Raw genomic sequence first — 72,089 nt, 5'->3', positions numbered from 1 at the left:
TAAAGGTTGTATCATACACTAGTATCATATATATATATATATGCATGATACTAGTATATGACACTCTCCACTATGAGTAGCCTAAGTATATATATAGCCTAACTAAAACACCCACATGTAGTTGTAGTATGGTTTTTGACTTTAATTAATTATATGCACTAAAATGCAATGCAAGGTAAATGCAAAGAATGACTTAAACATAGAAGATGACCTGAAATGAGCCGGAACGATGTAGTAACTGACGATTTGTAGTCCGAACTGTCGCATCTCCTTTTGGAAACTATGATTCTTCTTGTGAGATGCTCCGGTACGAAAGGTGCGAGCACCAAAACTTGTGCCAAACTTTACCAAATTTTTTCCATGCGATCGTGAGAGCACGCGGCAGTGACACATTGATTTTTGTTATTTTCCAGACTCTATATGCATTTCCTGAAATTAAAATACCAACAAGGCCTACGCCTCTGGCCGCACCCTACGGTCGAACTATTTGAAGTTTTTCCCCGTTTCTCGCACAATGAATGAAAACTCGCAAAGTGACACACAAATGATCTTGCTAACATGCACGTGTAGTTGCGACTATATATATACACATACAAATGAGATCTCTTTTTTGCATATTCAAAGTTTTAGATTGCTAGCGAGGCCTGCCGCCTGGTAAAATATACCAGAAAATCGAACCATAGGGTACAATCGTGATTTCGTACCGTGGAAAAAAATTGGAGGCGAAATGATGAACTCATGTTTTCATTCAAACAAAAATATGATGTTAGATAATGTAAATGTTTTCAAATAGCACACGGTTCACTCACGAAAGCCATATGTCCACTAAACCGTGGCTGATGCCCCCCTCTGCCACACGCGCGATCTGAGTCGTGTGTTCTGATTAGCCAGAACCCAAACCCCACGGATCGTACGTCTGCATCGTTGGATTCTCCTTGATCGAACGGCGATCCTCACCCCTTTCGACAACACATGTAGTTCCGGTTGTGATTTTATTTATATCCATAAATTGCATGTTAAATTCAAAAATGCCTTAAATATAGCAAACAATTCCTGAAATGCATTAGAAAATCAAACCCGTGGTATAATGGTGAATGTGTACCATGGAAATTTTTATGAGGCCAAACGATGAAGTCACCGACCACTGGAGTTTGAATTGACACATCTCCTTTTGAAAACCATGGTCCTTCATATGAGATTCTCCGGTTTGGAAGGAGCGATCATCAAAACCTGTGCCAAACTTTACCAAAAAAATTCCCCGGGGTCGTGAGAGCACACCACGGGCACACACCGATTTTCATGAAGTATGGACTCCATCTGAATTCCCAGTAATTAAAATACCAACTAGGCCTACGCTGGTGGCTGCATCTCGCGGCCGAAATGTTTGAAACTTCTCCCCGTTTCTCAAACAATGGATGAAAACTCGAAAAGCGACACACAAATGATTTGTACACCTTCTTTGCTAACTAACACCCCAGATGTAGTTGTAGAATGGTTTTGAATTTAATTATAATATGCACTAAATGCAAGGTAAGTGCAAAAAATGACTTGAATATAGCAACGGGACCTGAAATGGGCCAGAAAATCAAACCTAGGGTATATACATGATTGTTTACCGTGAAAATAATTCAAAGCGAAAACTGACGATTAGAGTCCGAAGTGCCGCGTCTCCTTTTGGAAACTATGATACTTCTCGTGAGATGCTCCGATTTGGAAGGTGTGAGCATGAAAACTCATGCCATCTTTACCAAAAAATTCCCATGTGATCCTGAGAACACGGCACGGTGACACCCCAATTTTTGTTATTTCCAGACTCTATATGCATTTCATGTAATTAGAATACCAACAAGGCATACGCCTCTGGCTGCACCCTATGGCCGAACTGTTTGATTTTTTTCCTGTTTGTCGAACAATGAATGAAAACTCCCAAAGCGACACACAAATGATCTTGCTAGCTAGCACCCACGTGTAGTTGTGACTATAGCAAACGACTCAAATATAGCAAACGATACCTCAAATGCATGAGAAAATCAAACCATAGGGTACAATAGTGATTTCTTACCGTGGAAAACAATTTGGAGGCGAAACGATGAACTCTTGTTTTCATTCAAACGAAAATGTGCTATTAGTTCATGCAAATGTTTTCAAATAGCCCCTCGCAAAAAATGTTTTTCAAATAGAACACGGTTCACTCACGAAAGCTGTGTGCCTACCAAACTGTGGCCGATGCCCCCCCTTTGCTGCGCGCGCGATCTAAGTCATGCGTTCTGATTTGCCAGAACTGAAACCCCACGGATCGTACGTCTACACCGTTGGATGCTCCTAGATCGAACGACAATTGATGTCTACTACACAACCTTCTTCTTGTAGACGTTATTGGGCCTCCAAGTGCAGAGGTTTGTAGGACAGTAGCAAATTTCCCTCAAGTGGATGACCTAAGGTTATTAATCCGTGGGAGGCGTAGGATGAAGATGGTCTCTCTCAAACAACCCTGCAACCAAATAACAAAGAATCTCTTATGTCCCCAACACACCCAATACAATGGTAAATTGTATAGGTGCACTAGTTCGGTGAAGAGATGGTGATACAAGTGCAATATGGATGGTAGATAAAGGTTTTTGTAATCTGAAAATATAAAAACAGCAAGGTAGCAAGTGGTAAAAGTGAGCGTAAATGGTATTGCAATGCTAGGAAACAAGGCCTAGGGTTCATACTTTCACTAGTGCAAGTTCTCTCAATAATAATAACATAATTGGATCGTATAACTATCCCTCAACATGCAACAAAGAGTCACTCCAAAGTCACTAATAGCGGAGAACAAACGAAGAGATTATTGTAGGGTATGAAACCACCTCAAAGTTATCCTTTCTGATCGATCTATTCAAGAATCCGTAGTAAAATAACACGAAGCAATTCTTTCCGTTCAATCTATCCTAGAGTTCGTACTAGAATAACACCTTAAGACACAAATCAACCAAAACCCTAATGTCACCTAGATACTCCAATGTCACCTCAAGTATCCGTGGGTATGATTATACGATATGCATCACACAATCTCATATTCATCTATTCAACCAACACAAAGAACTTCAAAGAGTGCCCCAAAGTTTCTACCGGAGAGTCAAGACAAAAACGTGTGCCAACCCCTATGCATAAGTTCACGAGGTCATGAAACTCGCAAGTTGATCACCAAAACATACATCAGGTGGATCACGTGAATATCCCATTGTCACCACAGATAAACACATGCAAGACATACATCAAGTGTTCTCAAATCCTTAAAGACTCAATCCGATAAGATAACTTCAAAGGGAAAACTCAATCCATTACAAGAGAGTAGAGGGGGAGAAACATCATAAGATACAACTATAATAGCAAAGCTCACGATACATCTAGATCGTGCCGAATCAAGAACACGAGAGAGAGCGAGAGATCAAACACATATCTACTAGTACATACCCTCAGCCCCGAGGGTGGACTACTCCCTCCTCGTCATGGAGAGCGCCAGGATGATGAAGATGGCCATCGGAGAGGGATTCCCCCCTCCGGCAAGGTGCCAGAACGGGTCTAGATTGGTTTTCGGTGGCTATAGAGGCTTGCAGCGGCGGAACTCCCGATCTAGGTTTCTTTTTGGAAGTTTGGGTATATATAAGAGGTGTTTGAGTCGGGAACAAGTCAGGGGGTCCCCAAGGCGGCCACGAGGTAGGGGGGCGCACCCAGGGGGTTAGGGCGTGCCCCCACCCTCGTGGGTGCCTCGGGACTCTTCTGGCCCATCTCCGATCTTCCGTGGGCTTCTTCTGGTCCAAAAAATGATCTCCGTGAAATTTTAGGTCAATTGGACTCCGTTTGGTTTTCCTTTTCTGCGATACTCAAAAACAAGGAAAAAACAGAAACTGGCACTGGGCTCTAAGTTCATAGGTTAGTCCCAAAAATCATATAAAATAGCATATAAATGCATATAAAACATCCAAGATTGATAATATAATAGCATGGAACAATCAAAAAAATTATAGATACATTGGAGACGTATCAGCAATCCTCATCCCTTTCGACAGGAAATGCAGTCCGGCTAGGAATTGATTTATATGCCAAAATGCACGGTAAATGCCAACAAATGTCTTACATATAGTACACGAGACCTGAAATGCACCAACAAATCAAACCCGTGGTATAATTGTGATTGCTTTACGTGGGAAAAATTTAGAGGCGAGACGATGAACTCACGTCTTCGTTTCAAAATTAGTATGTCTTCATTTCAAACGAAATTATTCTCTTTGTGCACATGAGCGCTTAGAGGCAACCGTTTGCATAGGCCTTTCCGCACGGCGACCGGGGATATTTTTCACCCTTTTCACCTAGGCCGCCAACATCCCCCACCGCCCGCCCGCGTTTCACTCAACCAGCTCCCCCCTCCCCCAGATCCACAACAAAACCCTCTCGGTGCCGCCATGCTCACCCCGGCCGTGTGCCCACTCTTCGGCATCAAGCCTACCTCCACTGCCGTTCCCAACACGCAGCGGCCTGCGCCTCGCCATCTTCGTTTGCTCGCCAGCCACCCTTGAGCATATCGATGCTGTAACCCTTGCCTCTCCTGTGGTCCGACCGGGTTTGCATTAAGAAGCCTGCTAGTTACTGCTCTCCATCACGGTGAGGCATATTTCCTCGCAATCCCTCTTCCTATTTTGTTCCGTATGTTCCCAAATTGGCTATAAAATAACGGAGACCGTATATATGTTCACTATCTACTGCTACCTCTTGAGCTTGCGTTGGTTTTTCCCTTGAAGAGGAAAGGGTGATGCAACAAAGTAGTATAAGTATTTCCCTTAGTCTTGAGAACCAAGGTATCAATCCAGTAGGAGACTACGCAACAAGCCACCGAATACATGCACAAACAAACACCAATGACAAAGAGGTTGTCAATCCCTTCACGGTTATTCGCAAAGTGAGATCTGATAGAGATATATAAATGGTAAAGTAATATTTTTGGTATTTTCAGTGTATGGAACGGAAAGTAAAGATTGCAAAAGAAAGTAAACCGGAAACTAGAATTGTAGCTCGAAATCTTATATGATGGAAACTAGACCCGGGGGCCATAGGTTTCACTAGTGGCTTCTCTCAAGATAGAAATTATTACGGTGGGTGAACAAATTACTGCAGAGCAATTGATAGGAAAGCGCAAAGTTATGACAATATCTAAGGCAATGATCATGAATATAGGCATCACGTCCGTGTCAAGTAGATCGAAGTGATTCTGCATCTACTACTACTACTACTACTACTCCACACATAAACCGACTCCTGCCTGCATCTAGATTATTAAGTTCATAAGAACAGAGTAACGCATTAAGCAAGATGACATGATGTAGAGGGATTAACATAAGCAATATGATGAAAAACCCATCTTGTTATCCTCGATGCAACAATACAATACGTGCCTTGCTGCCCCTACTGTCACTGGGAAAGGACACCGCAAGATTGAACCGAAAGCTAAGCACTTCTCCCATTGCAAGAAAAACCAATCAAGTTGGCCAAACCAAATCGATAGTTCGAAGAGACTTGCAAAGATATCAAATCATGCATATAAGAATTCAGAGGAGATTCAAATAATATTCATAGATAAGCTGATCAAAAATCCACAATTCATTGGATCTCGGAAAACATACCGCAAAAGAATATTACATCGAATAGATCTCCAAGAACATCGAGGAGAACTTTGTATTGAGAATCAAAGAGGGAGAAGAAGCCATCTAGCTACTAGCTATGGACCCATAGGTCTGAGGTAAACTACTCACGCTTCATCGAGAGGCAATGGTGTTGATGTAGAAGCCCTCCGTGATCGATTCCCCCTCCGACAGGATGCCGAAAAAGGCCCCAAGATGGGATATCATGGGTACAGAAGGTTGCTGCGATGGAAAAGTGGTTTCGTGGCTCCCCTGGATGTTTTGGGGGTATAAAAGTATAAATAGGTGAAAGAATTAGGTCAAGGGAGCTACGAGGGGCCCACAAGGTCGGGGGGTGCCCCCACCCCCGGGCACGCCCTCCACCCTTGTGGCCGCCTCGAGGCTCCTATGATTTGTACTCCAAGTCTCCTAGGTGTCTTCTGGTCCAAGAAAAATCATGGTGAAAGTTTTATTCCGTTTGGTATTCCTTTTCTGCGAAGCTCTAAAACAAGGAAAAAACAGAAACGGGCACTGGGCTCTAGGTTAATAGGTCAGTCCCAAAAATCATATAAAATAACATATTAATGCATATAAAACATCCAAAACAGATAATACAATAACATGGAACAATAAAAAATTATAGATACATTGGAGACGTATCATCTACCTTCCTTACTACATATAAGCTGTATTTGTTCCAATAAGTTACTGTCTATTTACAGATCGCGGGCGCCCGAGTCACACAAACTTAACAAATTAGCCGTACATTTTCTAAATTATTGCATGACATGTTTAGAAAGCTTGATACCAAGTTGTTAGTTTTATGATTATCCTCCTTTCTTGAGTTTCACATGTGTTCTCTGTAGATGACGAGTAGCAGCGACATCACTCATGCTTCAGGCGATGTATCTTCATCTGATTCCGACAACCCTAGGTCTTCAGCAGATTGTGAGGGATCAAGTAATCTTGAATGGGATAGAGCTGCAGCAATTACCCTTTCGGTCAGGACACGGAGGAATGCTCCAAGGAAGCCCACACACCAGCCTAAAGGTGTATATGAAGTAACCGAGATTGATTTAAGGTCTTGGGCTCCAACTAAACCAGATAAAGCACGCACAAGGTTCAGGAGTGTGTGTGATGTAGGGTGGAACCCTAGATGGCCGATCTTTCACGAAAGGAGCGAATCCCGCGAAGAACACGAAGAACACGAGGGGAAACACGAGAGAATCACTAAAACCTACAAGAAATAGTCACACATATGCTAGATCCGAGTACACATAGAGATCACATGGTCCGCGGCCGACTAAGGACGATACAAGTAGCACAATCTTCTCCGTGAGGAGGTCTTGAGGTTCTTCTCCGTGAGGAGGTCTTGAATCCGCTTGGGGGATCTTCTTCGAGGAGGCGCGATCTCCGAGGAGAAGGTATCCAAGTGGATGAGCAAAGCTCTCACACAAATATGAGCTAATCCTTTGCTGACCTTAATTCGGAGCTAGGGGACGAGTACTTATAGTCCAAGAGGTAAGTTGGGGGTTACACAGGTCATTGCCCCTTTCACTGTGCACAGGCAGGCCGGTAGTACCGGTCATGGGGGCGGTTGTTCCGCTGGGAGCTCAGGTACCGGTTCCTGGAGGTGTTTTCGAAGGAGCTCATCGGTTGTAGCGGTGCTTGGGGCGGTAGTACCGGTCTTTTGGCTGTTACCGGTATAAACCGGGGTTGTACCGGTGTTGCACCGCTTGATTACATAAGGTTGACCGGTAGTTGGCCGGTAGTGGGGCGGTTGTACCAGTCGACAGGTAGTTGGCTGGTTGTACCGGTATTTCTGCGCTGGGAAGATGTTCTTCATGCTCTTGATGTCCATCTTGCATCGTAACTTCTCCTTGGTTGCTTACATGGTACCTAAGCACACAAAGCATCTCCGTTTGAGGTAGTAGCCATGTCTCAAGTGGGTCAAAGGGAAGTTCAACAAGGAGAGAGTTAACCTCATTCTCAATGGCTCTCGCACGGGCTCTTGTCATTGGTCCAAGTGGTGTCGTGGGAGATGTAGGTAGATCCATGGGGATGGCCTTGGGATGCTCCACATCATCTCCCCTCCCTTGGGAAAGATCCGACCTCGGATCGAAATCCTCATCACCATGGTACGGGGAGAGATCTTTGACGTTGAAGATGTCGCTCACGAAGTACTTGTCACGTGGGATGTCGATCTTGTAGGCGTTATTTTTGTAGCGTGCAAGCACCTTGAAGGGTCCATCGGCTCGTGGTAGAAGTTTGGACTTGCGTTCGTTGGGGAAGAGTTCCTTGTGAAGGTGTAGCCACACAAGATCTCCAATGTTGAATATCATGGGTTGCTTGTTGACATTGAGCTTGGTCGCGAGTCGTTGTACTTGGCGCTCGATGGTGTGCCTTGTTTCTTCATGCACCTTATTGAGATGATTCACATGTGCACTTGCGTCCATATTGATGCGCTCTTGTTGTGGTAGAGGGAGAATGTCCAATGGGTACAATTGATTGAATCCGTAGACGACCTCAAAGGGGGACTTGCCGGTAGTTGAGTGTCTTGCGCGGTTGTAGGCGAACTTGGCAATAGGTAGATACTCCTCCCACTCCTTGATGTTCTTATTGATTAGCACGCGAAGTAGAGCGAAGAGTGCGCGGTTGGTCACCTCCGTTTGGCTGTCAGTTTGTGGATGGTAAGCCATGGAGAAGAGTAGCTTGATTCCGAGCTTAGCGCATAGGGTCTTCCAAAAGTAACTCAAGAACTTGACATCACGGTCCGAGACAATCGTCTTTGGCACTCCATGTAGGCGAATTATTTCCCTACAAAAGAGATTGGCAACATGTGAAGCATCGTTTATCTTGTTGCAAGGAATGAAATGTGCCATCTTAGATAATCGATCCACAACAACAAATACCGAATCCTTTCCATTTCTAGTTCTAGGAAATCTAAGTACAAGATCCATGCTAATATCTTCCCATGGTTGATGTAGAATTGGGAGAGGCATATAAAGGCCATGGGATTGAGCTTTAGACTTAGCTTTGCGACATGTAGAGCATCGGTTGTGAAGCGGTTAACATCGCGAAACATCTTGGGCCAATAATAGTTCTTAGAGAGCGTAGAAGAAGTCTTGTCGCATCCAAAATGTCCCATTAGTCCTCCTCCATGAGATTCCTGCAAAAGCAACAAACGAAGAGAAGACTCAGGGATGAAAAGTTTGTTAGCTCTCATAAGATATCCATCTTTGATGTAATAACGATCCCAAGAGGTATGAGTCGAACATTTGGCATAAGGAATAGCAAAAGTAGGATCATGCGCATACAAGTCTTTTATGTGCTCAAAGCCAATGACATCCAATTCAAGTTGAGTAACAAGCATGCATATGCGGGAAAGAGCGTCCGCCACAACATTTTCCTTACCTTTGATGTACTTGATGACATAAGGAAAAGACTCAATGAATTCACTCCACTTAGCATGACGCTTGTTCGACTTAGTTTGAGCCTTAAGGTATTTAAGCGTTTCATGGTCGGTATGAATGATAAATTCATGAGGGCGAAGGTAATGTTCCCATTCATGCAAAACTCGCACTAAAGCATATAACTCTTTGTCATAGATGGGGTAATTGAGTTGCTCTCCAGAAAGTTTCTCACTAAAGTAAGCTATAGGGCGCTTCTCTTGCGTTAACACACCTCCTATGCCATTACCACTAGCATCACAATGAATCTCAAAGGATTTGTCAAAGTTGGGTAATGCAAGCATGGGAGCATGAGTAAGCATATTCTTAAGCTCATTGAAAGCGGCATCTTGGGATGGTCCCCAAACAAAAGGTGCATTTTTCTTGCTCAAAGCATGCAAAGGTGAAGCAATGGTGCTAAAGTACTTCACAAATCTACGGTGGAAACCGGCTAAACCAAGGAAGCTACGCACTTGATGTAAGTTGGTTGGTTGTGGCCAAGTTTTAATAGCATTGATCTTAGAGTCATCAACATGAACACCCTTAGAGGAAACAACAAAACCCAAGAAAACGAGCTTATCAATGCCAAAAAGGCATTTTTCCATATTAGCATAGAGATGCTCTTTTCGAAGAGTTTGCAAAACGGTTCTAACATGGGTGACATGATCTTTAAGAGATTTGCTATAAACAAGGATATCATCGAAGTAGACCACAACAAACTCACCAATGTAAGGGCGAAACACATAGTTCATAAGATGCATGAAAGTACCCGGTGCTTTCGATAAACCCATAGGCATGACTAACCACTCATACAAGCCAAACTTTGTTTTGAAAGCGGTTTTTCATTCATCACCCTCTTGTATGCAGATTTGTTAGTAACCACTTTTAAGATCAATTTTGGAAAATATAGTGGCACCACTAAGTTCATCAAGCATATCATCAAGGCGTGGAATGGGATACCTATAGCGAATGGTGATAGCATTGATGGGTCTACAATCGGAACACATGCGAAAGCTACCATCTCTTTTTGGCACAAGAATGACCGAAACGACACAAGGACTCAAACTTTCATGCACATGTCCATGGTCTATGAGATGCTTTACTTGCCTTTGTATTTCTTTGGTTTCTTCTGGGTTGACGCGGTAGGGAGCTTTGTTCCGAAGAGGTGCTCCGGGGATGAGGTTGATGCGGTGCTCGATGCCTCGTAGTGGAGGTAGTCCCGGAGGTAGTTCATCGGGGAAAACATCTTGGAACTCCTGCAAAAGAGAAGACAACACTAAAGGTAGAGTGTGAGAGGTGTTAGTTTTTGGTGCGTCGTCCTTGCACAAAAGGACATAGTGCATGGCACTAGATGGGTTCTCACACACTTCTCTTATCTCACTTTTGGTGGCAAATAGAACTGAGTTCTTCTTTTCGCTCATCATGGAGGCACTCCATTTGGGCTTGTGGTTCTCACTCTCTTTCGGGTGGTTCGCTCTCTCACTATTCTCTCCACGATGGGTGGCTTTCTTGTCGGTGATCACTTGGCTTGGAGACATAGGGCGAAGTACGTACTCCTTTCCTTTCATCTCGAAGATGTAGTGGTTCATTCGGCCGTTGTGCAAACAGTCATTGGAACGACATCACACTCCAAAGTGTCTTCGTCAGCGCCAATTTTGAAGGAGACTTGTACTCGATGCTCTACTTGAATAGTGCCAGAGTCGCTAAGCCATTGAACTTTGTAGGGATGTGAGTGCTTCGTCTTGGGAAATTGGAGCTTGGTTCTTCACTTGCGAGGTTATGACAACTCCCTCCATCGATGATGACCTTGACGGACCTTCCCTTGATTCCGGCCTTGGTATGAAATATGTGGCATCTTTGGTCTTCTTCTTGGTGATGTTGAAGAGTCAAGACCTTGGAGACAACTAGAGCGGGACTTGAATCTTCATCGTTCACTTGCCGGTGCATGGCGAGTTGCTCAAGTGCTTCCGTTTCTCCTTCGCTCATGGAGTCGTATGTACCATCATCGTTGAGGATCATGGTTCGCTTGTTGGTACACTCAAAGGACTTGTGGCCTCGGCCTCCGCATGTGAAGCATTTGAAGGAACTTGTCTTGACGGTCTCATCGGTTGGGGTAGATGAAGATGAAGCTCTTGGCTTGAAGTTGCTCGTTGTAGGAGGATGACTTGGGGCTGACGAAGCTTTCTTGTGACTCGACTTGTCAATGTTGCTTGTAGAAGGCTTTGTTGATGTAGAAGGTGTTGGATTCGTTGAAGCTTGGGTGTTTGAGAAGCCGTATGACCTGGATGAGAACTTGGCATAGTTGAAGTCTTATTGCACTTGACGTTCCACTTTGGTAGCTTGATGCACTAGCTCGATGAGGTTCGAGTATGGTTGGAAGTCGGTGATCTTCTTGATGGGATGATTGAGTCCATTCAAGAAACGTGCCATAGTTTGCTCATTATCTTCCATGACATTGGCTCGTATCATTGCAATCTCCATCTCTTTGTAGTACTCTTTAACGCTCTTGGTTCCTTGCTTGAGTAGTTGGAGTTTCTTGAAGAGGTCACGGTTGTAGTAGGTAGGCACGAAACGTGCTCTCATGACATCCTTCATTTGCGCCCAAGTAGTGATGGGTGGTTCACCTTTTGCTTCTCGTCGCTCAGTGACTTGTTCCCACCAAATGAGGACATAGTCTTCGAACTCAAGGGATGCCATCGCGATCTTCTTCTCTTCTTCATAGTTGTGCAAACGGAAGATTTTGTCGACCTTCAATGCCCATGAAAGATACTCTTCGGGATCATTGCTTCCATTGAACTTGGGCATGGTGAACTTTAGCTTGCCCTAGCGTTGCTCTTCATTGTGTTCGGGACGGGGATGATGACGTCCTTGACGAAGAGGATCGTCTCTCAAAATTTGCTCTTGCCATGGAGGATTTCCATTGTCTTCTTGTTCTTGTTGAACTTGATGTTCTTGGCGAGATTGTGGAGGAACTTGTTGAGCTTGACGTTGCATGCGAGCTTGATATCTTCGTTCGTGAACTTCTTCGCGAAGTGCTTCGTCATGTTCACGAGCTTGTCGGCCTCGGTTGGCTACGGCTCGACTTGAATCTCAGAGGGCTTGTTGCACCTCAAGTGCTTGAGCATCTCGCAGTTGTTGCTCTTGACATTGTGCCTCGTCATCTTGTGCTTCTTGGTGAAGATGCGCTCGCTCTTCCTCTTCATGTTGGCGTTGTCGTTGCCGTTCTCGTGCTTGCGCAAAGGTAGCTTGGTTTTGACGGTGTCGGTGCTCTTGAGAGTCGGTGTCGCATGGAGGATTGAGGCTTGCTTGACGATTGTTGCGCACGTCACGGCGAAGAGTGTTCGATGTCAGTGTACTTGAGCCGGAGAGAGTGAAGTAAGAGTGTCGACTTGAACGGCTCCTTCTTGAAGAGGACGAAGTGGAAGAAGAGCGGTTGAGTAACAAAGCACGAATCTCGTCCATTCTTGCGTCGTTCTCTTGCTTGTGATCATCGAGCTTGTGGTCGAAGTAGTCTCGTGTACGTTACTCGGATAGTCGCAAGTCGGTGGCGAGATGGTCGATGCATTCACTCATTGCTTGTTGCTCTTGATGCAAAGCACGTTGTGCACCAAAGAGGTGGCTCTTTGTGACGTAGGAGTTCATATCGTCGTCTTGCCTGATGAAGAGTGGGTTGGTAGAAGTACTTTGCCTATCCATCATTCCAAAAGAAATGTGTGAGTGGGAGAAAGAGAAGAACGTATACCAAATGTACCTTGACCAAAGTTTAAGGTGGATCAATGATCACTCCAATGTGAACAAGGAAATAACACAATTGGTACCAATTCTTGTCGGTTCTCACACCTACACAAATAAGAGCTTATGGTGGAGCTTGGATAGGATGGTGGCACAAAATTTGATGTGAAAGTAAGCAAGACTCAATAATGTTGGAAATGATTCACAAATTCGTAAATGCAACAAGTAGACCAAGCAATATAAGGTACACGGAAACACACATGCAAAGAGACAAGTGGGGTTGTGCAACCAAGGATGAGCCAAAATGTGGAATCCACGAAAATGCTCTTGTTGCACAACACTAGAGAGACGCTAGCACGATTGCACAATAGGCGGGTACGAATACTTGTGCACAACCTACTAAGAAAAAAATGCAATGACTACTATCCCAAGTATGCTCTATGTATGGTGTTTTGATGATATGATCCAAGATGATCTAGTATGACAATCTTAATGTTGTATGATGCTATGGTTCTTGCTTAAAGGCTCTTTGCTTATCTTTCCCTTTTTGCTTAAAAGCTTGTTTGGCTCTTTGTTGTTTTAGCTCTTTTCTCATGCAATGCTTCACGAACCAAGATAGCAATTGTGTATGCAATGACAACCTTGTGATACAAAAGATGATACCAAGATATGCACCAATGGTATGTATTTATGTATGCTATGAGAAGTATGATCACTAATGTGCACAAGTCACATTGCTGGCAATACTCAAAGGCTAGTCTCGATGGGTAAGCGACGCAAAAAGTAAGGCTATGGGGTTATCAATGCAATTGCAAGAATGTATGATGATATCACGATACCACGATGAGGTTACCATTGATGACGAGTCCTTTGCGAAGATGAGCGTCGGTGATGTCGATGTCGAACCGTTCCTAGTTAGCCGAAACACCCTAGGAAACTATGAACCACAACTCAAAGTGTCAAAACCAAAGTCAAAATTGTGGTATCGAAGTTGGCAATGCGGAAGTGGGATTGTTTGCGGAAAGCGGTGGTGGTATGTGGATGATATGGTGGAGGGCCTAGGCAAAGATGCCAAAATGACAAAAGTTTGAAGGTTTCAAATTGTGTTTGAACCTATCTATGTGGACGGGGAATGTCAATAGCTACTCAACGAGCTAAAGAACGCGAAAATCAGACTCCGGATGTCGAAGTTATGGTCGAAACTGTCAATCAACCATGGCTGAAACTGGGAGGGGCGGATGTACCGCTCCTAGAGCTCAGTGGTAGTACCGCTTGGAGTGGGCGGAAGTACGGCTGGTGTCGGGACGAACTTGTGGCGGAAATGTATGATTTTGGGGCTAAAAGTGGATGGGTTTCGTGGATGGGAAGTGGTGAAACTTGGGGAGATGCTAGATCCACTCGAAACCAAGCAAATCCGCAGAGGAAATCCAACAAAACTTCATCACACCAACAAATCCCAAAAAAATTTGGGGCTATTTTTGGTGGGGATTTTTGAATTTAGGACAAAAACAACAAAATCAAGCTAGAAATCAAAGAGGGGAGGCGCCGAAATCGTGATCAACGTGAATACCAAGATGATGTAGGGTGGAACCCTAGATGGTCGATCCTTCACGAAAGGAGCGGATCCCAAGAAGAACATGAAGAGCACAAGGCGAAACACGAGGGGAAACACGAGAGAATCACTAAAACCAACAAGAAATAGTCACACATATGCTAGATCCGAGTACACATAGAGATCACACGGTCCGCGGTCAACTAAGGACGATACAAGTAGCAAGATCTTCTCCGTAAGGAGGTCTTGAGGTTCTTCTCTCTGAGGAGGTCTTGAGGTTCTTCTCCGAGGAGGTCTTGAGGTTCTTCTCCGAGGAGGTGCGGTCTTCGAGGAGAAGGTATCCAAGTGGATGAGCAAAGCTCTCACACAAATATGAGCTAATCTTTTGCTGACCTTAATTCGGAGCTAGGGGACGAGTACTTATAGTCCAAGGGGTAAGTTGGGGGTTGCACGGTTTGTTGCCCCTTTCACTGCGCACAGGCAGGCCGGTAGTACCGGTCATGGGGGCGGTTGTTCCGCTGGGAGCTCAGGTACCGGTTCCTGGAGGTGTTTCCATAGGTGCTCAGTGGTTGTACCGGTGCTTGGGGCGGCAGTACCGGTCTTTTGGCTGTTACCGGTATAAATCGGGGCTGTACCAGCCTTGCACAACTTGATTACAGAAGGTTGACCGGTAGTTGGCCGGTAGTGGGGCGGTTGTACCGGTCGACCGGTAGTTGGGCGGTTGTACTGGTATTTCTGCGCTGGGAAGATGTTCTTCATGCTCTTGATGTCCATCTTGCATCGTAACTTCTCCTTGGTTGCTTACATGGTACCTAAGCACACAAAGCATCTCCGTTTGAGGTAGTAGCCATGTCTCAAGTGGGTCAAAGGGAAGTTCAACAAGGAGAGAGTTAACCTTGTTCTCGATGGCTCTCGCACGGGCTCTTGTCATTGGTCTAGGTGGTGTCATGGGAGATGTAGGTGATCCATGGGGATGGTCTTGGGATGCTCCGCATCAATGTGTGGATTTGTTGGCAGGGCAAGGCTCAACATTAATCTGCTGGGGTTTTGGAAGGCTGACAAAGAAACATAGCGAAGAATAGTCTAAGAGATCATGGATCACTTCAACGTTCCAGAGCAGTGGAGAATGCAGGTGGAACACGCTGCATTGAAGAAGGCTAGGGATGCTTGGAGAAACTGGAAGCACGTGTTGTACAAGAAGTACTTGAGTGAAGGCAAGGTCCCAATCCCCGCATACCCCCAAATTACAAAGGCAGACTGGGCAAAATTCAAAAGGGTCAGGGAAACTAAAGAGTTTGCTGAGAAGAGTTTCAAGCAATCAAAACTTCAGAAGAAGAACATACACCCCCATCGTATGGGTGTGGCAGGATACTACGGCATGAAACTGATATGGGACCAGGAGGACAAAGAAGTAGTAGCGGCAGGTGGGAATCCGGCCTTTAGTGAAATCATGGGCCAATGCGCGAGAGACTACTTGCGGGCACGTGCAAAGAGGCGTGATGACGAAACTTATTACTTTGAAAACTCATGTGACGAAGGAATGTATCAAGTGACGTTAGAGGCTTCCAAGATCACTGGAAGGTTCTACAGGAACTCAGGGCCATGTGACATTTTATCCGTTGCTCTAGAAACAAAAGAGTCCCCTGGTCATGCAAGGGGTATAGGTGTTAATGTCCTGCACAAGAGGGCTTTCACACTCAACAAAGAAGAGAGGCTCGGCATGAAAAATGTGAGGCGTGGAATGAAGCAGAATGCATTGTATGAAAGGTTGAGGAAGGAGATTTATCCGGCTGTTTGAAAGGATGTTGAGGAGTCAATGATGATGCAGAAGACTCTAACACTGACAGATAGCCAGCAGATCGGAGGGGAGGCGGGCATGGAGGATGCTGCTTATTGCACGACAACACTGCACAAAAGTAGCTGTGCATCAGCTGACCCTAGCAACACTGAGACTGCAGCTCCTCGTGATGATGCTATATCTAATCTATCTGGAATGAAAGACAGACTGAAGGGCGTGCTCACACATTATAAAGGTACATTAAAATGTGTAACAGCCCGGGTTTGCCCACCCTTCTTGGAAGATGGCCTCTTGTTGGACAATGTGCCATTGAAGCCGGGCTGTGTGAAGTGCTATGTGACTGAAGTAAAGCATGGATTCAATGAATTTGCCCTAAAGAATGTCCTAGGAGACTTCGATGAGCAAAGGACCTTGGGAGGAACACTGTTACATCACATCCAGTGGCCACGAAAGGAAATAGAGTTCATCGATGAGATCCCTGAAGCCCCGCCGAGAGCAACCACTGTCGCCCCTCAACCGGTGACGCTCTCCTTGCCACAGCAGCTCTCGCGGGCTGATGCATCAACCTATGATCAGCCGGCCCGACTTTGTGGCGTATAGACCATGTCATCCTCCACCCCAAAGCAGCTAGTGGCAAGGTCTACAACTGCTGAAGATGCAGCACCGGTTCAGATGCCGGCCAGTGAAGCAACAGGGGGAGACCTAGCTGTAGCACATGCTCAGCAGACCAACCTAGTGGAACGGACTACTAAGCAGTCTGATGCTTCGGAACCACCTGCTAAGCAGTCTGTAGGTCCAGAATTGATAGCTCATTAGTCCGTCAGTCCGCAGTTGCGTGATCAGCATACCAATGCGTCAACACTTCCTGCTCAGCAAACCAACGTGTTGGCACGGCCTCCTCAGCACACCGACAAGTTGGCACCACCTTCGCAGAAACCCAACATAGCTTCAACGCATGGTCAGCAGTCCAATGCCTCTGCTCCTACATCCCAGCAGTCCGTCACAGGAGCACTGCCAGCTCAGCGGTCCGGCATAGATAAACCGTCTGCTAAGCAGTCCATTCAAGCTTCAACTTCCGCTTGATAGTCTACCTTGTAGGCAACCAGAAATTCTGCCAGAAATGCTTCAAGTACCAAGAAGGAAGTGGCTAAAAAGGCTACACCCACGAGGAAGCGCAGCAGGAAAGTGAAGATGAAAGGGAACGATTGCCTCTTACTTAAAGCACTCATCGCCCAGAACCAAATTAATAGTAGGTTGTTTGAATCGAGGAGTAATATTATTTCTGACGGCATGGATCATGAAGAAATACGTTTGTTTCTTGCTAAAAGTAAAGCAGACGTACTTGAAGCATGCAATTACGTCCATGGCCAGCCATTTCTTGTTGGCGAATACTTTGACGAGTGCAGCTCCAGTTGCTGTGAGTTACATGAATATTGCATGGATCAAATGTCAGCAGGCCTTCATGGTTTGCTAGTCCACTACAACAGAGATAATTTCCGACTCGATGCTGGTTCCATCAATGTGAGTTTCGAGGACTTACATCTCTTCTTCCACTTCAACGAGCTCGATGCCACTCTTGTTAGATGCCTGATTTTGTAAGTACTTAACAAACTCTGATAAACTTCTCCATACAAGGCTGTAAATGATAAACAACTTACTGCATTTTATTCCTCTCAAGGATTGAATGCGCAGAGCAGAAAAATGGAGAATGTGTATTTCATAGATCCTGAATTAGCAAATGGCACAACAATACATGGTAAGGACCTACGGGACTAGGCCGTTAACACGGTCGTCCGTCTCTTTGAAAACACGTCCCATGCAGAATCATTTCTCTGGCCATATCATGAACGGCAAGTCAAGTAAACAATCACACATATACTAATTGTCTTTCAGATTTCAACATAATTCGTAAGTTCATGGCTTTCTTAATATGTAGAAATCACTCGATATTGGTATTCATTGTTCCAAACAAGAACACAGTTTACTACATCGATTCTCAAAGAGAGTCAACAAACGCTCAGGATCTGACACGTCTTCAGCAATTCATGGATAGATATTGAATTCTATGATGTTAGAATTAATTTGCATTTATATCTGGTTCAATAATTAATGTAGTCAAAATTCATCATCATTTGCAGTGTGCTCGCATTGTGGAAAACTAAACTAGGGAACCTGTTCAAGAGGGAACTACCTCTGCAGCACGAGATCGGTTCTCCGGTAACACACCGAAATCCGTTATTTTCGGAAAATTTATCCAACAGTCTGCAAATACCTTTTCTTACGCTAGTCAAATGTTGAAGTTTCTAAATAAACCTCTTTCTATTTTTCCAAAGAAAAAATATTACATCTAACACCGGTTAGGTTGTTCCTAACAGGACAAATACATGACTAATTTTGTACAAAACATTTCAGTGTCCTCAGCAAGAAGCGGGGACCAACCTTTGTGGATACTATGTTTGTAGACACATGATCTCCATCTGCAAATCTGCTGATAGTTGTGACGATCCTCGCGAATTAGTACCAGTAAGTCTATCTTAATTAATATCTTCTACCCCATTCATATGGCACATTCTGATCTTAAAAATACTCTAGCTCATCTTAAAACCGAGGACCCCTGAACCGCTCCCGGCTGGTGAATTGCTGATGGTTCAGAGATTTATCAGCGACTTCTTCCTGGATCACTACATCAATCCCACTGGTGGTATTAAGATTTCAACATGCCTTCTCTTGAAATATTGAGTAAGAGTTAGCCGCTAAACATATGCGCATGGATCCATTGTTTTCCGTCTGATGAGGTCTTCGTATTTCATACACTATGGTTAATTATGTAATGCATATATGTGTGGACAAATAATTGGAATTCAGCTACCATATGTTCAATTGCAAGTGTTGCAAAATCTGATGAATGTTCTTCATTGGACACTATTTGTTCAATTGAATATTGTGGTGAATTTGCTTTTTGTGTGCCGATTCAAAATGAGATATTTTTGTTTATTTGTTCAATTGAATATTGTGGCGAATTTGCTTTTGCGTGCCGATTCAAAATGTGATATTTTTGTTTATTTGTTCAGTTGAATATTGTGGCAAATTTGCTTTTTGCATGCCGATTCAAAATGGGATATTTTTGTTTTAATCGGGCAATTGCTCCGCACACGGTTCAACTAAATGAGTGTGTGCAATCCACATCAGAAAGCATATGTCAATCATAGCGGAACCGTCGGTGATACATAGCAGATGGCAAACGATTTGCAGCGCTACTACATGTGCGTAGGGTCTCCGGAACCGTTTGTGATATTGCGTTATCGCACACGAGAACTCGGAGTAAACCGTGCCTAATGTAAAATACAATCCCAGTCGTAATTTTTTCAGGAAACGTGTGGGATCCCAAACGAAAAGGACACGTCACTCTTGCGGCAACCGTCGGTGATACCCAACAAATCATAAACGGTCTGCAACACTTATATGTGTGAGAAGGGGCTCCTGGACCGTTTGTGATAGAACATTATCACAAACGGTAATTGTTGGGAAACATGTGCGATGGAGTCTTGCATGGCAGATGGGTTACGCAGAAAACTCATGTGTGATGGGGCACAACTCGCACACAGTTCATATGTTGGCTCGTGTGCCTTACATACTGTTTCCCAAACGGTTCATTAAGACACACTGTATGGTTTCACTGCGTCATTAGAAACATTCAATCATCGATCCCACACATGCGGAAGAATTTAGTGTGTGCTGCATCGCACACAATTACATATTGGAAGGCCTCTGGATCATTGCTCCACATCCCCGACGGTTTCTAGGTCGTGTGGGAAGGACACCCTATTTCCCACACTCACTTGGCGACAGTCCCAAATGCTATCGCAGAAAGGGGTTAAAAACCATTTGTATAGCACCGCGTGTACCAGTGTAGCCAGGTGCTCCAATTAGATGCATGAGACGGCACAACTGCCCCAGTCACCTCTAATGGGGCCGTGAGGGCGCCTCGAAGAACCTACATCGCTCGCCATGGGAAGCTCTCGAGGTTGGACTTGGGACAACGGGAGAACTTACGCGGTTTGCTCGAAAGAAGGGGGCGATGCGTATTACAAATCCACATGTCTGGCTCGCAAATAAAACGGGAGAAAGGCCGACACTTCGATGTTTTGTCATAAAGCGACTTGATTCCCTATAAGACGTGGTTACCAAGGTTAAAAATTAGACGCCACGTGCGACAGGGCTGGGCCCACCCAGCAAGGTTGCTGACCCTGCCGAGGACTTTCCAAAGCCGAGCTGGAGGAATCATTCATGGGAACTTGCCTATTAGGCCAAAGACTCTAGGACCGAAGTCCAAGAACGTCATCCTCGACATCAAAGATCAGTTCGTGGGCTACTAACGTTGTCTTGGACTAGGGTGTGCTAACCTAGTCGGTCCATGCTCCTTGGGAAGGGCTGATGGCCCCTCATTTATCTTGAGGTGGACTCTAGAGGCCTGGTACGTCTCCAACGTATCTATAACTTTTTATTGTTCCATGCAATTATAGTATCAATGGTTGGATGTTTTATATGCAATCGTATCCCATTATATATCATGTTTTGGGACTAACCTATTAACTTATTACCAAGTGCCAGTTGTTGTTTTTTTGCTTGTTGTTGGAGTAATGGGCCACGGGTAGGCCAACCCGAGCCCCAGAACCTTTCAAGACTTCGGGGCAGGCTGCGCCCCTCAAGACCCCAGGACGAAGAGCCGCCTTCAAGAAGTCAACGGCAAGATGGCCGACTGACCACTCACGGCCGAGTCCCAGGGACGACTTTAGGGAAAGCTGACTCCTGACTGGCGACTTCCAGAGAAGCCAGCTTTGGGGAGTCGGCCTGCGACTCCAACACACCCCATGACCTCATCAAGTGGGACGGGGCAGGGGAGTGGCAACAATGAAACCCGCTCCCGCCCCTTACCAAGGGTAGGCATGGCCGCAGCACGCCGTACCCCGGAAGATCTCCGTGCGGCGTGGCACTGTTGCCATGCCGGCCCTGACATCAGCACCGTAGGACCGAATCCTGCACCCACGATGGCTTGTCTGTACGGCCCAGAGGCAGCGGGTCCCACTAGTCAGTGAGACCCCAGGAGACGGCAAGAGGACCACCAGTCGGGCCCGTCGGGACTCGGCCCCGGGGAGTCGGCCGAGCCCTCCCCTGGGGCCCACGCGCCATTAATCAAGATGTGATGGAGAGTGGCAATAGTGATCGCCCGCCAGGCGGCGGGGCTGTTGCCATGACCTCATGATCAAGCCCGCGTCATCAGAAGCATGGCTACAGTAATCAGCAGCCGGCAAGACCCGCCCGCGGCGGACGCAGCCTATCGGCTCCGTACCAGGCCAGTCGGCGGGGCCCGCCATTCGGCGGGCCCCAGCGGTCGGCAGGGAAGACGGAGGCCAGAGGCGCTGAAGGCTGGGCCCGCGTCCAGCCGGATTACCATTATACCCTTGGGAGGTAGGCCTATATAAACACCCAGGGCACCCATGCAAAGGGTGGGAACCCGTTAGCTCTAGACCAGATCATATAGGAGGGAGAGAGCTAGCCTCGCCCTCTCCTACCTCCAGGAAACAGCTCAAGGAGCAACCGCGTAGACACTTTGCCATAGTGATCATGCGGAGACCCCGCAGAGCAGCAGTAGGGGTATTATCTCCCCGGAGAGCCCTGAAGCTGGGTAAGATTCACCGGCGTGCATGTCTTTGCCTCATCCCGTTTCCAGGCACCGGCGACGTTCTACTCGCCCCCACCATGATAAGCCATCCTTTGGCATATGTCGCACCTAACCCCCGACATTTGGCGCCCACCGTGGGGCCTGGTGCACCGCCTTCCGGAGACCTGTTCTGGACGGGAACCCTTTTCCTCCCTGGCGAGCGCAACCAGCCAAGCACGCCAGATGGGGTTTGCACCGACGCGCTGCACGGTGTTGAGATCGCCTGCGCAGCCAGCTGCCTGGCCGAACTTGTCGGCGAGGTTCGCCTCTCCGATGAACCTGCATCTGACGCAGGCACGGGCGGCTCTGAGAGCCTCCTCACAGGCCTCCTCGATCAACTCCACGTTTCCGGCGAGCCTGCCGTAGACTTGGAGTCTATAGGCTCCCCCGACCCGATGTTGGTCGACTCCGACACCGCGTCGCTCGACGCGTTCCCCACTAATGTGGTGGTCCACGATGAACCTCTCCCTCGCGCGGAGAGCGACGGAAGCACTGCCACCGAGGTGCTCATCATTAGTCATGACGAGCTCCCTGGCAGAGGAGCGCACGACTCACTCGGCGCGGTGCTACAAGACCTAACTGCGCCCATTCTGGAAGACGCCGACGCAGAGACGTTGGAGGCGCGCCGCCTTTAGCTCGTTGAAGGCGCGAAGAAGCTGGCCAGCATGAGACGCTTGTCAGAAGCCTACCAACGGGAGATGGATCGCGCCGTCGGCGGCTCGCCGGCCCCGGCGGGGCCCAGCTGCCTTGGCGCGGTCCAGCAGCGCGGCGTAGCCATCGCCAACCTGTTTGGGGCAAGCCGCCCTGTGTACGCTACACCAGCGGAGAACATCCGAGCCGCCCAGGCAGCGGCGGATGAGCTGGACAATTTCGAGGGCAAAGAACGCCGCCTCATGATGGAGCGAGTCCAGCGGCTCCTCGACGCGGCCGCTGTGCAGAACGAGGCCGGCTGCCGCACGGAGGCGCCGCAGCGGCAAAACGACGACCTTCGCCGAGATCAAGGCGCGACGTCTCGGACGCCGACTGGCGGCGCCCAAGGAAGAAGAGACAAGGATCCGGCTATCAGCCACAATCGGACTCGCATTACCATAGAGCGCGACTGAGACGGCTGCCCGAGAGCAGTGGAACGACGGGACGACTGTCCGCCTCCCCCTCCTCGCAAGGAGAGGCGAGTCTCCCTGCCGCCTGTTGACCATCCGACTCTCGGCAACCGCCTTGGCCGCCGAGAGGGAGTTGGAGAGAATGATGCCCGCCACCGGATCGACCGACTTCACCGATCCCTAGCACTGGAAGAAGAAGACGAGCTGGGTCCGCCTTGTTTCGGGCCCCGCATTCGGGACGACCCCTTTCCCAGAGGGTTCACGCTCCCAAGAGACACGCCCAAGTATACCGGCTCCGTGAAGCCGGAAGACTGGCTAGTCGACTACTCCACGACTGTCAGCATAGCAAACGGTAACAAGCGTGTCTCCGTAAAGTACGTTCTGCTCATGCTCCAGGGCACGGCCCGTACATGGCTGAACAGCCTGAAGCCCCGCAGCATCAACAGCTGGGTCGACTTCACCAAAGCGTTCGTCCGCAACTTCACCAGCACGTACAAGCGTCCTCCCAAGCCTCGTTAGCTCTCCTTGTGCGTGCAAGGCCCCGACAAGTCGACTCGCGATTACCTCACGCGTTGGGCCGAGCTTCGGAACTCCTACGAGGGCGTGCACGAGGTGCAAGCCATCGAGTACTTCACAGCCGGGTGCAGAGAAGGCACCCTCCTCAAGCACAAGCTCCTCTACGACGAGACAGAAACCCTCGATGAGCTGCTGATCATAGCGGACAAGTACGCCACGACTGACTCCTCCATGAAGGCGGAGATTCAAATCAACACAACTGGCAAAGTGGCCCCTCAAGCTCCAAGAACTCCGGTGGGAGACGCCAACTGGCGACAACAGCAGGGCGACCACAAGTGCAAGGCCCCGTAGCTGGCTTCCAGCAGCCGGCAGGTCGCGACCGTTGAAGCCCAGCAGCCGGATGGGCAGCCTCCACCCAAGCGACAGAAAGGCGGCAAGCCAAACTGGTTGCCGGCCTTCTCCTACGAGCAGACCCTGGATGGACCTTGCAAGTTCCATAGCGGCGCGAAGCCGTCGAATCACACCACCCGGAAGTGCCACTGGCTCACCAGGATCGCCAAGGGAGACGGCCTCCTGCCACCCCCGCCTGCTGGGCAGCCGCCTCTGCCTCCGCCCCAGCAGCCGGATGTCAGGCCAGTCGGCACAGTACAAGACGAATACCCTGAAGAACACAGAGCCTACATGGTGTTTACCAGTATGGCTGATGATCGACGCAGCAGGCGGCTGCAGCGACAAGAGGTGAATGCGGTAGCATCAGAGACGCCAGAGTTCATGCACTGGTCCGAGAAGCCCATCAGCCGGAGCAGGGATGACCACCCAGAGGTGATGACAAGTCCGGGCTCCTATGCCTTGGTCTTGGACGCCACCTTTGCTATGGATAGACAAGCCGCACGTTTCTCGCGAGTTCTGATAGACGGAGGCAGCAGCATCAATATCCTGTACAAGGACACCATGGAGAAGTTAGGAATCAAGCAAAGACAGCTTCAGAACAGCCGGACTGTGTTCCACGGCATTGTTCCTGGGCTTTCCTGCTCACCAATCGGCAAGATCCTGATGGACGTCCTCTTTGGAGACAAAGATCACTTCCGCCGAGAGTCTGTTTGGTTTGAGGTGGTGGACCTCGAGAGCCCATACCATGCGCTACTCGGCCGACCCACCTTGGCCAAGTGCATGGCGGTCCCCCACTACGCCTACCTCAAGATGAAGATGCCCAGTTCCAGGGGAATTCTGACTGTGGCCGGCGACTACCGGAAGTCATCTGCCTGCGCGGCTGAGAGCAGTCGGCTGGCCGAGTCCCTGCTAATCGTGGCCGAGAAGCGGCTCCTTGAGCGATTCGTGGCGATGGCCGGCAAGTATCCAGAGGTATCACCCAACCCGAAGGAGTCGGAGGCTGAAGGTTCGTTCAAGCCGGCCAAAGAGACAAAGAAGATACCCTTGGATCCGGAGCACCCAGAGAGGTACGCTGTCGTAGGTGCAAATCTCGACAGCAAATAGGAAGGCGAGCTCGTCGATTTCCTCCTAAGAATCAGGACATCTTCGCATGGTCCCCCAAAGACATGCCAGGTGTACCGACGGAATTCGCCGAGCACAAGTTACGTGTTCGATCTGATGCAAAGCTGGTCAGGCAGCCCCTGCGCCGCCTATCAAAAGAGAAGAGAAGAGTTGTCGGAGAAGAGATAGCCCGACTCCTCGCAGCCGGCTTCATTATGGAAGTTTTCTTTCCAGAATGGCTAGCAAATCCAGTCCTGGTACTGAAGAAGAACAAGAAGTGGCGAATGTGTATTGACTACACGAGCCTCAACAAGGCCTGCCCCAAGGACCCATTTGCTCTACCAAGAATCGACCAGGTGATAGACTCCACAGCCGGATGCGAGCTGTTGAGTTTTTTGGATGCATACTCAGGATATCACCAGATCAAGCTGAACCCGGCCGACAGACTGAAGACCGCCTTCATCACGCCGTTTGGAGCCTTCTGCTACCTCACCATGACGTTCGGTCTAAGGAATGCCGGCGCCACCTTTCAGCGTTGCATGCAGAAGTGCCTCCTCAAGCAGCTCGGCAGGAACGCCCACGTCTACGTGGACGGCGTGGTGGTAAAGACGGAAAAGCGTGGAACACTGCTGGAAGACCTCAAGGAGACCTTTGAGAACCTGCGCCAATTCCAGATCAAGCTCAATCCCGAGAAGTGTGTCTTCGGAGTACCAGCCGGCCAGCTCCTTGGCTTCCTGGTCTCTGAACGCGGCATAGAATGCAACCCAGTAAAGATCAAGGCCATTGAGAGAATGGAGGTACCCAGCCGACTGCTGGATGTGCAATAGTTCACCGGCTGCTTGGCGTCCATCAGCCGATTCATCAGTCGGCTGGGCGAGAAAGCTCTCCCCTTATACCAACTCATGAAGAAGACCACTTTTTTCGAGTGGAGCCATAAAGCAAACGAAGCTTTTCTCCAGTTGAAGAAGATGCTGACTACTCCACCCGTCCTGGCGGCTCCGACTCCCAAGGAACCTATGCTCCTGTACATCGCCGCCACCAGCCAAGTAGTCAGCATGGTCATTGTAGTGGAACGCAAGGAGGAAGGCAAGGCACTACCTATCCAGAGACCGGTATATTCCCTGAGCGAAGTACTGTCGACCTCCAAGCATAACTACCCCCACTACCAGAAGATGTGCTATGGCGTACACTTTACTGCCAAGAAATTGAAGCCTTACTTTCAAGAGCATCCAATCACGGTGGTCTGCACGGCCCCGCTTGCCGAGATCATTGGTAGCCGAGATGCTTCTGGCCGAGTGGCCAAGTGGGCCATAGAGCTGGCTCCCTACACCATCCACTACCAGCCCCACACCGCTAACAAGTCACAAGCACTGGCCGACTTCCTCGTCGACTGAGCCGAGACCCAATACCTACCTCCAGCGCCTGACTCCACCCATTGGCGGATGCATTTCGACAGCTCCAAGATGCGCACTGGCTTGGGAGCCGGCGTCGTCCTCACATCTCCTAAAGGCGACAAGCTCAAATATGCACTGCAAATCCATTTTGCCACCTCCAACAACGTTGCTGAGTACGAGGCGCTCATTCACGGGCTCCGGCTTGCTAAAGAACTTGGCATCCGCCGGATCTTGTGTTATGGCGACTCGGACTTAGTGGTCCAGCAGTCATCTGGCGACTGGGAAGCGAAAGATGCAAACATGGCGAGTTACCATTTCCTCATGCAGCAACTCAGCGGGTATTTCGAAGGGTGCGAGTTCCTCCATGTGCCAAGAAATGACAACGACCAAGCAGACGCCTTGGCACGAATCGGCTCTACCCGCCAAGCAATACCATCCGGCGTCGCCCTTCAACGCCTCCTCGAGCCGTCTGTCAAGCCTTCACCAGAATCAGACTCCATTTTTGTGCCGGCTCCTCCCGAAGACGTCGGATCCGACTCCAGAGCCCTGGCAGTCGGTACAGGGATTTTGGCAGATGGCTCCAAAGCCGCCACAGTCAAACCTGGCCCCGGGGCTGCGGCGGCGGACTCAAAGACTCCAGAACTCGACCCAAAGGCCGCGCCAGTCGGCCTGGGGACTTCATTAACCCAGCAAGCGGTTGTTGACTCCAACCCGCCGCCTCCCAGCCCAACCGCTCTCGTCTAAGTCACAGTTCTGGCAGTCGAAGAAATAGCAGCACCCTCATGGGCCCAACCCATCCTCAAATTCCTGGTGAGCAAAGAGCTGCCGACTGATGAGACCTCAGCTCGGCAAATACAACACCGAGCGGCAGCCTACACCATAATCAACAGAGAGCTGGTCAGGCGCAGCGTCACTGGTGTCTACCAGCGCTGCGTAGAGCCAGAGCAAGGCCAAGCAATTCTCAAAGACATCCATCAAGGCGAGTGCAGCCACCATGCGGCTTCAAGAGCACTCGTCGCCAAAGCCTTCAGACACGGTTTCGTCTGGCCGACTGCCCTAGAAGAGGCCAAGGAGTTGGTCCAAAACTGCAAAGGGTGCCAGAAGTTCAGCTCCAAGCCGCACCAGCCGGCTTCTGCACTCAAGACCATCCCCATTGCCTGTCCTTTCGCAGTTTGGGGTCTAGACATGGTGGGACCATTCAAGACAGCACGAGGTGGCTTAACTCACTTACTTGTCGCAGTGAACAAGTTCACCAAGTGGATAGAAGCGAAGCCAATCAAGAAGCTGAACGGTCCGACTGTCGTGACTTTCATCTCCGATATCACAATTCGGTACGGCATACCACACGGCATCATCACTGACAACGACACAAATTTTGCCAAAGGCGCCTTGGCCCGTTTTTGCGCAACACAGGGCATCCGACTGGACCTAGCGTCCGTCGCCCATCCACAGTCAAACGGCCAGGTGGAGCGAGCAAACGGCCTCATCCTGTCCGGCATCAAACCCCGGCTGATCGAGCCTCTGGAGCGCTCGGCTGGCTGCTGGCTCGATGAGCTACCAGCTGTGCTCTGGAGTCTGCGCACGACTCCAAACAAGTCAACCGGCTTCACGCCTTTCTTCCTCGTCTATGGTGCCGAAGCCGTCATTCCAATGGACATAGAGTTCGACTCCCCACGAGTCACCATGTACACCAAGGAGGAAGCGGAAGAAGCACGACAAGACATCGTCGATCTGCTGGAAGAGGGCCGGCTGTTGGCACTCAGCTGGTCCAGCATCTACCAGCAGAGCCTGCGCTGATACCACAATAGGAAGGTCAAGCCAAGATCTTTCCAAGAAGGCGACCTTGTGCTCCGGCTGATCCAGCGAACAGCCGGCCAGCACAAGCTGTCGGCGCCTTGGGAAGGCCCTTTCATCATCAGCAAAGTACTGGGCAATGACTCTTACTACCTGATTGACGCTCAGAATCCCCGAGCACGCAAGAGGGACGACTCCGGCAAGGAGCCAGAGCGGCCATGGAATGCAAATCTCCTCCGAAGATTTTACAGTTGATGCAGTATGTACCATGCTACCTTTTGTATTAAAGTACCAAGACTTCGGGCCCCCCGAGAGGAGCTCCGGGACTTCCCTCTTTTATCTGTATGATAAAAATTATGCCTACAAGTATGTTACTCTTTGTTATGAAGCTTGGCACTGGGCTCGACAAGTCGGCCCGGGGACTTACCGCCTTGCACTGTGAAATGCTTCCTGCCACCGGACAAGTAGTGTGTAACACCTAAACCGTCTCCTGTCAGAAGCCGCAGCTCATAGAAGTGACTGTACGGTGGGCAGAAGTAAGGTAGAATGGGCGTTCGCATGAAAAATGGCTAAGGACTCAAAGCATAAAACATAGCTCAAGACGGTTTCCAGCCTTTTTTCACAAACCAACTCTCAAATAGTCGGATTGCCGCCTTCTATTCAACTTGCTCAAAAACTCTTAAAAACGGCTAAGTACTTGCCTTCCCAAGTAGCCAAGCATTTGATCCAGCGGCAGTCCGCAGAGCGGCTGTCCGATTGGCAAGGCAGGCAACTAAGAGAAAGCGGCAAAGGAAAAAAGCCAAAAGAGCAATGAGCAAGAAAAGATAGAACTCGGATAAATATATTTACATAATGTAGGCCCTTGGCCGAATCTTCGAGCAGAAGTTCAAAATACACCCCGCGGGTGGAATTGTGCGAATTAACAAGTTCTTCAAAGACTACTGAAGCAGATAAAATAAAGATAAAGCGGCAGCTTAGGAAGCAGCAGACGGATTCGGAGGGTCGGAGGAGGCGGCAGCATCAGGCGTCGGGGCGGCCGGCTGGGTAGTCTCGGCTTGATCGCCTCCGGCGACAGTCGACTTGGTTGCATGCGGCTCGTTGCTGGAGGCGCGGTCGAGCTGAGGCTGGCCGTTTGCTTCGTCTTCTGGTGCCTCCGCCTCGCCTCCGTCCTCCGCCTCACCTTCCTCCTCGACGCTGGAGCCAATCACCTCCTCCGGGTCCTCGCCGTAGTCTGGGTTCATCCCAAACCACTCTGGCGGTACCTCCTCGCCGTCTTCAGACCGCTCGGGGACGAAGATGCTGGTGTCGGTGTACTCGGCGATCGCCACAGCAGCTTGACGAGGGCGTCTTCCGCAGCTGTCAGCTCCGGCTGGGCCTCCGACCGAAGCGTGGCCAGCCAGTCTAGATCTAGCCCCAGATACCACGCCTTGACGAACTCCAAGGCCCGATGCGCTCCAGCTCGGGCCGAAGAACCCTTTCAGGACTCAAGACGACCAGCCGCGACCTCTAGCCAGTCCGCCGTCAGGCTGGGGGTGCGCGGAGCCTGCATATCCGGCCACAGGGCAGCAATCGCCTGGGCACCGACACGCTGAAGCCGGCGCAGCATCCGGTGAGTCGGCCGAAGGCGAGCCTCGATGCTTAGGATGTGCTCGTCAAGGGTTCGGGGGGCGTCGACGGCGATCTCTGCGCCCTCCGCCCTCCGACCTTCACGGTCAGCCTCGATGGCTTGAATGGCGGCCTATGAGTGCCCAAGAAAGAAGTCTGCCAAGACGGAAGAAACGAAGAAGCAAGTCAAAAACCAGGAGTCGGCACGACTTATAATCGGCAGCTCGAAGAAAGAAAGTAAAGAAACTCACCATCAACGATGTCTTCAATCTCATGGAAGCCGGAGGCCAGCATCGCCTCCTTGTCAGACCAGGAGGAGCGCTCGCTCGTGAACTCGGCCAGGAGGGCAGTTTCCGTCTCTTCCGCCTCCCTCTGCGTCTTCGCAAGCGGCTCCTTCTGCTCTGCCAATTGAGTGGCCAGCAGATCGCGCTCCGTGGCGAGCTTGCTGCACTCCTCCCCTTCGGCGCGCAATGCGGAGTTGGCTTCGCTCAGCTACTGTTGAAGAGCAGCGTTGGCTCCTGAAAAGAAGGAAGAAAGAAGGCGTTAAGTCATCAATAAAGAAGATCGCTGGGGAGATCCGGCCCGACTACTCAGCAGTCGGCCAGAATCTCGGGGACTACAGCCCGCGGGTGCGCTAGCGCGCCCCCGCAAAGAAGAAAAATGACTTACTCCGGCTCTCTGACAAATCGGCGGTTCGCTTGCCCAGCTCTTCAATGTTACGGTTGAAGGTAGTGACGCGGAGGTTGTGGTAATCCTGCGTCAAGCGTTTCAGACAAAAAATTAATACCCAGAGTTCATCAATTGGAGTTCCGGGCCGCCTGCTCAGCAGCCAGCCCGAAACTCGGGGACTACACCCAGTGAGTGCGCTGGCGCGCCCCCACAGAGAGGAACAAGGAAACAAGGACCAAAGGAAAAAACATACCCGGACGGCTGCCCGCGATGCCAGGTACGCCTTGGTGCAATTCTGGAGAGCGTTTCCCTCAACATGAAGCTTCGCCTGCACGTCCAGAAGCGCCTGGTTCAGCGGCCCCGAGCCGCCTCCTCGCAGCGCGTCGGCGAGCCGACTTGGAGGAGTAACCTCGCCACGGCCTCATCTTCGGTCGGCGGCACCGGAGGGTCCGCTGGCTACTTGCCTTGCGCACTCTCAGACGGCGGCAGGGGTGGTGGCGGAACGATCACGTCCAGCGTAGAGGGATCGCCACCTTCCCTCTCCACGACGGGGTTCTCGCTGCCGGCTTCCACAGTCTGCCCCGTGAACTCCGGAGGCGGCGGCGCAGAGTTCAACGAGGTGACGAACACCGCCGATTGGCGGCGTGCGGCCTCCTCAGCCTGCTGCTTCATCGCGGCGGCGGCTTCGGCCTCCGCCAGTTTTTTCTTGGCGGAGGCCTCCGCCCTATCGGCCTCCGCCTTCTCCAGGCGAACGACCTCTTCTTCTTTGCGCTTCTCCTGCGCATTCTGCTTTGTCGCCTCCCGGAGGTCAGCGGCGGGGTCAATCCGCCGAGTGGTGGCGGACGTCTCCGCTGACCCCATGACGGAGGTGGCGGTGACCCTCTCAAGAGTGGGGGGAGCCCTGAAGCAAGGGGAGCAAGCAAAGACTCAGACAAAGCGACAAAGAAAGAATAAAGCATTGAGACAGGATACTCACGCGGAGACCAATGGCGGCTTCTTCACTTCCTTACGGAAGCGGATGGCCTTCGCAGCCGCCTCGTCCCGCCGGGTCGCCGCAGCCGAACCCTTGGGTTTCTTCAGCCGACTGCCGAACAAGGTCGGCACGACCCTGCGCTTCTTCCCGCCACCTGGAGCACCCGACGCGGCAGAAGAGCCCGCGCCATGCTGGCTGGCTCCTGGCCGATGGCGAGGGGTGACTTCTCCCTTGGCGTCGTCGTCAGGCTAGTCGGCGAAAGTGGCCGAAGGCCTGAAGTCGCCTACTGCTCCACCTCCTCCCTCGGCGTCGTCCTCCAGAGCCGCCGCCCCCAGATCGGGGTCGTCGACGTCGCTCTTCGCCCGGTCGGCGAGGAACTCGCGGGCCGGCCCCGAGGTGCCAGCTGGCGGGTGGAGGAGGGGATTCTGACCAAAGCCGACTGGTCAAAACAAACTCGGCGAGAAAGAAGACAATCCAAAGAAAGAAAGGAAAGGCAACTCACCATGGGCGGGGGGTTGGCGCGGGAGTACGGCTCCTTGCCGAACCGCCAATCCTCCAGGAGCTTGCTGTCTGAGAGGTAGTTCACCATGAAGGCCACCTCCTCGTGCGGCATGTCCTTGGTGCACATCCGACTCGGGTCGCGGTGCCCGCTTATTTGGCATATCATATGGGGGCGGCCTTGGAGCGGGAGAACTCGGCGCGCCACGAAGGCGGCCAGCAGGTCTGGACCAGTCAAGCCCTCCGACTGCATCAGCACTCGGAGTCGCGCGATGGCGCCGGCTCCCGCAGGCGTCAGCGACTTGGCCCGATACGACCAGTTGGGCGGTCTCCCAGCCGGTGGGCCGGCTTCGAAAGCCGGCAGGTTGACCCAGACGCCCCTCGCGGAGACACTCCTGACATAGAAGTACGATCTCTGCCACATCTTCACCGACTTTATCAGCAAGATGGAGGGGAAGGGGTTGTCGGCCCCCGACCTTCGCACGGCGATGAAAGTGCCGCATTGAGCTGGCACGCCTGCAGCCTGGGTGCCGAGCTTGGAGAAGAAGAACTCCCCCCAGAGCTTGAGGGTGGGGAGGACTCTGAGGAAGCCTTCGCACAAGGCCACGAAGGCGGACAGCAGCACCACTGTGTTGGGGGTGAGGTGGTGCGGCTGGAGGCCGTAGAACTCCAGGAAGGATCGGAAGAAACTGCTCACCGGTAGCCCCAACCCGCGCAAGCAGTGCGAGCGGAAGATGACCCGCTCGCCCTCCTGCGGCGCGGGGAAATCTCCCCCTTCGGCGCAAGGCGCACCCGCACGTGATCCTCGCCGGGGAGCCGATGAGTCCTGCAGAGGAACTCGATGTGGTCGTCGTGAACTTCGGAACCGTCCCAAGTGCCGGAGCGCACCAGGGGAGGCGCGGCGGCAGAGGAAGAACTCATCGCGAGCTTATCGCCGCAGTGTTCGCCGGAGCTTGGGCGCGCGATGGAGCGAAGAAGAAGAACAGGGAGGAGAGCGAGGAGCAGTGAGAAGGAAGAGAGCGAGGAGTGATGGGAAGGAGGGGCGCGCGTGCCCCCCTTTCCCCTACTTATAGCCTCGTGGGCTGCGAAGCCGAGGGGGCGGTCGTGGGATTTACTGCGCCCACGGCCCCACGACCCCCACGTTCCACGACAAAGTTACTGCGCGCAGTAACTCCACGGGAATCCCAACCGTCCGCCGGGGCCGCAACGGATCTGCTCGGGCGCCAAGGCGCGGTAGTGGCAGGCCCCGCCTATGGGCCTGTCCCGTCGCGCGCGTAGGCTGGCAGGATGGCCCAGCCACATGTCATCGCATGACAGGCCTAGAACGGGCGGCGGCCTGGAGGCTTAGCTAGCACGCTACTTGGATCCCGCCGCGACGTTCGAAATATTGTGCGAGTCGGAATTGAGCGAGTCCGAATTGAGCGAGTCCGACTCCTTCTAGTCGGCCCGGCAGAAGTCAATCAAAGACCATGTGTTAAGCACCCGGAAAGAGAAACTGCTGAGGCTTCTCGGCCGATCGTCCGCGGCGCCTCACCAGCTTCGGGGACTACTGTCGGAGTAATGGGCCACGGGTAGTCCAACCCGAGCCCCAGAACCATTCAAGACATCGGGGCAGGCTGCGCCCCTCAAGACCCCAGGACGAAGAGCCGCCTTCAAGAAGTCAATGGCAAAGATGGCCGACTGACCACTCACGGCCGAGTCCCAGGGACGACTTCAGGGAAAGCGGACTCCTGACTGGCGACTTCTAGAGAAGCCGGCTTTGGGGAGTCGGCCTGCGGCTCCAACACACCCCACGACCTCATCAAGTGGGATGGGGCAGGGGAGTGGCAACAATGAAACCCTCTCCCGCCCCTTACCAAGGGCAGGCATGGCCACAACACGCCGTACCCCGAAAGATCTCCATGCGGCGTGGCACTGTTGCCATGCCAGCCCTGACATCAGCACCGCAGGACCGAATCCTGCACCCACGACGGCTTGTCTGTATGGCCCAGAGGCAGCAGGTCCCACCAGTCAGTGAGACCCTAGGAGACGTCAAGAGGACCACCAGTCGGGCCCGTCGGGAGTCGGCCCCGGGGAGTCGGCCGAGCCCTCCCCCGGGGCCCACGCGTCATTAATCAAGATGTGATGGAGAGTGGCAATAGTGATCGCCTGCCAGGCGGCGGGGCTGTTGCCACGACCTCATGATCAAGCCCGCGTCATCAGAAGCACGGCTACAGTAATCAGCAGCCGGCAAGACCTACCCGCGGCGGACGCGGCCTGTTGGCTCCGTACCAGGCCAGTCGGTGGGGCCCGCCTGTCGGCGGGCCCCAGCGGTCGGCAGGGAAGATGGAGGCCAGAGGCGCTGATGGCTGGGCCCGCGTCCAGTCGAATTACCATTGTACCCCTGGGAGGTAGGCCTATATAAACCCCCCAGGGCACCCATGCAAAGGGTGGGAACCCGTTAGCTCTAGACCAGATCATATAGGAGGGAGAGAGCTAGCCTCGCCCTCTCCTACCTCCAGGAAACAACTCAAGGAGCAATCGTGTAGACACTTTGCCATAGTGATCATGCGGAGACCCCGCAGAGCAGCGGTAGGGGTATTATCTCCCCGGAGAGCCCTGAAGCTGGGTAAGATTTGCCGATGTGCATGTCTTCGCCTCATCCCGTTTCCAGGCACCAGCGACGTTCTACTCGCCCCCACCATGATAAGCCATCCTTTGGCATATGTCGCACCTAACGCCCGACACTTGTTTTCGGTTTTCAAGGATATCAGTAACAAACGAAGTCCAAATGCCATGAAACTTTTTGATGATTTTCTTCTAGACATTAGGGACCCTAGAAGCTTTGGGAGATGGTCAGAACACGAAGGGGTGGCCAACAAGCCACCAAGGCGCACACTGGTGCCTTATGGGCCCCTCGTTGCTCTGTTTGACCAAACTCTGCCCCTATAAATTCTCCAAAATTGGGAAACCAACATAGAGTCACGCAATACACTTTTTTCACCACCGCAAGCTTCTGTTCTCACGATATCTCATCTGGAGGACTTTTTCGGCACTGCCAAAGGCAGAATCAATCATGGAGGAGCTCTACATCAACCTTGCTGCCCTTCCGATGATGTGTGACTAGTTTACCACAGATCTACAAGTCCATATATAGCTAGTAACTAGATGGCTTCTTATCTCTCTTTGATCTTCAATACAATGTTCTCCTCGATGTTCTTGGAGATCTATTTGATGTAATCACTTTTTGTGGTGTGTTTGTTGGGATCCGATGTGTGATTTTATGATCAGATTATCCATGAATATTATTTGAGTCTCCTTTGAACTCTTTTATGCATGATTATTATAGCTTTGTATTTCTTCCGATCTATTGATTTGGTTTGGCCAACTAGATTGATTTTTCTTGCAATGGGAGAGGTGCTTTGTGATGGGTTCAATCTTGCGGTGATCTATATCTCAGTGACAAAAAGGGACAAGACACGTATTTGTATTGTAGCCATTAAGGATAAAATGATGGGGTTTATTCCTATTGATTGAGTTTACTTTGTCTACATCATGTCATCTTGCTTAAGGCGTTACTCCGTTCTTTATGAACTTAACACTCTAGATGCATGTTAGATAGCGGTCGATGTGTGGAGTCGGTCTACTTGTCTCGGACGTGATACCTATACATGGTCATTGCCTTGGATATCTTCATGATTATTCGCTTTTCTATCAATTACCCAACAGTAATTTCTTTACCCACCCACTGGTGCGCGTCGGTGCTATACAACTGGTTTTAACCCCTTTCCGCGACGGCATTTGGAACCGTTGCCTAGTGAGTGTGGGTGATAGGGGGGGGGGGGGTCCTTCACACATGACCCAAAAACCGTCGGGGATATGCCCTCCTGGCACACACGCTCGGCAAAATGAGGTCGTGTGTGATCGGCGAGCGCTCAAATACAGAAATACGTACAGTAGAGCTAAAAAATACAATTATACATGCGAAATTGTTTCCGGTCACAAGTACATCCCACATAGTCAGTCACCGCTAAACGTTTCTATTCATATGTACATCCCACACAGTCACTCCAAGGAAAACATTTCCGTTCACAGGTACATCACACACAATTTTTCCCGTTAAATCGTTTGCGTTATTGGATGTATCACACAGGTCCGTAGAAGAAACTGCGTGGCAAAGGCTATCCATCACACACAGTTTTTATGTGGTAAACGTTTGCGCAAGGTGGCCTAACACAAACAGCTTTCAAGAGAAAGTCGTGTGTGATTGTTCATTGATCCAACACGGCTTATTCCTAGAAACTGTGTGCGTTGCCTGAGGTCATCGCCCACGGTATTTTTTCAATAACCGTTTGCAATAGCAAAACCCAATTAGCAGGCTAATTCTCCATTAGCAGGCTAATTGCCCTATTATTAATAATCCATTTATTAATCCAATTGACATTCATATTAAGCACATAATATATTTCATTTCCATATTAAGGAAGCAGAATTTCATAATTGAAATACATCAAAGTACAACATGATATAGCTTCAGCACTCAGCTACCCCATTACACAACTCCACCAGCACCAAGTTTCACATGCAACATGTAGAACCTTTCGAAATTAGCATCATAAATGGTAAATAGACAGATGCATATAATCTGGAAAACTACTGAAGCGGAAGGCGAATATTGAGCCTTCATTCATGTTGAAGGTCTTTGCAACTTTAGGCTAGTGCCTGTGGATGATTGACCGTTCGTCCTTCGTCCTCTTCAGGAACACTTCAATATTGAACCGTGGGTGTTGTATGAAAACCTTCCTCACCTCCTGACCATAGAGGTGGTTTGAGAGGTAATTGATACGTCTCCAACGTATCTATAATTTTTGATTGCTCCATGCTATATTATCTTCTGTTTTGGACATTATTGGGCTTTATTATTCACTTTTATATTATTTTTGGGACTAACCTATTAACCGGAGGCCCAATCCAGAATTGATGTTTTTTGCCTATTTCAGAGTTTGGCAGAAAAAGAATATCAAAAGGAGTTCAAACAGAATGAAACCTTCGGGAACGTGATTTTCGGAACGAACATGATCCAGGAGACTTGGACCCTACGTCAAGCAACCAACAGGGAAGCCACGAGGTAGGGGGCGCGCCTACCCCCCAGGCGCGCCCTCCACGCTCGTGGGCCCCCTGTTGCTCCACCGACGTACTCCTTCCTCCTATATATACCTACGTACCCCCAAACGATCAGAGACGGAGCCAAAACCCCAATTCCACCGCCGTAACTTTCTGTATCCACGAGATCCCATCTTGGGGCCTGTTCTGGAGCTCCGCCGGAGGGGGCATCGATCACGGAAGGCTGCTACATCAACACCATAGCCTCTCCGATGAATTGTGAGTAGTTTACCTCATACCTTCGGGTCCATAGTTATTAGCTAGATGGCTTCTTCTCTCTTTTTGGATCTCAATACAATGTTCTCCCCCTCTCTTGTGGAGATCTATTCGATGTAATCTTCTTTTGCGGTGTGTTTGTTGAGACCGATGAATTGTGGGTTTATGATCAAGTTTATCTATGAACAATATTTGAATCTTCTCTGAATTCTTTTATGTATGATTGGTTATCTTTGCAAGTCTCTTTGAAATATCAATTTGGTTTGGCCTACTAGATTGATCTTTCTTGCAATGGGAGAAGTGCTTAGCTTTGGGTTCAATCTTGCGGTGTCCTTTCCTAGTGACAGTAGGGGCAGCAAGGCACATATTGTATTGTTGCCATCGAGGATAACAATATGGGGTTTTATGACATTGCATGAATTTATCCCTCTACATCATGTCATCTTGCTTAAAGTGTTACTCTGTTCTTATGAACTTAATACTCTAGATGCATGCTGGATAGCGGTCAATGTGTGGAGTAATAGTAGTAGATGCAGGTAGCAGTCGGTCTACTTGTCTCGGGCGTGATGCCTATATACATGATCACACCTATATATTCTCATAACTATGCTCAAATCTATCAATTGCTCAACAGTAATTTGTTCACCCACCGTAAACTACTTATGCTCTTGAGAGAAGCCACTAGTGAAACCTATGGCCCCCGGGTCTATCTTCCATCATATTAATCTTCCAACACTTAGTTATTTTCATTGCCTTTTATTTTATTTGCATCTTTATCATAAAATACCAAAAATATTATCTTATCATATCTATCAGATCTCACTCTCGTAAGTGACCGTGTAGGGATTGACAACCCCTTATCGTGTTGGTTGTGAGGATTTATTTGTTTTGTGTAGGTGTGAGGGACTCGCGCGTAGCCTCCTACTGGATTGATACCTTGGTTTTCAAAAACTGAGGGAAATACTTACGCTACTTTGCTGCATCACCCTTTCCTCTTCAAGGGAAAACCAACGCAGTGCTCAAGAGGTAGCAGCAATCATCAGTGAACTACTTTGGAAAGGCCTGAAAATAAGGATGTGCATAAATATCTTCTCTATATTGGAAATGGGGCAAAGGAATAAAAAAAAAGGCAAGGTATAATAGTTAGTACCATCTTGTAGTGAACTGATGTCTTCCTCATTGTGCAGACAAAGATCTTGTTGTTTTTTGTCGCTAATTTCTTTATCCTAACAATCTTTCTGAGTTTCTTGATTTGATTGATGTTCATGGATAACTCATTTCCCCATATGCAAAAAGGGTCGAACAGTGGGTTAAAACCTCTGATAGCAGGACCTACATGTGCAAGACCAAATTGTTAAAAACCAAAATATTAGAATGGTTCCTGCAATTGCAGAATAATGTTCTATTAGACAATGGACCACGCACGTGCTAACCTCGATTGTAAACCTCAGTGCTTCCCATTGTTTCCCTGCAACACATATAAGGTACTTAGTCATCAGGTTAAGTGAGGGTTCACATGCTATCAGTAAAATATGTTGATGAAAAATAAGAACATTGCAGATTCATCGGATTAATTCAAGCCACAGGGAAAACCCATTTATTGAAACCAAGCATGATTAAGAACTAGGAAATATAGCACTTGTATATGTTTCTCATCTATTAAGTGCAGCCAAATTCGATTTATTCCTCACATGCACAACAATACAAAATTCTACCCATGACAATTGGACATCGCATTGCAGAATTGAAACAAGCAGTTAACTGAACACTACAACAAATGAACCAAACATTAACTGAGCACCACATTGCATAATATAACATACTCCTAATAGAAGATCAGATAGTTAACCAAACAGTTAACTACAGCCAATTGTAGCAATTGTATTTGTTTCTAATGTATTTACTACAGCCAAATTCAATTTATTCCTCACATGGTATACAATAACAGAATGCACCCACAACTATTGAACATTGCGTTGCAGAATTGAACCAAACAGTTAACTAAACACCACAACACAAATGAACCAAATGTTAACTGAGCACCACATTGCACAATGTATAACCAAACCAAGCATGCTTGACAACTTGGAAATATAGCAATTGTATTCGTTTCTCATGTATTTTTTAAAGATAAATTTGATTTATTTCTCACATGGAAGACAATACAAAATTGCAGCCTGAAGAATTGAACATCACATTTGCAGAATGCCAAACAGTTAACTGAAGACGACAACTAATTGACAAAACAGTTAATAAGTGAGCACCACACTGAACGACATATAGAACATATACACTAGATCAACAGATTGCATGGTAAAATTAGATAGCACAATACTAGAATTTGTGAAGGAAAGACAGGAGCAGCACACGCAACGGGTAAACCGAGCATGCTTAACCGGCGTAGCTAGCAAATGGCAAGGTGCTCCTCCAAGATCTGGGGGTCGGCACGAATGGCAACCATCGCAACCTCATCCGCGTGTGCGGCCGTGATTTGCTTCTCCGCTGCCAAATGCTCCTTGAGATCCTGGCTATACTGCGTGCACCATGGCTTAGGGTGGCGCTTATTTGGTGGAGGGTTCGGTGATTTGGGTGGAAGGTGTCGCGCTCGAGCTGGCGGTCGGGGCATGTGGGATGTGGAGGGAGGAGGAGGATGGGGGTCGGGTGCGGATTACCTGCCTGGATAGACGAGGCCGAGCAACGTGAAGGAGGGTCTCCGACGAGGAGGTGGTGCTGCAAGCAAGGAGTGAAGGTTTCAACTTGGAAAGGAAGGCGGAAACAGGGGAAATGTGGCTTTTGGTAAGGGGAGGGGGTGCGGAGGTAGATATTTCTGCGGAAGCCAAAAATTTGGAATCGCTTCAGCGAAAAAACTGGCGCGCAAAGTGTCATCAGACACGGTCCCTTATTCAGAACTGTGTACGATATGCGAACATCACAAACGATTCAGATAGCTTAACCTGCGTGTGATGAGTTTGAACGTCAAAATTTTTGGTTCAAATTTCCATGGTTACAGTGGTCATCCACGTCATTGCATAGTTTGGGTATACAAAGGAGACTACAGCACACCCACATTTCTTAATCGAGCAAGTTCAGCAATTAAACAGAGCTAGCTGACCTAAAAATTAGTCTAACAAATTAAATACCGATGCTCTTAATTAAACAAAACAGAGAGTACTACTACGGCTGGTGCTCGTCGATCTCCGCCGCCGCCTCCATGTCCAGCTCGCGCCCGACGGTCTCCTGGGGAAGGGGCTCCATGGCATCCATCGCACCATACTCGGCAAGCATGTCGCCATTCACGTCCACCATCTCTTTGGAAAGGGCCGCCACGAGCTGGGTGTGGGCGGACGTGATCTGGGCTTGGATGGGCTCCATTGTAGCAAGGTATGGGGCGGAGGAATGGACGGCTGCTCAAACGCTCTCGGCGATTGCCAGCTCTTCGGCCGTGGGTTGCCGACCATTGTCGGAGAAGCTTCGTTCGATTTGTGTGGTGACTGCCAGGAGCTAGGCGTGGGCGGCCTCCATCAGGGCTAAGACCGCCGCTGTGGAACGGACAACTGTTCTGCCGCTCTCCCCAGTTGTTATCCCCGAGCCAGATGTTGCTGCCGCCACCTAAGAAGCAACAGCGGTCGTTTAGGCTGCCATGGCCGCCCGATCGCAGATTGCGGCCGCGCTCATGCACCTTGTTAGCATGCGCATGGTGGCTGCGGCCGCGCTCTCGCCGGAGTGGGCCACCGAAGTTGCCCTCATGACACGGGTCCATGTGCCCATCTTTCACCGGCGACGATTGAACAGTCAAATGATATTTGGGGAGCGAGCTAGTGTGCTTGAGACGCCGGCTGTGGACTGTAGCTGACGCACCTTCTCGCGTAAGCCATAGGCGTACTATACACCGATGGTGCTCCAGGATATTTTGTGCTGCATCTCACACGGTTGGTGATAATAAACTGTGTGCGATCTACTTGATTTTCATCTTGATTTGAATTACATAATGGGGTCACAGCGGCAATGGACAGTGTTTGAATTGCTAGACCTTTTATCTGGAGTGAACATGCAACTATATGTGTGTCGTTAAAGAATTGGAATTATTCAGGGTTCGTTTGAACATTTTATACATTAAATTGGACTTCTAGCCATTTCAGGTGCACAATTCAAAATTAAACTACATGCACATGCTCCGGTGCACCAACATGGGTTTTAAGATCATATATGTGTCCATGGGTTTATACTTATCTCCCATGCAAGAAATGGGGATGAAATTCGAACACCACGACACCGTCTCTCTCCGGCAAATGTCGACGTACTTGCTTTTGTAATTCTAGTAAATCCAAAATTCACCCAAAATTCATGAAACTTGGCATGCTATCATGGAGTGGCATCAACATGCCATGGTAAAAAATTTGTCCCATTTGGGGCAGGTTTGGGTATAAGCTTCTCATAAACCAGAGCTTCTCACAACAAGTGTGATGGTTTCGGTAGGGAACGTTTCGCCTTTCTGGACGAAATGATATCCATTGCCTCTTCTCAATTTATAATTTTTTCCTAGTGTCAGCATAGAACAACATGAGTGTTGTGTCAGTTTTTGGATTTTTTCGGGGTTCGCTTGGACATTTTTATACATTAACTGAGTTTCTGTGCATTCATGTGCATAATTAAAATTTGAACTACACGCACATGCTCTAATGCATATAAATTAGTTGAAAAATTCCAATCTGTGTCCTTGGTTGCCTGCTTAGGTCCTATGCAAGAAATGGGAATGAATGTCAAACACCCTGCCACCGTCACTCGGCCGCAAACATTGAGATACCTGGTTTTTAAATTCTAGTAAATCCAAAACTCGTCTGAAATTCATGAAACTTGGCATGCTATCATGGAGCGGCATCAACATGCCATGGTAATTTTTTTGTCCCATTTGGGGCAGGTTTGGGTCTATGCTTCTCACAAATCAGAGCTTCTCACAACAAGCATGTTGGTTTCGGTAGGGAACGTCCCACCTTTGCGGACGAAACAATATCCATTGCCTCTTATTGCTTCCAAAATTTTTATCGTGTCAACATAGAACAACATGAGTGTTGTGTCAATTTTTGTGATTTTTCGGAGTTCATTTGGACATTTTTATGCATTAACTAAGTTTTTAATGCATTTATGTGCATAATTCAAATTTGAATACATGCACATGCTTCAGTGCATATAAATTGGTTGAAAAATCAAATCTGTGTCCTTGGGTGCATGCTTAGGTCCCATGCAAGAAATGAGAATGAATTTCAAACACTAGGGCGCTGTTGATTACCGGCAAAACATTGAGATGCCTGGTTTTTAAATTCTAGTAAATCCAAAACTCGTCTGAAATTCATGAAACTTGACATGCTATCATGGAGTGGCATCAACATGCCGTGGTAAAATTTTTGTCCCATTTGGGGCAGGTTTGGGTATATGCTTCTCACAAACCAGAGCTTCTCACAACAAGCATGATGGTTTCGGTAGGGAACGTCCCAGCTTTGGGGACGAAATGATATCCATTGCCTCTTATTGCTTTCAATTTTTTTCTCGTGTCAACATAGAACAACAGGAGTGTTGTGCCAATTTTTGTGATTTTTCAGGGTTCGTTTGGACATTTTTATGCATTAACTGAGTTTTCAATGCATTTATGTGCATAATTCAAATTTGAACTACATGCACATAAATTGGTTGAAAAATAAAATACGTGTCCTTGGGTGCATGCTTAGGTCCCATGCAAGAAATGGGAATGAATTTCAAACACCAGGGCACCGTTGATTGCCGGCAAAACGTTGAGATACTTTATTTTTAAATTCAAGTAAATCCAAAACTCGTCTGAAATTCATGAAACTTGGCATGCTATCATAGAGCGGCATCAACATGCCATGGTAAATTTTTTGTCCCATTTGGGGCAGATTTGGGTATATGCTTCTCACAAACGAGACTTCTCAGAACAATCATGATGGTTTCAGTAGGGAACGTCCCACCTTTGGGGACGAAACGATATCCATTGCCTCTTATTGCTTCCAATTTTTTTCTCATGTCAACATAGAACAACAGGAGTGTTGTGTCAATTTTTGTGACTTTTCAGGGTTCGTTGGAGATTTTTATACATTAACTGAGTTTTCAATGCATTTATATGCATAAATCAAATTTGAACTATATGCACATGCTCCAGTGCATATAAATTGGTTGAAAAAAAATCTAATCTATGTCCTTGGGTGCATGCTTAGGTCCCAGCAAGAAATGAGAATGAATTTCAAACACCAGGGCACCGTTGATTGCCGGCAAAATGTTGAGATACTTTATTTTTAAATTCAAGTAAATCCAAAACTTGTCTGAAATTCATGAAACTTGGCATGCTATCATGGAGCGGCATCAACATGCCGTGGTAAATTTTTTGTCCCACTTGGGGCAGGTTTTGGTATATGCTTCTCACAAACCAAAGCTTCTCACAACAAGCATGATGGTTGTAGTAGGGAACGTCCCACCTTTGGGGACGAAACGATATCCATTGCCTCTTATTGCCTTCAATTTTTTTCTCGTGTCAACATAGAACAACATGAGTGTTGTTACAATTTTTGTGATTTTCAGGGTTCGTTTGGACATTTTTATGCATTAACTAAGTTTTCAATGCATTTATGTGCATAATTAAAATTTGAACAACATGCACATGCTCCAGTGCATATAAATTGGTTGAAAAATCAAATCTGTGTCCTTGGGTGCATGCTTAGGTCCCATGCAAGAAATGGGAATGAATTTCATACACTAGGGCACCGTTGATTGCCGGCAAAACATTGAGATACTTTATTTTTAAATTCTAGTAAATCCAAAACTCGTCTGAAATTCATAAAACTTAGCATTCTATCATGGAATGGCACCCGACATGTTGTGGTATTTTTCGTGTCCATTTTGAGAGAAGGCGCACTCGAATAATGATAGCCAACAAAGGCATTTTGAAAAAATAGCTGCCACTTTAATATCTGAAACATTTGTATAATTCAAACCGTGTGCGTTCTATTAACCATTCATGCGACGCCATGTGTCTTGGTTTTAATGGTTGTAGGAGGTGTCGCGCGGACAACTGCTTGACCTTGACTAAATGGGAGGCATGCGAGCGCAGTCTGGTGCGCAAGTTGACCGAGAGGCGTGCAAGCTGTCCTCGAATGCGCAGGGTCACCGGGAAGCGTGCGAGCTGTATGCTGCGCATGCTCACTGGGAAGCGAGCCCTTTGACTTGCATGGTCGTCCGCCTTCCTCTCCGTGCGTGCACCCCCGTCAGCGGCATGGGACGCCGCCGTTGAACGCTACCTCTCGTCCTCCCGCGCCCTGCCCGTCGACCCAGAGACGACATGATGCAAAGTGAGAGCTGGATTTGTGCATCTCTTCAATGCAAATGGTTCTTTTGGATGACCCGTGTGCAACCACTTACAAACAATTTGATGCGATTTGCATCTGTCATATTGGGTATTGATAACCCACAAGTATAGGGGATCAATTGTAGCCTCTTTCGATAAGTAAGAGTGTCGAACCCAACGAGGATCTAAAGGTAGACCAAATATACCCTCAAGTTCTATCGACCACCGATACAACTCTACGCACGCTTAACGTCGCTTTACCTAGAACAAGTATGAAACTAGAAGTACTTTGTAGGTGTAATGGGATAGGTTTGCAAGATAATAAAGAGCATGCAAATAAAAACTAGGGGAGTTAGAAGCAATAAAGTTAGTATAGCGAGTGTGGAAAAGTGGTGGTAGGAGTTACGAAATTGTCCCTAAGCAATTGACTACTTTACTAGACCGATAGCAAGTTTTATGTGGGAGAGGCCACTGCTAGCATGTCATCCCTGATTTGGAATTCTATGCACTTATGATTGGAACTATTAGCAATCATCCGCAACTACTAATGTTCATTAAGGTAAAACCCAAACATAGCATTAAGATATATTGGTCCCCCCTTCAATCCCGCATGCATCAATTTCTATGCTAGGTTGAAGCTTCTGTCACTCTTGCCCTCCAATACATAGTCCTATCAACATGCAACTAACCCTATGGTGTGATCCACGCGTGTGCTCATATGATGGGCACCAAAGGACAACAACATTACCACAAGCAAAGTAAACCAACCATAGCAATTCACCAATTACCGATAGGACAACGAAAATCTACTCAGACATCATAGGATGGCAACACATCATTGGATAATAATATGAAGCATAAAGCACCATGTTCAAGTAGAGGGTACAGCGGGTTGCGGGATAGTGGACCGTTGTATATAGATGGGGGAAGGTGATGAAGATGTTGGTGAAGATGACGGAGGTGTTGGTGTAGATCGCCGTCACACGATGATGGCCCTGGTGGCGTTTCGGCGCCACCGGGGGAGAGGGGGAGAGGGCCCCCCATCGGGCATCGTCTCGCGTTGATCCTTCTTCCCAAAAATCACATATATTTCAAAAAAATCTCCGTCTGTTTTTATCCCGTTTGGACTCCGTTTGATATGGATTTTCTGTGAAACAAAAAACATGCAACAAACAAGAACTGGCACTGAGCACTGGATCAATATGTTAGTCCCCAAAAATAGTATTAGTAGTTGCCAAAAATATATGAAAGTTGTATAATATTGGCATTGAACAATCAAAAATTATAGATACGACGGAGACATATCAGCATCCCCAAGCTTAATTCCTGCTCGTCCTCGAGTAGGTAAATGATAAAAAAGATAATTTTTGATGTGGAATGTTACCTAGCATAATCTTGATCATGTAATCTAATCATGGCATGAATATTAAGACACGAGTGATTCAAAGCAATAGTCTATAATTTGACACTAAGACAATAATACTTCAAGCATACTAATAAGCAATCATGTCTTTTCAAAATAACATGGCCAAAGAAAGTTATCCCTACAAAATCATATGGTATAGCTATGCTCCATCTTCACCACACAAAATATTCAAATCATGCACAACCCCGATAACAAGCCAAGAAATTGTTTCATACTTTTGACATTCCCAAACCTTTTCAACTTTCACGCAATACATGAGCGTGAGCCATGGACATAACACTATAGGTGGAATAGAATATGATGGTGGAGGTTGTGTGGAGAAGACAAAAAAGGGAGAAAGTCTCACATCGATGCGGCTAATCAACGGGCTATGGAGATGCCCATCAATTGATGTCAATGCGAGGAGTAGGGATTTCCATGCGACCGATGCACTAAGAGCTATAAGTGTATGAAATCTCAAACTGAAACTAAGTGGGTGTGTATCCAACTTGCTTGCTCATGAAGACCTAGGGCATTCGAGGAAGCCCATTGTTGGAATATACAAGCCAAGTTCTATAATGAAAATTCCCACTAGTATATGAAAGTGATAACTCAAGAGACTCTCTATGAAGAACATGATGCTACTCTGAAGCACAAGTGTGCTAAAAGGATAGTAACATTGTCCCTTCTCTCTTTTCTCTCATTTTTTATTTTTCCTATTTTTTCTCCTTTTTTGTAGGATTCTTTGGCCTCTCTCTCTCTCTCTTTTGGGGGGCTTCTTTGGCCACTTTTATTTTGATAACCTCACATGGGACAATGTTATAATAATGATGATGATCACACTTTTATTTACTTACAACTCAATACTAGAACAAAGATACGACTCTACATGAATGCCTCCGGCGGTGTACCAGGATGTGCAATGATCTAGCGTAGCAATGACATCAAAAAACGGACAAGCCATGTAAACATCATGCTAGCTATATTACGATCATGCAAAACAATATGATAATGATGCTCAAGTCACATATATGAAGATGATGGAAGTTGCATGGCAATATATCTCGGAATGGCTATGGAAATGCCATGATAGGTAGGTATGATGGCTGTTTTGAGGAAGATATAAGGAGGCTTATGTGTGATAGAGCGTATCATATCACGGGGTTTGGATGCACCGGCTAAGTTTGCACCGACTCTCAAGGTGAGAAAGGTCAAAGCACGGTAGCAATGATGGAAGGGTGAGAGTGCGTATAATCCATGGACTCAACATTAGTCATAAAGAACTCACATAATTATTGCAAAAATCTATTAGTCATCGAAACAAAGTACTACAAGCATGCTCCTAGGGGTATAGATTGGTAGGAAAAGACCATCGCTCGTCCCCGACCGCCACTCATAAGGAAGACAATCAATAAATACCTCATGCTCCAACTTCGTTACATAACGGTTCACCATACATGGATGCTACGGGAATCACAAACTTCAACACAATTATTTCTACAATCCACAACTTCCCACTAGCATGACTCTAATATCACCATCTTTATATCGCAAAACTATTGCAAGGAATCAAACATATCATATTCAGTGATCTACAAGTTTTATGTAGGATTTTATGACCAACCATGTGAATGACCAATTCCTGTCATCTCTCTAAATAGATATAAGTGAAGCAAGAGAGTTTAATTCTTTCTACAAAAGATATGCCCACTCTATAAAAAATATAAGTGAAGCAAAAGAGCATTCTACAAATGGGTGGTTTTCTATGTGAAGAGAAACATGCAATTCAAACTTCAAATGATATAAGTGAAGCACATGAAGCATTCTATAAAGCCATACTCAAAAGAAATAAGTGAAGTGCAAAGAGCATTCTATAAATCAACCATGGAATATCTAATACAATCATGGTGCATCAAAGAAAAGTGAAAACTAAATGCAAAAGACGCTCCAAGATTTGCACATATCGCATGAACGAAATGAATCCGAACATACCGATACTTGTTGAAGAAAGATGGGATGCCTTCCGGGGCATCCCCAAGCTTAGACACTTGAGTCTCCTTAAATATTTACTTCGGGTGCCTTTCATACCCAAGCTTGATCTCTTGCCTTTCCTCCTTCTCCTCACATCGAGACCTCCTCGATCTTCGAACACTTCATCCACACAAAACTCAACAGAAAGCTCGGTAAGATCCGTTAGTATAATAAAGCAAATCACTACTCTAAGTACTGTTGTAAACCAATTCATATTTTATTTTTGCATTGTAGCTACTGTAATATAACTTTTACATGGATTATGTAATATAAATTTTCCATGGATTAATCCACTAATAGAAATTGATAGTTTCATCAAAACAAGCAAACTATGCATCAAAAACAGAATCTGTCTTAAACAGGACAGTCTGTAATAATCTGAACATTCACCATACTTATGGTACTCCAAAAATTCTGAAATAATTAGGAAAACTAAATAATTTGTATAGGAAGACAGTTCAAAAGGTTTCAGAACCGTTTGACGTTCCAGTAAAAAATGTAAAATCGCGCACTACAGCCAAAGTTTCTGTTTTGCACCGCACAAACCAACAAGCAATGTAAACATCCTAAAGGCAAATCTTGACACATTATTTTTATTTTTAAACTTTATAAAAGCACACAACAGAAATAAATGACTCTTTAAAACTTCCGGGTTGTCTCCCTAGCAGCGCTTTCTTTAAAGCCATTAAGCTAGGCATAAGGTGCTCAAGTAATGGATCCACCTGGATCCCAATGTATATCAAAGCCAATTTTAATTAACAATGATTTGTGATTTAGTAGTGAGCAGAAAGTAACATATATCATGCAACAACGAAGTCTAACTCTCTTCCTATGCATCGGCATGTCAAAAAAGAACAATTCATGGACACATAGTAAAGGCCAATGCATAGTATAAACAGTTTCTTGCAATTTTATCATATTGGAAACATGGAGAGGCGGAGATGTAGTTACTCTCTCATAATAATTGCAAGTAGGAGCAGCAAGCACATGCATATTATATTCATCAAAATTATCATGTGCAAAGGTAAAATGCAACCCATCAATATAATCCTTAATAAGGGAAAACTTCTCCGATATAGTGTAGTCGGGAGAATTCAAAAAGATAATAGGACTATCATGCGTAGGTGCAATAGCAACAATTTCATGTTTAACATAAGGAACTATAGCAAGTTGATCTCCACAAGCATAATTCATATTGGCATCTTGGCCACAAGCACAACAAGCATCATCAAAAAGGGATATTTCAAAAGAATCAACGGGATCATAACAATCATCATAGCAATCATCCTTCGGTAAATTTGAAGGTAAATTAAACAATGTATGAGTTGAAGAGTTACTCTCATTAGAAGGTGGGCACATGTAGCTAATCCGCTCTTCTTCCTTTTGTCCTTCGCTCTCCTCATCATCTTTTTCATCCAATGAGCCCACAGTTTCATCAATTTCTTCTTCCATAGACTCCTGCAAAATATTAGTCTCTTCTCGGACAGCGGAGAATTTCTCAATAAATTCATCAATATCATAATTGTATTTATAATTCTCATAGCAATATTTAAGGATAATTAAATTTTCAGGTCTATAAACTGAATCATCAAAATCTTCAAACTCTTTAAACAAAGATTCAATTTCACAAGCACCCTTAAAAGCAACAAATTCTTCTATTCGTTCCACATCATAGTAATCGTATATACCATTAGCATAAGAAGCTAAGGTTTCATTATCATTAAAATTGCATGAAAAGGGAAGGTGTGGAGCCTTCATCCTAGAGCAACAAGTATAATCATATCTCAAGCATAGTTGCCGAGCATACCAATGCAACATATAAATTTGATCCCATAATAATTTCCCTTTTTGAATCAAGCGATAATCCCTAAAGTATTCACATTGATCCAACGCGTCTCCCATTACATAATTGAATGGGGTTTTCTCAGGATTATTAAAGTAGTGCATAATATCTTTCACATAATGAGCATCGAGGGTTTTAGGAGGTTCCCCATCTCCATGAGTAGCAAGTAAACCTAATTTTTTTGGTATTTCATGTTCCATATCCATAACTAAAGATAGAGAACAACTTAGAACAGCAAATAAAAATTACTTAGTGATAAAGCAAACAAGCACACACGAGAATATTCACCCCACGCTATAACTCCCGGCAATGGCGCCCGAAAAAGGTCTTGATAACCCACAAGTATAGGGGATCAATTGTAGCCTATTTTGATAAGTAAGAATGTCAAACCCAACGAGGAGCTAAAGGTAGAACAAATATTCCCTCAAGTTCTATCGACCACCGATACAACTCTACGCACGCTTAACGTCGCTTTACCTAGAACAAGTATGAAACTATAAGTACTTTGTAGGTGTAACGGGATAGGTTTGCAAGATAATAAAGATCACGTAAATAAAAACTAGGGGATGTTTTAGGTAAATAAGCAATAAAGTTAGTATAGCGAGTGTGGAAAAGTGGTGGTAGGAGTTGCAAAATTGTCCCTAAGCAATTGACTACTTTACTAGACCGATAACAAGTTTTATGTGGGAGAGGCCACTGCTAGCATGTCATCCCTGACTTGGAATTCTATGCACTTGTGATTGGAACTATTAGCAAGCATCCGCAACTACTAACGTTCATTAAGGTAATACCCAACCATAGCAATAAGATATATTGGCCCCCCTTAAATCCCGTATGCTACTACTGTCGTGGAGTTGTCACGGCAGATGTCCTCGTGATAGAACTTAGTCGTGGAGCCATCGCTATAGATTATCTTAAAGGGGTTAAAGCGGACATGGGACGCAAGGGTTTATACTGGTTTGGCCCCTTACGATGAAGGTAAAAGCCTACTCCAGTTGTGATGGAATTGCCAGGGTTTTGATGACCAGGGAGCGAATCCGCTTTATCTGGCTCTCGAGTTATTGTTTTTTTGTCCCTAAACCACCGGTGGGTCGTCCCTTTATATACACAGGTCGACGCCCACTAGTTTACAGAGTCCCGAGGCCGGATCATCATTGTGTCCAACTCAGTCTCTATTCCTCCTATCTTGCAATAGAAGTTACATGACAATGTCGGTTTATGTCTACAGGCCTTAACCCGCCTTAGGGCCTTGGGCCTTCATAAAGCGTCATCATCCTTTATCTTCTGGGCTTCTTATTCTTATAGAGTTAACCCGGCCACTCCTGGCCGGTTTACGTCTAGTAGTAATATCCCCAACATTAGGCCCCAGATTGATTTGAATTTATTCATGTCAATCTTCAACACTTAGAAAAATTCCTCCTCTTGCACCTTCGCACGGATCTTGTAAACTGCCCTAATGTCATCCTCCGAATTTGAGGTAAATCATCGTGATGTCATCTATTCATTGAAGCCGAAGATGCCTTTTATTAATGAGCATCCAACCATCAAGGCGACAACTTTATTAAATATCCATTTTGAGCTCCTCAATTCCCGTGCCTGTTGCTTATCTCTTCGCCTTATAAATAGGGCTGAGGCCTCTTTTTCTTTTTCCTCCACTGCCTCTTCGTCTCTTCTTCCTCCTCGCGACGTCCCTGCACCCGAGCGCCGCCGCCATCGTCGAACTTCGCCCCTGCCTCATCTTTGGCTGCCGCATCACCCTGATCGAACCAGAAAGCCGCGGCATCTCTCCGCCGTTCCTGTGACACTGGTAAGCCTTCTTTCCTTCCACCCTAGATCTTGTCTTTAGGGTTTCACTGTTCATCGGAGTTCATCGAAACTTCCGGTGCTATTCTTCTCTTTTCTTTTCCGTAGCATCAAAGGCTAGTTTGGACCTATTATTCTTGCGTGACCGTAGCCATAGTCTTATTTTCCTCATTAGACTCCCCCTTTATATAGAGAACAACTTATCTGGATCTGCTGAACTGTTTAAACACCTGAAGTATAAACCTGAATATATTCCAGTTTCTGTCATGCTTCAGATCTGAAATTTTCATATAAATCTGTGAAACTTGTTTCCCCTTACTTAGGCATTTTTTGATCTGTACTCCTCACACCAATATAGGCGTTTTAAAATTTTGAAGTATGATAATCCGGCAGCTACCATTAGTCCCCTTTTAAACCGCCGATTCATTTATACTCCGGTTTAACAATATGCATATACGTCTGCTTCTGTTCATTGCTTTACCATTCATAAACACTCTGTCATAGAAGGTTTATAACTTCCTTTGATTTATCAATTTCACATGCTTGGATTCCTTTTCCCTCAACCTATTGTACCTTATGCATCAGCATTAATAAATCATAAACCGACATTATTTTCTTCCTAGCTCTTCACTTGCAATGGCCAAACAGTTCTATTCCTATAACTGGGTCCCTTCCCGGGTTACTGAGGATCAACTGAATGGAATGGTCAAAATTGGCACCTTACTGAAGAAAAATGAGATCTGGTGGCGAGTTCCTGGGCCGGAAAACCCACCTACCCCTGGAGCAGACGAAATAGTGGTGTGTGCTGATCATATAGGCCGTGGCTTTAAACCACCTAGATCCAAGTTTTTCCGGGATGTACTTGCCAGCTTTTAGATCCACCCTCAGGATATTGGACCCAACTCCGTATCCAACATCTGCAACTTTCAAGTTTTTTGTGAAGTGTATCTACAAGAAGAAACAACTGTCGAGTTGTACCGGGATTTCTTCCATTTAAACCGTCACACTGAAATCATAGACAGACCCAATACTGAACTTGGTGGCGTCTCTATTTAGAAAAGGAAAGAGGTTGAATTCCCTCATGCCAAACTTCAGAGTCACCCATAGGAGTGGAACCAAACTTGGTTCTATTGCAGAGACACCTCCCCTGAAGATGAGAACCCTCTGCCGGGTTATCGTGCTCACCGGCTCTCTAATACTCATCCGCTTCCGCAATGACTAAGTGCCAAGGAACGGGCCTCATACGCCCCACAACTCGCTAAACTTAGAGCTTTCATGTCGAACAGTTTAACAGGCGTGGATTTCGTCCATTGCTGGATATCCTAGAGCATTTTGCCGTTAAGTCGCCGCTCCACTTAATGTGTAAGTGTACTGGTGACGTACAAGACTCTCAACGCCATATCAATATTCAGCTAACAGATGAGGAAGTCACTGAGTCTGTCAAGAAAATGTTGAATGAACCGGAAGCTGTCTGCAACAAGACCGGGTTAAGCCCCTTTTGCACGCAAAACAAACCGCCCGCTGTAAGTATTGTTTGTGCTTCTGTTTTACGCCTGATATGTTTGGACTGTGCAATCTTTGAATACCCTCTGCCCATCTTTAAACAGGGTGATGATCCGTTCAGGAAAAACAAACCTCAGGAGAAAGCGGTGAAGCCTTCTCGTCCTAAAACAAAAGCCGTCACGAAAACCACAAAAAGGAAGGCACCTGAACCCATCGGTTTAGAGCTTGATGACGACCCAGATGAACCGGAAGCAAAGGTAGACTTGATTCACTTGGTTCACTTTTCATGCATCTCATTGACAATGATATTTATCAGGAGGACGTTGAGGGCAGCCAAGCTGATGATGCAGAGGTAATTATCCTTTCCTCCGGTTCAGACTCTCTGCCAACACAAAAAATCCGTCAAGCAGTCCGGAAAGTAAGATTTTCTCACCCTCTTGCTCACTTGGACCCAAAATTTCTTTTGAAGAAGCAGCAGCACGAGGCTCGCCGCACAACCCGGCACAGTGGCCAAACAGTCACCTCGACCGGTTTACTGAACACCCCCGTTCGAAAACGCCGACCCGAGGTCTCACCCACTTCTGACACTTCTTATCCCAAGGCAGGCTTTTTTCGAATACCTCTTAATCCGTCTGATTCGAATTACCAGGTGACACCTCCTTCTTCATCCGGCGAATCCACAGCCACACAACTCCCTCCTCTTAAAACCGTGGCTGGGTAAGTATTTCAACCCAATCTTTTGATGTTTCACACTTTATATGCTATGCTAACCTTTGCAATTGTTCTTTTTTAGAGCCAAGGCCAGACCCAGTAGGAAGGCCTGATGACCCACAAGTATAGGGGATCTATCATAGTCCTTTCGATAAGTAAGAGTGTCGAACCCAACGAGGAGCAGAAGGAAATGATAAATGGTTTTCAGCAAGGTATTCTCTACAAGTACTGAAATAAGTGGTAACAGATGTTGGAAATATGCCCTAGAGGCAATAATAAAATGATTATTATATTTCCTTGTTCATGATAATTTTCTATTATTCATGCTATAATTGTATTATCCGGAAATCGTAATACATGTGTGAATACATAGACCACAATGTGTCCCTAGTGAGCCTCTAGTTGACTAGCTCGTTGATCAACAGATAGTCAAGGTTTCCTGGCTATGGTCATGGGGATGTCATTGATAACGGGATCACATCATTAGGAGAATGATGTGATGGACAAGACCCAATCCTAAGCTTAGCTCAAAGATCGTGTAGTTCGTTTGCTGTAGCTTTTCTGAATGTCAAGTATCATTTCCTTAGACCATGAGATTGTGCAACTCCCGGATACCGTAGGAGTGCTTTGGGTGTGCCAAACATCACAACGTAACTGGGTGACTATAAAGGTACATTACAGGTGTCTCCGAAAGTGTCTGTTGGGTTGGCACGAATCGAGACTGGGATTTGTCACTCCGTATGACAGAGAGGTATCTCTGGCCCACTCGGTAATGCATCACTACAACGAGCTCAATGTGATCAAGTGGTTGATCACGGGATCATGCATTATGGTACGAGTAAAGTGACTTGCCGGTAATGAGACTGAACAAGGTATTGGGATACCGATGATCGAGTCTCGGGCAAGTAACGTACCGATTGACAAAGGGAATTGTATACGGGGTTGCTTGAATCCTCGACATCGTGGTTCATCCGATGAGATCATCGAGGAGCATGTGGGAGCCAACATGGGTATCCAGATCCCGCTGTTGGTTATTGACCGGAGAGCCATCTCGGTCATGTCTACGTGTCTCCCGAACCCGTAGGGTCTACACACTTAAGGTTCGGTGATGCCAGGGTTGTAGAGATATGAGTATGCAGTAATCTAAAAGTTGTTCGGAGTCCCGGATGAGATCCTGGACGTTACGAGGAGTTCTGGAATGGTCCGGAGGTGAAGAATTAAATATAGGAAGTGTAGTTTCAGCCATCGGGAAAGATTCGGGGTCACTGGTATTGTACCGGGACCACCGGATGGGTCCCGGGGGTCCACTGGGTGGGGCCACCCATCCCGGAGGGCCCCATGGGCTGAAGTGGGGAGGGGAACCAGCCCATAGTGGGCTGGTGTGCCCCCCCTCTTGGGCCCCCCTGCGCCTAGGGTTGGAAACCCTAGGGTGGGGGCGCCTCCACTTGCCTTGGGGGGCACTCCACCCCCTTGGCCGCCGCCCCCCTTGGGAGATCCCATCTCCAGGGCCGGCACCCCCCCCTAGGGGGCCTATATAAAGGGGGGGAGGGAGGGCAGCCGCACCTCAAGTCTTGGCGCCTCCCTCTCCCCTGCTACACCTCTCCCTCTCGCAGAAGCTCGGCGAAGCCCTGCTGCGATCACTGCTGCATCCACCACCACGCCGTCGTGTTGCTGGATCTTCATCAACCTCTCCTTCCCCCTTGCTGGATCAAGAAGGAGGAGAACTCATCCGCTCCGTACGTGTGTTGAACGCGGATGTGCCGTCCGTTCGGCACTTGGGCATTGGTGATTTGGATCACGGCGAGTACGACTCCATCATCCCCGTTCTCTTGAACGCTTCCGCTCGCAATCTAGAAGGGTATGTAGATGCACTCTCCTCTTGTTGCTAGTTGACTCCATAGATTGATCTTGGTGAAACGTAGGAATTTTTTTGTTTTCTGCAACGTTCCCCAACACTGGCATCATGAGCTAGGTCTATGCGTAGTTACTATGCACGAGTAGAACACAAAGTAGTTGTGGGCGTCGATATTGTCAATTTGCTTGCCATTACTAGTCTTATCTTGATTCGGCGGCATCGTGGGATGAAGTGGCCTGGACCAACCTTACACGTACGCTTACGTGAGACCGGTTCCACCGACTGACATGCACTAGTTGCATAAGGTGGCTGGCGGGTGTCTGTCTCTCCCACTTTAGTCGGATCGGATTCGATGAACAGGGTCCTTATGAAGGGTAAATAGAAATTGGCAATTCACATTGTGGTTTTGGCGTAGGTAAGAAACGTTCTTGCTAGAAACCTATAGCAGCCACGTAAAAACTTGCAACAACAATTAGAGGACGTCTAACTTGTTTTTGCAGCAAGTGTTTTGTGATGTGATATGGCCAAAGGTTGTGATGAATGATGAATGATATATGTGATGTATGAGATTGATCATGTTCTTGTAATAGGAATCACGACTTGCATGTCGATGAGTATGACAACCGGCAGGAGCCATAGGAGTTGTCTTTATTTATTTATGACTTGCGTGTCAACATAAACATCATGTAATTACTTTACTTTATTGCTAAAGCGTTAGCCATAGTAGTAGAAGTAATAGATGACGAGACAACTTCAAGAAGACACGATGATGGAGATCATGATGATGGAGATCATGGCGTCATGCCGGTGACAACGATGATCATGGAGCCCCGAAGATGGAGATCAAAGGAGCAAATGATATTGGCCATATCATGTCACTATTTGATTGCATGTGATGTTTATCATGTTTTACATCTTATTTGCTTAGAACGACGGTAGCTTAAATAAGATGATCCCTCGTAATAATTTCAAGAAAGTATTCCCCCTAACTGTGCACCGTTGCGAAGGTTCGTTGTTTCGAAGCACCACATGATGATCGGGTGTGATAGATTCTAACGTTCGAATACAACGGGTGTAAGACAGATTTACACACGCAATACACTTAGGCTGACTTGACGAGCCTAGCATGTACAGACATGGCCTCGGAACACAGAAGACCGAAAGGTCCAGCATGAGTCGTATAGAAGATACGATCAACATGAAGATGTTCACCGATGTTGACTAGTCCGTCTCACGTGATGGTCGGACACGGCCTAGTTAACTCGGATCATGTTATACTTAGATGACTGGAGGGATGTCTATCTGAGTGGGAGTTCATTTAATAATTTGATTAGATGAACTTAATTATCATGAACTTAGTCTAAAATCTTTACAATATGTCTTGTAGATCAAATGGCCCACGTTGTCCTCAACTTCAACGCGTTCCTAGAGAAAACCAAGCTGAAAGACGATGGCAGCAACTATACAGACTGGGTCCGGAACCTAAGGATCATCCTCATAGCTGCCAAGAAAGATTATGTCCTAGAAGCACCGCTAGGTGACGCACCCGTCCCACAGAACCAAGACGTTATGAACGCTTGGCAGACACGTGCTGATGATTACTCCCTCGTTCAGTGCGGCATGCTTTACAGCTTAGAACCGGGGCTCCAAAAGCGTTTTGAGCGACATGGAGCATATGAGATGTTCGAAGAGCTGAAAATGGTTTTCCAAGCTCATGCCCGGGTCGAGCGATATGAAGTCTCCGACAAGTTCTTCAGCTGTAAGATGGAGGAAAATAGTTCTGTTAGTGAGCACATACTCAGAATGTCTGGGTTGCATAACCGCTTGACTCAGCTGGGAGTTAATCTCCCGGAGGACGCGGTCATTGACAGAATCCTTCAGTCGCTTCCACCGAGCTACAAGAGCTTTGTGATGAACTTCAATATGCAGGGGATGGAAAAGACCATTCCTGAAGTATTTGCAATGCTGAAATCAGCAGAGGTAGAAGTTAAAAAGGAACATCAAGTGTTGATGGTGAATAAAACCACTAAGTTCAAGAAAGGCAAGGGTAAGAAGAACTTCAAGAAGGACGGCAAGGGAGTTGCCGCACCCGGTAAGCAAGCTGCCGGGAAGAAGCCAAAGAATGGACCCAAGCCCGAGACTGAGTGTTTTTATTGCAAGGGAAGTGGTCACTGGAAGCGGAACTGCCCCAAATACTTAGCGGACAAGAAGGCCGACATCACAAAAGGTATATGTGATATACATGTAACTGATGTGTACCTTACTAGTACTCGTAGTAGCTCCTGGGTATTTGATACCGGTGCAGTTGCTCACATTTGTAACTCAAAGCAGGAGCTGCGGAATAAGCGGAGACTGGCGAAGGACGAGGTGACGATGCGCGTCGGGAATGGTTCCAAGGTCGATGTGATCGCCGTCGGCACGCTACCTCTACATTTACCTATGGGATTAGTTTTAAACCTCAATAATTGTTATTTAGTGCCAGCTTTGAGCATGAACATTGTATCAGGATCTCGTTTAATTCGAGATGGCTACTCATTTAAATCCGAGAATAATGGTCGTTCTATTTATATGAGAGATATGTTTTATGGTCATGCTCCAATGGTGAATGGTTTATTCTTAATGAATCTCGAGCGTAATGCTACACATATTCATAGTGTGAATACCAAAAGATGTAAAGTTGATAATGATAGTCCCACATACTTGTGGCACTGCCGCCTTGGTCACATAGGTGTCAAACGCATGAAGAAGGTCCATGCAGATGGACTTTTAGAGTCTCTTGATTATGAATCATTTGACACGTGCGAACCATGCCTCATGGGTAAAATGACCAAGACTCCGTTCTCAGGAACAATGAAGCAAGCAACCAACTTATTGGAAATCATACATACTGATGTGTGCGGTCCAATGAGTGTTGAGGCTCGCGGTGGCTGTCGTTATGTTCTCACCCTCACTGATGACTTGAGTAGATATGGGTATGTCTACTTAATGAAACACAAGTCTGAGACCTTTGAAAAGTTCAAGGAATTTCAGAGTGAGGTTGAGAATCAACGTGACAGGAAAAATCAAGTTCTTGCGATCAGATCGTGGGGAAGAATACTTGAGTCACGAATTTGGCACACACTTAAGAAAATGTGGAATAGTTTCACAACTCACGCCGCCTGGAACACCTCGGCGTAATGGTGTGTCCAAACGTCGTAATCGCACTCTATTAGATATGGTGCGATCTATGATGTCTCTTACCGATTTACCGCTATCATTTTGGGGCTATTGTTTAGAGACTGCCGCATTCACTTTAAATAGGGCTCCATCGAAATCCGTTGAGACGACACCGTATGAATTATGGTTTGGGAAGAAACCTAAGCTGTCGTTTCTAAAAGTTTGGGGATGCGATGCTTATGTCAAGAAACTTCAACCTGAAAAGCTCGAACCCAAGTCAGAAAAATGCGTCTTCATAGGATACCCTAAGGAAACCATTGGGTATACCTTCTACCTCAGATCCGAAGGCAAGGTCTTCGTTGCCAAGAATGGATCCTTTCTAGAGAAGGAGTTTCTCTCGAAAGAAGTAAGTGGGAGGAAAGTAGAGCTTGATGAAGTACTGCCTCTTGAAGCAGAGAGTAGCGCAGCTCAGGAAAATGTTCCTGTGGTGCCTGCACCGATTAGAGAGGAAGTTAATGATGATGATCAAGATACTTCGGATCAAGCTCCTACTGAACTTCGTAGGTCCACAAGGACACGTTCCGCACCAGAGTGGTACGGCAACCCTGTCTTGGAAATCATGTTGTTAGACAACGGTGAACCTTCGAACTATGAAGAAGCGATGGCGGGCCCAGATTCCGACAAATGGCTGGAAGCCATGAAATCCGAGATAGGATCCATGTATGAAAACGAAGTATGGACTTTGACTGACTTGCCCGTCGATCGGCGAGCCATAGAAAATAAATGGATCTTTAAGAAGAAGACATATGCGGATGGTAATGTGACCATCTATAAAGCTCGGCTTGTCGCTAAGGGTTATCGACAAGTTCAAGGGGTTGACTACAATGAGACTTTCTCACCCGTAGCGAAGCTGAAGTCCGTCCGAATCATGTTAGCAATTGCCGCATTCTATGATTATGAGATACGGCAAATGGACGTCAAAACGGCATTCCTTAATGGTTTCCTTATGGAAGAATTGTATATGATGCAGCCGGAAGGTTTTGTCGATCCTAAGAATGCTGACGAGGTGTGCAAGCTCCAACGCTTGATTTATGGGCTGGTGCAAGCATCTCGGAGTTGGAACATTCGCTTTGATGAGATGATCAAAGGTTTGGGTTTATGCAGACTTATGGAGAAGCCTGCGTTTACAAGAAAGTGAGTGGGAGCTCTGTAGCATTTCTCATATTATATGTAGATGACATACTTTTGATGGGAAATGATATAGAACTTTTGGACAGCATTAAGGCCTACTTGAATAAGAGTTTTTCAATGAAGGACCTTGGAGAAGCTGCTTATATATTAGGCATCAAGATCTATAGAGATAGATCAAGACGCCTCATAGGTCTTTCACAAAGCACATACCTTGATAAGATATTGAAGAAGTTCAATATGGATCAGTCTAAGAAGGGGTTCTTGCCCGTGTTGCAAGGTGTGAAATTGAGCTTAGCTTGATGTCCGACCACGACAGAAGATATAGAAGAGATGAGTGTCATCCCCTATGCCTCAGCCATAGGGTCTATTATGTATGCCATGCTGTGTACCAGACCTGATGTAAACCTTGCCATAAGTTTGGTAGGAAGGTACCAAAGCAATCCCGACAAGGAACACTGGACAACGGTCAAGAATATCCTGAAGTACCTGAAAAGGACTAAGGACATGTTTCTCGTTTATGGAGGTGATGAAGAGCTCGTCGTAAAGGGTTATGTCGATGCTAGCTTCGACACATATCTGGATGACTCTAAGTCACAAACCGGATACGTGTATATGTTGAATGGTGGAGCAGTAAGCTGGTGCAGCTGTAAGCAGAGCGTCGTGGCGGGATCTACATGTGAAGCGGAGTACATGGCAGCCTCGGAGGCAGCGCATGAAGCAATTTGGGTGAAGGAGTTCATCACCGACCTAGGAGTCATACCCAATGCGTCGGGGCCGATCAAACTCTTCTGTGACAACACTGGAGCTATTGCACTTGCCAAGGAGCCCAGGTTTCACAAGAAGACCATGCACATCAAGTGTCGCTTCAACTCCATTCGTGAAAATGTTCAAGATGGAGACATAGATATTTGTAAAGTACATACAGATCTGAATGTCGCAGATCCATTGACTAAACCTCTCCCTAGAGCAAAACATGATCAACACCAAAATTCCATGGGTGTTCAATTCATCACAATGTAACTAGATGATTGACTCTAGTGCAAGTGGGAGACTGTTGGAAATATGCCCTAGAGGCAATAATAAAATTATTATTATATTTCCTTGTTCATGATAATTGTCTATTATTCATGCTATAATTGTATTATCCGGAAATCGTAATACATGTGTGAATACATAGACCACAATGTGTCCCTAGTGAGCCTCTAGTTGACTAGCTCGTTGATCAACAGATAGTCAAGGTTTCCTGGCTATGGACATGGAGATGTCATTGATAACGGGATCACATCATTAGGAGAATGATGTGATGGACAAGACCCAATCCTATGCTTAGCTCAAAGATCGTGTAGTTCGTTTTTTGTAGCTTTTCTGAATGTCAAGTATCATTTCCTTAGACCATGAGATTGTGCAACTCCTGGATACCGTAGGAGTGCTTTGGGTGTGCCAAATGTCACAACGTAACTGGGTGACTATAAAGGTACATTACAGGTGTCTCCGAAAGTGTCTGTTGGGTTGGCACGAATCGAGACTGGGATTTGTCACTCCGTATGACGGAGAGGTATCTCTGGGCCCACTCGGTAATGCATCATCACAATGAGCTCAATGTGATCAAGTGGTTGATCACGGGATCATGCATTACGGTACGAGTAAAGTTACTTGCCGGTGACGAGACTGAACAAGGTATTGGGATACCGACGATCGAGTCTCGGACAAGTAACGTACCGATTGACAAAGGGAATTGTATACGGGGTTGCTTGAATCCTCGACATCGTGGTTCATCCGATGAGATCATCGAGGAGCATGTGGGAGCCAACATGGGTATCCAGATCCCGTTGTTGGTTATTGACCGGAGAGCCGTCTCGGTCATGTCTACGTGTCTCCCGAACCCGTAGGGTCTACACACTTAAGGTTCGGTGACGCCAGGGTTGTAGAGATATGAGTATGCAGTAATCCGAAAGTTTTTCGGAGTCCCAGATGAGATTCTGGACGTCATGAGGAGTTCCGGAATGGTCCGGAGGTGAAGAATTATATATAGGAAGTGTAGTTTCGGCCATCGGGAAAGATTCGGGGTCACCGGTATTGTACCGGGACCACCGGATGGGTCCCGGGGGTCCACCGGGTGGGGCCACCCATCCCGGAGGTCCCCATGGGCTGAAGTGGGGAGGGGAACCAGCCCATAGTGGGCTGGTGCGCCCCCCTCTTGGGCCCCCTTGCGCCTAGGGTTGGAAACCCTAGGGTGGGGGGCGCCTCCACTTGCCTTGGGGGGCACTCCACCCCCTTGGCCGCCGCCCCCCTTGGGAGATCCCATCTCCAGGGCCAGCGCCCCCCTAGGGGGCCTATATAAAGGGGGGGAGGGAGGGCAGCCGCACCTCAGGTCTTGGCGCCTCCCTCTCCCCTGCTACACCTCTCCCTCTCACAGAAGCTCGGCGAAGCCCTGCTGCGATCACTGCTGCATCCACCACCACGTCGTCGTGCTGCTGGATCTTCATAAATCTCTCCTTCCCCCTTGCTGGATCAAGAAGGAGGAGACGTCATCCGCTCCATACGTGTGTTGAACGCGGAGGTGCCGTCCGTTCGGCACTTGGTCATCGGTGATTTGGATCACGGCGAGTACGACTCCATCATCCCCGTTCTCTTGAACGCTTCCGCTCACGATCTACAAGGGTATGTAGATGCACTCTCCTCTCGTTGCTAGTTGACTCCATAGATTGATCTTGGTGAAACATAGGAATTTTTTTTTCTGCAACGTTTCCCAACAACAGATAGTTTTGTGATAAGATAATTTGTAACGAGCAAGAAGTAAAAAAGTAAATAAAGTGCAGCAAGGTGGCCCAATCCTTTTTGTAGCAAAGGACAAGCCTGGACAAACTATTATATAAGGAAAAGCACTCCCGAGGACACATGGGAATATCGTCAAGCTAGTTTTCATCACGTTCATATGATTCGCGTTCGGTACTTTGATAATTTGTCATGTAGGTGGACCGGTGCTTGGGTGCTGTTCTTACTTGAAAAAGCATCCCACTTATGATTAACCTCTATTGCAAGCATCCGCAACGACAATAAAAGTATTAAGGTAAACCTAACCATAGCATGAAACATATGGATCCAAATCAGCCCCTTACGAAGCAACGCATAAACTAGGGTTTAAGCTTCTGTCACTCTAGCAACCCATCATCTACTTATTACTTCCCAATGCCTTCCTCTAGGCCCAAATAATGGTGAAGTGTTATGTAGTCGACGTTCACATAACACCACTAGAGGCTAGAAAACATACATCTCATCAAAATATCGAACAAATACCAAATTCACATGACTAGCTACTAATAGCAAGACTTCTCCCTTGTCCTCAGGAACAAACGTAACTACTCACAAAGCATAAACATGTCCATAATCAGAGGGGTATTAATATGCATATAGGATCTGAACATATGATCTTCCACCAATTAAACCAACTAGCATCAACTACAAGGAGTAATTAACACTACTAGCAACCTACTAGCACCAATCCCGGACTTGGAGACAAGAATTGGATACAAGAGATGAACTAGGGTTTTGAGATGAGATGGTGCTGATGAAGATGTTGATGGAGATTGCCCTCTCCCGATGAGAGGAGCGTTGGTGATGACGATGGCAATGATTTCCCCCTCCGGGAGGGAAGTTTCCCCGGCAGAACAGCTCTATCGGAGCTCTAGATTGGATCCGCCAAGGTTCCGCCTCGTGGCGGCGGAGTTTCGTCCCGAAAGGTTGCTTCTTATTTTTTCCTTGACAAAAGACTTCATATAGGAGAAGATGGTCATCGGAGAGCCACCAGGGGGCCCACGAGGTAGGGGCGCGCCCTAGGGGGGGCGCCCCCCACCCTCGTGAGCAGGGTGTGGGCCCCCTGGTCTTCATCTTTGGCGAGGATTTTTCATTATTTATTATAAGGTATTCCGTGGAGTTTCAGGACTTTTGGAGTTGTGCAGAATAGGTCTCTAATATTTGCTCCTTTTCCAGCCCAGAATTCCAGCTGTCGGTATTCTCCCTCCTTATGTAAACCTTGTAAAATAAGAGAGAATAGCCATAAGTATTGTGACATAATGTGAAATAACAGCCCATAATGCAATAAATATCGATATAAAAGCATGATGCAAAATGGACGTATCAAGGCCCGGGTGAATAACCCGTCTGATGATCATGTGGTGATTGAACCGGAGCTGACTACAGAACCGGAAGGTCCAAATACTGAGGCCACATTTGATGAACCACCCCCTCAAGATCAGAATGTTGATGAACAAGCAGAAGTTGATACCACTATGCCAGATGATAAACCGACAAGTCCAATCCGGGCTGATGACGGACCTTCTAGTCCAGTGAAAACTACTGACACTCCATCAACTCCAGAAAAGGCCGCTGAGATAAAGAAGATGAGACTATCATTACCGCTATTGGCCACACCTCTCCTGGCCATCCTGTTGTATTGGCGAAACATAGTGCCAAAGAAGAACGTGCTGCCATGGAGAAAGGCAAGTGGAGCACCAATTTATCAAGCTATGCCCACTTCAGTGCTCAAGAACTCCACTCTGGCTTTCTAAACTGTCTGCACACAAACCGTGACTATGAAGCCGGTTTGGTGAATCTGATGAAGGAGCGCTATGAGGTAATGGCATAACTTTTCCTTTCTTAAGTCCAATTGCAAATACCAACTCTAGTAGCCCCCAAGGGTCGTTTTATGATAGCAATCATAAATCGGGACTTTCTAAGATCTTAACCCTTGCATACTTATCCTCCGTATGTCAGGTGATCCTTTGAAATAAACCGGTACTTTATCGTTGTATTCATGTAGTTTTCATCTATGTAATCCCCAAGGGCCGGTTTATCTTTCCAAGGTGAACCAGGATTTTAACCAATGCTTTGATTTGAACAAATGTACAGTAGCCCCCAAGTGCCAAAGATAATGTTTGCATTGTATTTGGGACTTGCAAAAAATTCTGATAATAAAGCAAATATGCATTAGCCCCCAAGTACAAAGTGCATAACTTGTTATGTGCTTGGTACTTCAAATATATACATCCCACTGATGATATGTCATTCCTTTACAGGTTGAGCTGAGTAAAAAGGACTCCCAAACCGCTGATCCTCAAGAAAACATCAAATCTCAGCAAGCGGAGGCTTCCAAAGCCAAGGAGGAACTGACTAAAGCCTTAGCAGCCATGGAGAAGCTGAAGGAAAATTTTAAGAAGGAACATGCAGATTGGGATGCTGAGAAGGCCGCTTTGGCAAAGAAATCCGAAGACGTAGAAGCAGCCCCTAAACTAGTGGTTGAGGAACTGACCGTTTTAAGGCGGCAAATAAATGCTATGACCTCTGCCGTATTTGGTAAGCGCCCCCTTCTGGTATGTTTCAAGTCCCCTTTACCTTAGCAGTCACCGGTTTACTGATGCTCGCAATGCTACAGGAACCTGCATTACCCATCCGAGCTCCAATATGCGGATGAAGCTGAAAGCAGCCTACACCTTGATAGAACAATTGTATTCCAGATCCCAACGGGCTATCTGCACTGCTACGTACAACAAGCCTCCTCCATCGTTGATAAAATAAACCATCGAGAAGCTATCCATGTTGCCTGCCCGGCTGGAGGAACTTAAAAATCAGCTGCAAGGTCAGGCGCATTGACTGCGCTAATCCGGGCCAAGGCATGGATTCCAGATCTCGAACCGGCAGATATCGGCCAAGGCTACCCCAGCGTGAAGGAAGATGGCACAGAATTCAACAATGATGATCTCCGAAGGTTGACAAAGGAAATGCGGCCTATAGCAAGCAAATTGGCGGATGGCACATATCTATCTCATTATCAACCAGTTTATGATGTTGATCAGAAAAGACATCCTGCACCGATTCATGATGTAGAAGATCTTGTTCCGCCAATCCATAAGCACACTTATGCTCCTGACATTGATCCTTCCCCTCTTATAAGTGAAGAAGCTGTATTCCAAGCATTAACCAGAATCGATTGGACAACAATTGATTTCCAGCCACTGGGTAGAGAGGAGGAAGATACACCAACTCAAGATGATCCGCAATCTTCAAGTCATCCTGGTGATGAATCTTGAACTGGAGGCCGGTTTAGCTGTCGCAGTCTACCACTTGTTATTGAAACAATTATTCTTGGTGGGCATTTCAAACGCCTTGTAATAGGCTAGTTCAAACACTCGCTTGCTATGCTATCGAGCATATTTATTTTGCTTGATACTGATAACTCGCCATGCCTTTGGGATCTATTATATGCATAGTCCAGTGCGGCCTTTATTTAACGTGTTCCTGCATATAAGAACTTGAAAGTGTCCTAGTGGTTTACCACCGAACGGGTCATGATGCCCAGATATATATATATATATTATATGGCTTGGGTGTATAACCAAGACTGTAATAACCAGATATAAAATAGATGATACCTGTGATATATCTCATTGGCTATCCAACTGTTGGGATAATAAGGGTGATAACACCAGTCTGGAGTATTGATGACTCCTTTCATTCTTGCCGGTTCATATCAAAACCGTACCGGGTTATGAGAAACAGCGGTTTACTCATGTAATTCTTGTGACTTCTAGTCAAAACCAGACCGGATCAAATTATTGCCGGTTTAGAACTGATCATGTACTGACAACTGAGTGTTGAAAGCCATGCCGGGTTGTAATATACACCGGTTTATCAGAAAATATTCATAAATCCCTTATCAAAAGAGGTTAAAACATTTGCAACAAATACAAGAAAAATAGGCAAGGCTTTTCATGGGCTGCCAGGCCGCTGAGTTAAACTGTTTTTCAAAGCCTTTTAAGATGGACCTCAATCTTTAACCAATCATCGTTTTAACTTTGACAAGTTCAGGGTCTATGAGATTGACTTGTCAAACGTTCGATGGGTCATACCAGGTTTACCTGGACTGAGTGGCTTACTTAAAGAGGCAGGATAACCCGGGGTTTTAGGTGAATACACCTGGCTTCCAAGCCTGGCTTGATAGCCTATTACAAGGGTGCAAGCTCGTTGTTCTTTGAGAAGCAAGGAGCCCCCAAGTAATATTTGAGCTGTGCTCAGTGGGTACCTATGTTTGAGTTGTGCTTTTTGCAACAGACTCTCTTTGGTTCCACATAATTTCCTTTTTGGCTTTAAGCCTATCAAGAGGTGTAGCTATGGTGTAAATACAACCAAGCCCCCTAGTGATTTCCCTGTTTGGCCTTAAGCCGATCAAGAGGCATAGCTATGGTTCGAATACGACCAAGCCCCCTAGTGATTTCCTTTATATCTGTGTGGCTTTATAAGTCGGGTTAGTAGAAATCCGCTTTATAAGTAGAAGCCCCCATGTAACCACACACGATGTAAAAAAACAACAGATACCCCGCTTTAGCTGAGGCTCCAGTTTATTATATAATATATACATTGACATGAGTATGTACATAAGAAGAGCCTGTGGCTCAAGTATAGTAAGGCCGAAGAAGAACTATATTCCACGGCCGCTGGGTCTCCTCCTCCGATTTACGTGAGTCTTTGTGCTCTCGAACATCCATAAGGTAGTATGATCCATTGTGCAAATTTTTGCTAACCGCAAAAGGTCCTTCCCAAGGTGGGGATAACTTGTGCATATCAGTCTGATCCTGGATGAGCTGGAGCACCAGATCGCCCTCTTGAAAAGTTCTGGTCCTAACCCGGCGGCTATGATAACGTCGGAGATCTTGTTGATAAATCGCCAAACGCGCCGCTGCCAGATCACGCTCCTCATCTAACAGGTCCAGTGAGTCCTGACGTGCATTCTCATTCTCAGCTTCAACGTAAGCCGCCACACGGGGCGAGTCATGACGGATGTCACTAGGGAGAACCGCCTCTGCTCCGTAAACCATGAAGAAAGGTGTGTAACCCATAGATCTATTTGATGCGGTGTTGATACTCCGTAACACAGAAGGTAACTCCTCCACCCAACAACCTGGCGTCCGCTTTAAAGGAACCATAAGTCGGGGTTTAATACCTCTCAAAATTTCTTGATTTGCCCTCTCTACTTGACCATTAGATTGGGGGTGAGCCACTGATGACACATCAAGCCGGATGTGCTCATGTTGACAAAATTCTTCCATAGCACCCTTGGACAGATTAGTACCATTATCAGTTATAATGCTGTGTGGAAAACCAAACCGGAATATCACCTTTTTGATGAATTGGACCGTCGTGGCTGCATCACACTTACTGACTGGCTCTGCCTCTACCCACTTGGTAAACTTGTCAACCGCCACCAACAGGTGGGTCTTTTTGTCCTTGGACCTCTTAAAGGGTCCAACCATATCTAGCCCCCAAGTTGCAAACGGCCAAGTGATTGGAATCATTCTCAACTCCTGAGCCAGAACATGAGCGCGGCGTGCAAATTTCTGACAACCGTCACACCTTTTTACTAAATCCTCAGCATCAGCATGAGCCGTCAACCAATAGAAGTCATGACAAAAAGCCTTAGCCACCAAGGATTTTGAACTGGCGTGGTGACCACAATCTCCTTCGTGGATCTCTCGCAAAATCTCACAACCTTGTTGAGGAGACACACAATGTTGAATCGCCCCTGTCACGCTGTAACGATGTAACTCCCCATTGATAATGGTCATTGACTTGGATCGCTGGGTTATCTACCGGGCCAAGGTTTCATCGCCTGGTAACTCGCCCTGGTTCATATAGGCCAGGTATGGGACTGTCCAATCCGGTATAACATGATGAGCCGCTACCAACTGGGCCTCCGGGTCAGGAATAGCCAACTCCTCCTCTATGGCTATCTTGACCGACGGATTATGAAGTACATCGAGGAAGACATTAGGTGGCACCAGTTTACGCTGAGAGCCTAGACGACTTAAAGCGTCCGCCGCTTCATTCTTTCACCGGTCTATATGGTCAACTTGATAACCCTTGAAATGACCAGCCACTATGTCCACCTCTCGTCGATATGCAGCCATGAGTGGATCCTTAGAATCCCAAGTGCCAGATACCTGCTGAGCCACCAGGTCCGAGTCACCGAAGCACTTAACTCGGCTTAAATTCATCTCCTTAGCCATCCGAAGGCCATGGAGCAAGGCCTCATATTCAGCTGCATTGTTAGTACAAGGGAACATTAAGCGGAGAACATAACAAAACTTGTCACCTCGTGCGGAAGTTAATATGACTCCAGCTCCCGAGCCCTCCAATTGTCTGGACCCATCAAAATGAATAGTCCAATACGTGTTATCTGGCTTCTCCTCCGGTGCCTGCAACTCTATCCAATCATTAATGAAATCCACAAGTGCTTGTGATTTGATTGCTGTGTGAGGCGTATATTTTATCTCGTGAGGTCCAACCTCAATAGCCCACTTGGCAATCCGGCCAGTCGCCTCTCTGTTTTGGATGATATCTCCCAGAGGGGCTGAACTAACCACTGTAATGGGATGACCTTGAAAATAATGCTTGAGCTTCCGGCTTGCCATGAAAACTCCATACACCAACTTCTGCCAATGCGGGTACCTCTGCTTTGATTCAATAAGCACCTCACTGATGTAATAAACCGACCATTGAACCGGATACTCCTTTCTGGCCTCCTTGCGCTCTACCACAATAGCCACACTAACAGCTCTGGCATTAGCAGCGACATATAGCAATAAGGGCTCTTTATCGATCGGAGCCGCAAGAACGGGCGGTTCGGCCAACTGTCTCTTCAAGTCCTCAAATGCTTTATCAGCCGCGTCACTCCAGACGAAATCATCCGTTTTCTTTAGCATCTGATATAAAGGGATAGCCTTCTCCCCAAGGCGGCTGATAAACCGGCTTAAAGCTGCAATCCGGCCCGCCAAACGCCAAACATCATTGATACATGCCGGTTTACCCAGAGATGTGATAGCCGTGATCTTCTCCGGATTAGCCTCAATGCCTCTGTTAGACACCAGAAAACCCAAGAGCTTGCCTTCCGGAACACCAAAGACACATTTAGCCGGATTAAGCATCATCTTATAGAACCGGAGGTTATCAAAGGTCTCCCTCAGGTCATCTATCAAGGTTTCCTCCTTCCTAGATTTCACCACAATATCATCCACATAAGCATGAACATTGCGCCCAGTCTGTTTATGAAGACAATTCTGAACACAACGCTGATAAGTCGCCTGTGCACTCTTCAGCCCAAAAGGCATGGATACATAGCAGAAGGCCCCAAAGGGAGTTATGAAAGATGTCTTCTCCTGGTCATTAACTGCCATTTTGATCTGAGATAACCAGAATAAGCATCCAAAAAACACAAACGGTCACAACCCGCCATAGCATCAATAATCTGATCAATACGCGGGAAAGCAAAGGGATTAGCTGGACAAGCCTTGTTCAAGTCTGTGTAATCCACACACATACGCCAAGTGCCATTTTTCTTGAGTACCAGCACCGGATTAGCTAGCCACTCTGGGTGAAAAACCTCCACAATAAACCCTGCTGCCAAAAGCCGGGCTACCTCTCACCAATAGCCTTACGTCTCTCTTCATTGAAGCGGCGGAGAAACTGCCTGACCGGTTTGAACTTAGGATCTATATTAAGGGTGTGCTCAGCGAGTTCCCTTGGTACACCTAGCATGTCAGAAGGCTTCCATGCAAAGATGTCCCGGTTCTCACGGATGAACTTGATGAGCGCGCTTTCCTATTTTGGATCCAGGTTAGCGCTAATGCTGAACTACTGAGATGAATCGCCAGGAACAAAATCAACCGTTTTAGTGTCTGCAGCCGATTTAAATTTCGGTGCCGGATCATGCTCTGTAGTTGGCTTCTTTAGAGAAGTCATATCTTCCGGATCAACATTATCCTTATAAAATTTCAGCTCCTCTGTGTCACAAACCGACTCAGCATAAGCCGCATCCCCTTCTTCACATTCTAATGCAATCTTCCTGCTCCCATGTATCGTGATGGTCCCCTTATGACCCGGCATCTTAAGTTGCAGATAAACATAACACGGTCTCGCCATGAACTTAGCATAAGCCGGCCTTCCCAACAGGGCATGATATGGGCTCTTAATTTTCACCACTTCAAAAGTCAAAGTTTCTGATCTTGAATCATGATCGTCTCTAAAAGCCACCTCTAGGTCCATCTTGCCAACTGGGTACGCTGATTTACCAGGCACCACTCCATGAAAGACGGTGTTCGACGGTTTAAGACTCATGTCTGTCAGCCCAATGCGATGGAAGGTATCATAGTAAAGGATACTGATACTGCTCCCTCCATCCATAAGCACTTTGGTGAACTTGTAGCCCCCGACTTGAGGAGCCACCACTAAGGCCAGATGACCCAGATTATAACCCGGGGCGGATGATCCTCCTGACTCCATAAAATGGGTTGTTCAGACCAGCGCAAATACCGAGCCACCGCCGGTTCAATGGAGTTCACGGCCCTCTTGTGAAGCTTCTGATCGTGCTTACACAAGCTACTGGTAAAGACATGATACTGCCCGCTATTCAACTTCTTTGGATTGCTTTGATAACCCGATTGCTGCTGCTGTTGATTCCCCTGATGGTTATAACCTCCTTGATTGCCCTAATTACCTTGATTACCATGTCCGGCTTAATTACCTTGGAATCATGAACCGGAGCTGCCGCCTCCATAACCCGGCCCATGAAAACCGCCTCCTGAACCGCCGGGCACGCCATTGTCATATTGAAACATATTAGAACATTTGAACTCTCGCATGATGAAGCAATCCTTCCAAAGATGCAAAGATGGCTTCTCCTTCGACCCGTGCTTTGGACAGGGTTGATTTAATAGGCGCTCCAGATTGGGGCCTGACCCTCCACCCCTCTGGGGTGGTTTACCCTTACGACGCTGACCGTTATCCTGGGCGTTGGTGTTAGCCACAAAGTCCAAGCTATTATCCGCCTTGCGCTTACCATTGTTCCCATGACCTGCCGGGTTATGATGCTGCCCCTTGG

Source organism: Triticum dicoccoides, chromosome 1A (genome assembly GCF_002162155.2).
Source record: "Triticum dicoccoides isolate Atlit2015 ecotype Zavitan chromosome 1A, WEW_v2.0, whole genome shotgun sequence".
Lineage (NCBI taxonomy): Eukaryota > Viridiplantae > Streptophyta > Magnoliopsida > Poales > Poaceae > Triticum > Triticum dicoccoides.
This window is presented reverse-complemented; position numbering follows the sequence as displayed.